General features: G+C 36.2%; 1 protein-coding gene across 1 annotated transcript; it reads right to left on the reverse strand.

Annotated features, from left to right (window-relative positions):
* Window positions 1-23,618: 23,618 nt before the first annotated feature.
* On the reverse strand, window positions 23,619-43,592 carry LOC131043006 (E3 ubiquitin-protein ligase SINAT5). The gene is made up of 5 exons (XM_057976356.2): window positions 43,471-43,592; window positions 42,553-42,627; window positions 39,777-40,144; window positions 24,466-24,852; window positions 23,619-24,278 (listed from the first exon to the last, which is right to left on the reverse strand). The coding sequence occupies exons 3-5, from the start codon at window positions 40,032-40,034 to the stop codon at window positions 23,958-23,960; spliced, it is 966 nt and encodes a 321-aa protein (XP_057832339.1). The 5' UTR covers window positions 40,035-40,144; window positions 42,553-42,627; window positions 43,471-43,592; the 3' UTR covers window positions 23,619-23,957.
* Between the last annotated feature and the right edge of the window lie 28,497 nt (window positions 43,593-72,089).

Here is a 72,089-nt window from a genome sequence, read left to right on the forward strand (position 1 = left end):
CTCTTGCACCATTCACACTAACAAATATAAAGGAAAGGAATCAAAATCATCCAATGATCATTACCATGGATCAAATCTGACCATTACCATTGATTTTCATTTTGATTGAGGAAAGGATTATTTAGGGTTAATTCAATATTTTAGAAATCTTATCAAATCATATTCCACAATTGCAATGCTTTATATCATATATTTTTGTTGTTTATATTCATATTGGATATCACATAGGCAAATATTCATTTAACTTTATAAAAGGGAAACCACCAAATACACCGAATAGTTTGAGCAAAAATTAACCGTATCAATTATAAATCAACATTTATATATATCAAAATGCACAATAATGAACACAATACACATTTATTGGATCGAATATATATATATATATACATATATATATATATATACATATATATATATATATATATATATATATATATATATATATATATATATAAGGCATATATGCCAAGTCAATACAAGTTTTACAAAAATGTCGCATATGCCATGTCCAAATCAATATACAATAAAAATGTAGAATATATCTAGATGTATTGGTCATTCAATGACCACAACTAACACTATATGATCCTATACTTGTGGTGGATCATCAAAATCAATCCTCTTTGACGTAGTATGCGGCTCTGTAGATGACTGCACAACCACAATTCAAAAGCCAAGTTAGAATCCTTTTGTAGAAAATAGTTCATAATTATCAACATAACTATGCATTTAACTATAAATTCTTTGCAATTGAATTGTATATTACCTCGTATGTTGATCTTGGATCTACTATCTTCTTTCTCTTTTCCTTGTCAAACTTAAGAGTTTTCTTAAAATGGAACTTCAAAGGATCCAAGTTATGGCCGAACCGCAAAGGGGCCTATTGTAGATTAAATACAATTAATACAAGGTACTAACATAAATAGATCAAAAATACTAAAATTCTAGAATATATAGAACAAAAGTTTACCCGAGCCTGAGATGCTTCTCCAGTATACTTAGGAGGGCTCGCCATTGATGGAGCAGATGTGGCTATTTCTTGTATGAAAAATGATTAAGATTAAATTTAATTAATATAATGGTAAGTATTGTAGGTTAAATACAAATAATACAAGGTAATAATATACATAGATCAAAAGCACTAAAAATATACAATATATAGAGCAAAAGTGTACAAGAGCCTGAGATGCTTCTCCAGTAGACTTAGGAGGGCTCGCCATTGATGAAGCAACTATGGGTATTTCCAGTATGAAAATGGATAAGATTATAATTTATCTAAAGTTCACATGTACACGTGCATATAACCATCAAATCAAGAAATAAAGTACAAATACATACCTCTTCCCTCTCTCGATGCTCTGGCGTACTGGGTACATTCAACAATTATACAAATCCCAATTTTCATTGTATATAAAACAGACAAAAAACACTAATCAATCTACAAGTTCCAATTAAGACAATTTCAACCTTTACAAAAAATTATGTCAATTAAAAAAGCGTTCAATTACCTTTTGACGTTTAGGCGTCCTCGAGGATTTATTTCGCCCAGGACGAGTCCTAGACACACGTCGGGTACCCTAAAACAAATAAAATTAACACGAGATATTAGTAGATAATATTAAACATAATATAACAAATCTAAAATTAAATGACTTACATATTCAATCAAAAGAATACATAAAATAAGGTGTGCAAAATATGATATCGCATAGCTTTCTAGGCCAAAATCGATCGCCGAGAGCATGACATTATCAATCTAGGACATTTGGTTCCCTGACAATGCCTACAAAACACAAAATAAATATGCATTAAAAATAGTTAGTATATCTTATAAAAAAATTTACTTCAAAGTACTATTTTATTTTAATATGTTACAAAATTTATACCTCAGGCATTGAAGTTGCAGCTGCAAAAACTATGGGAGGAATATCATATGGTGTATTAATACCCACTACTGCATCCTGAAATGCATATTGTTTGTATCAATTTAAATAGATCTATAAATGAAAATTCATTTAAAATTACAAATTTTATGTGATTTATAAATAAAATGTTATCAATTCAAATCAACACGCCTATGTTTGCATCTGACCACCAAACACCATATCCATCAAATCATTAGTCAACGCCACATCCTCTACAGTTCTAGTGTGACATATACTCCCATAAATCATACATAGATGGGACGTGGAACCATCTGCACTGGCCTCAACATCCATCTCAGAGCATATACCTGGACAACTAGGACACACATGCTAAATGGGCTGACCAAGGCCAGGTGGCTCAACTAATGGATCATTGTCCAAGCCAAGAGGGTGTGATAACTGTGTCCCATGTTGAATGATGGCATCAGTTAATGTTGTGGTCACCTGAAGAGTCTGTAGCTCCATCAACTCTTTTAGGGCTATTAGGATCGTCACATGCACCACGGATTTGGGTGCTAGGGGGATGTGACTTTGTGGGTCTAGTACCCTCTGGGTTTTAGGCCTATCTTAGGCAAAGCTACCACCTCTACCATGGAACTCTCTCATTTCAAAATAGTTAAGCCGCTCAATGAGGATAAACTCACAATATAGATTCCTCAAAAAATATAATGGAACCTCATGATTATTACAAGGTGGTTAGTTAAAGACCATCCACCACCTATCCCAAAAACCAATTTTCAGTGGCAAACGGCTACACCAATGTATATGAAACCGCTTTGTAGTAAGAGGTAAGGTCTCACCTGTTTTAGGATCAACAAAAAGAGAACATATTTGTGCTTTACTTATTTATTTATTTTCACATCATTATATGAAAACCCATCAACATAAAAAGCATGATATATCTATCCCTATAGCTTTCCCATTTTGTAATTTGACTGGAAATTGCATTGGCACTAGTAGTTGTGTGTGTGAAAAGTGGATTTGTATCTGTATCTGTATTTGAATACACAACACTTCAATTAAGTCATTATATGCATGGTTAGTAAATCAGTAAACAATGAATAAGGAAACCATTACAAAGCAACCTATTGCCTTCTAGTAGATGTGAGTTTATTTTTGCTCTCAGATTTCTTTATGCAACACCAGTGACCAGATGATGCCTAAACAAATGATTTAATCTATGAGTATGAAATTGAGCTAAATGGATACAAGATATGTAAGATTAAGCTAACATGATTTAAGCAATTTATCCATCTATATGATTTTAATCAAACTAACATGATTCAAGCAATATGATTAAGCTAATGCAATATTCTAAATAAACCTAGAGAAAAAATAACATAATAACAATAATCTCCATGGTTTTTTTTATGAGAGATGAGGACCTAAATTTATATAGGATCTAGAGAGAGACCAACGGTCAAGATCGATCAATGATGAACGACAGAGATTCTACCAAGAGAACGCACAATCCAGGTGAATTGATGTGATTGGCTGCTTTTCTCAGCTTTAAAGGAAATTGAATTAATTTTAAGATAAAAATAGAAAAACTGATTTATTTCATATTTTATTCAATTTTGATATTTAATTTATTTAATTTATTTAATTTTTTTTCGAATATTTTTCAATTTAATTCCATTTTGATTTATTTTCTCAATTTTAATTCTTTTTTTCAAATTCATTCCTTTTTTCCAAATTAATTCATTTTTTAATGATTTAATGGCAAATTGATTATTAGTTAAATATGCTAGGATATTTAATTAAATAAATAGGATAATTGATTAAAATGATTTACTTGGAATGATTATTTAATTAATATAGAATGATTTATTTGCCATGTGACATTGATGACTGAGAATTAATTAATTAGGTGTTCTGGATTGATTTAATTTGCCTTTGGTTAGAACCTTGGTGATGTAATCGATATTAGGGGCCCATGGTTTAGATGACCATTTTTAGGGTATTACATTTATCCCTCTTTGAATTCATGTGCGAGCAGCGCATTGATTCAAATAAAATTTAATGTCAAACAGATTACCAGTTCTGAACTTGATGGATCACAAACCGATGAAGAGAAATATGTTCATCTTGATTTGAAGCGATGAAGTTAAACAGATTGATTAAAGCGACACCGATCCCGAACTTGATTGAGCTAGGACCGACAAAGAGCGAGATACCGATCTTGAACTTGATGGATCAAGAAATGAGTATCGATCTAGAACTTGATTGAATTAGATTGAGAGGAGATGAAACCGATTCCGAACTTGATTGAACTAGAATCGATTGAGCAAAGAAAATGTCCAGCTTGATTTTAGGCAATAAAATTGGACATTGACTTGAATTAAGTGCAATTCAGATGAAGACAATATCAGCTTGATTTGATGCGATGAAATTGATATGCCCTTAGAGATTGATTCGATTTTGAAGAATAATAAGGTTTTGTTTGATTAATTTGTTATTAAAAATATTTTTTGCTCAACTTCAGATGAAGATTTGAAAAAAAAACTCAACTTTTTATGATGCAATCATTGATAATGATGATGTAATAATGATGCCCCCTCGGGAGTGAAATCGAAAGATGGCGAGGTTACAATTATTTTAGACAATTGAAAGGATAAAAATATTTAACGATGATAATCTTAGCATGAAGATGTATTGGAGATTTAAGTTGAAATCAAAATTGATTTGAGTGAAAAATGATGAGAAAAAGTGATCTGAAGACAAAAGTACCAAGTGGTCAACGTTGTGAGATTTTGACTAGAAAAATGATCTCAGATTTTGATTTCGATCCTGAAAATGGACTCAAGATGGTCGATTTAGTCAAGGGTATTATTTTCACATCCATTAGAGCAAATTGAAAAATTAAGGTTTTCTATATATGGGATGAAAAGGGTCAATTTTTCGTTTCATTTTCACTTCTCAAAGTTAAAATAAATTCAAAAACCTTCTCTGGAGCAAAATGGCAATTCCTGAGCCCACCTATTCAAGCTGCAAAGACAACATAATAGACCTAGGAACTATCCCCCTACGGTAATTGATTGATCTTTAGCTTCTTAAATTTTTGAATTTGTAATTTTTTTTATGAATTTCTCATTTTAATTTCGTTGTAGCTCGTGTCTTGTTATTTCGTCGTACTAACAACTAGGGTTTGTTGTACGAGTAACAGTTAAATTATGTTTACACATATAAAGTCATTTGTTTTGTCATTCTGTAGATACCCTTAGTTCGTACGAGACATTTCATCAGGGTATGTTTAGTCGTTATGCATTGTTTAGTGACTCATATCATAGAGTTTACTCGTACCATTCAAAATCTTGACTCGTACGAGTTGTTGACCCTCTGTGTTTACTCGTTTCAAAAATAGTGAGCATTTTTTAACATCAAAACTTGAAATTTTGATTTCCGTGATTGATTAGTTGGATTCATGGGCACTTTTGACAGCTTTCTAACTCAATTTGTATTGCGTACTAACGAGATTATGTTTAAATTTGCAGGTTAGCTTGTCGAACATACAGTTTTGGTGTACCTATCCACCTACCATGGATTAGTTCAAAATCTCTCAGATGCGCAAAGGGCTTATATTGAAGCATGTGGTTTTGGACACTTGTTGCAGATGCCAAATATTTGTGTGAATCACATATTACTGAGTGCATTAGTCAAGATATTTCATTCAAAGCATAACACGTTTCACCTACCTACTGAGGAGATGATGATCACTCCCAAGGATGTGTACAGGATTATGAGGATTCTGTTTTCAAGTGGTAGAGTAGATTATGATCCATCTCCTCGGGTGGGGATTACAGCATTATGCAGGGTTTTCTAGGATGACAGTCTGATAGTTTGATCCATTTCATAGGATGAGTTGATGAGAATATATGGAGGGAAATTTCTTGTTGCTTGTGTTACAAGCTAGGGTTGCCATTGCACCAAAAGATTGACTTGTCAATGCCTGATACAACCACTAGACTTATAGAATCCACATGAGGCTATTAAACCATGTCGTGAATCCCCGCGAGGGAGGCTGGCCCACTGCCAACAATCCCCCTCCCAGCGTCACTCGCCACAACCTGCATGATTCGAACCTGTGACCAAGCTCTGATACCACTTGTTACAAGCTAGGGTTGTTGTTGCACCAAAAGATTGACCTGTCAATGCCCGATACAACCACTAGACTTATAGAATCCATAGGATGTTGTTAAACCATGTCGTGAATCCCCGTGAGGGACGCTAGCCCACTGCTAATAGCTTGTGTGCTAGCTGGATTGATAGGATGCTTTGTTATGCCCGATAGAGGTGAGCAAGGATTCCTGTGTGGTTGGGGGAGGATTTTGGAGATTTTAGTCGCTCAGACGAGGAGATTAGGTTGGGGATCTTTCTCGTTGGCGCACATGTCCCATGAGATGCACGAGATTGCATATCAAGATGCAAAGAGCATGGCTGCCGAAGTTCTTATTCTACAGATATGGGCATGGGAGCATATCCCAGTGTGCAGGCTAGTAGTTGATGATTCGAGAGAGGCACATCAGCCCATCATGTGTCGATATTCAGGTTACTTGACGCAGCCCCACTTGGGGAAGACAAGTTTCTAGAGAAGCAAGTTGGATTACCTAATTGCAGTTGTTTGGAGGTCATAAAAGGGTTTAGAGGAGTGGGATGACTAGAGGCATGAGCAGAGATTGATGTTTATGGTATGTCCACTCATTGGGAAATCGCAGATGGTTATTGAGTGGTTTTTTGTTAGCCGAGTGATGAGGCAATACAGGCGAGTGCAAGCTATTTCACAAGAGTTTACTGTTTACACTCGGTTTGGGGATGAGGAGAGGAAGGAATGGGGGCCAAAGCTATCTTACACCCTAGTAGTACAGGAGATGATAGCCCTCCATCCACAGTGCTGGGATTATTTAGAGGAAATTATTGATGCGGGGGTGACCCCAGAGTATAGGGATGAGTCCTTGCGACATCCATTCATGCGGTTTACAGATCCAGGAGAGCAAGTGCCTTGTATTGATGAGGGTGGAGAGGACATACCATCTCAAGCGCAGGGATAGGCTCAGCTACAGGGATAGAGTAAATCCACCTAGGTGAGTTGGAGGTGATCTTGGTGCGAGCAGCAATAGGGCACTAGTGATTGGTCAGCAGCAGAGGAGGGGAGAGGGTGGTTCATTGGGTGCAGTCGGAGGAGAGGGAGGTGGAGTGTAGGGTGCAGAGGCTAGAGGTGATATTGGTGGTGAGGGGGATATGGGAGAGAGAGTTGCCCCTCGACAGGTGCGACAATGGAAGGATGAGCCGTCTGAGGGAGGAGAGGAGGAGATACCTCAGGGACATACGCCAACGGATATGATCCATATACTAAGAGGGAAGGTGAGGACCCTCCAGACACAACTAGAAGCCGCGCAAATGCAAGTTACAGAGCATGACCAGAAGATTCATATATTGAGATTAGAGCATGATCAGGAGGCGCAGAGATTGAGAGTAGAGCTAGCTGCCTCCTAGCATGAGGTTCTACATTAGTCTAGCCGAGCAGCTTATTACATGGCAGCATACACTGCAGCAGTGCTGACAAACAGACAGGTGGCTCCTTACTCACAGTATATGGCTAGATCAGAGGGAGCATAGGCACCTCAACAAGTCGATGTTCTGCAAGCACCTCCTCCTCCACTAGGCGATGAGGGAGACTGCCAGAGCTAGATTTTTATAGGCTTTGTATTATGTTGTATATCCCATTTTTGTAGTTTATGCGATTCTTTCCCCGATAGACATTATTTATGACAGTTTATATCATTTGTACCCCTTTGACATTGACATTTTGATGAGATATATATGATGCATGATTCGACCTCATTGTTCTTATGTTGAGTATATGAGATGTTTTGTGAGATGTCCTACTATATGCATTTGTTCTTATATGAATGCATTTCTTTTCAGTATGTATGTAATGCAGATGAATATGGATGTTGGTGTGTCTTTTTTATATGCAATAAATGATAAAAATGATGAGCTAATGATGTAAATGTATATTTTTTTATTTTTCATGCAATAATATGAATGAAAATGAATGCTTAATGAACTTATGGGTCTATATATGATATACTTGTGAATGCAACGAACATCCCATGTAAGATTTTAGATTTCGGTGCTCAAGAACTCAATCGTGTCGATAAAGTCAGTTGACCACTTGGCGTAGAAATGATGATTGTTTCGAAGTCAGGCTCTCATTCAAAGAACAAAGAGAGAGATTGTATTATGTTGAAATCACTTGTAATGCACAAAATTAAGAATGAATGCAACCTAAAATTGAGTCACTGGATTTTAATTTTCTTTTTATCATCACTGAGCAGAAATGTAGGAATAAACATAAGCATCAAAGAACGAAGAGCCAGGATGACCTGAATGTCATGTCCTTTTTTAATATAGAAAGCGAACATAATAATCAAAGCATAAAGAGTCAGGATGACCTGAATGTTGCTTGCATGCAAACACACCAGACAAAGTAGAGTTCCTTCCTTGTTATATGCAATATTGATTATCTTGTCCGCAATGACCCTTGTATCATTCATATCCTAGGATAGATTAAGCGTGTATCTAGATTGCATGATAAAGAAAGTTACTCAAAATAGACAAGGAAATGATTCCAACCTCCCTATAGCATACAAATAAATAGAGTTGAGGTATGTGTGGCGAGTTCACCTTGATGTGAAGGCACTTATCACAGACACCCAGCTTATGAGATGTTTTTCAGATCATCGAAATCATTCCTACAAGCAGAAAACAAAGAAAAGTATCATGCCCCCAGTCCTTGATCCTCTTAGTTAAGATAGACTTTCTCGAGTTACTTAGAGGGAATAATAATCAAAAACCAAGTTAAAAGACAACATTCAAAGAAAATTTCAATCAAAGCTCAAACAGTTTTCAGTGATTGTTTTTAGTGTTCTTTCTTTATGTGTTTATTCAGTGGTGGATAGGAGACAAGCGAATGACTCAGATTGGATGACCTGGTACTATCGACATAAAGATGACTTGGTTGAACTTCTTAGGACATTTAAATTGATCAGTGGATTACCCTAAGACTAGGACATTGTTCGGTTTCAATCCATGAGGGTTCCAAGAAGAACCAAGGTGTCACAAAAGTGACTGAAGGATATATACAGGCTAAAGTGAAGATGTAGGACTTTAGTATAGGAAATAAGACTAACCTGAACAAAATCTACCAGCCATATTGATCTATGAAATTGTTTTGATTTGTGTGATCATTGATAGGAATGTCTGGTTTCAAAGAGTAAGTACCCCGTATAAGACTGATCTGTCTGGTTTCGATTGTACCCTTCCTTGTATAAGACATGTTGATGTTTGATAGAGTTTGGTAGATTGATTAACAAGACATGTGATAAGTTTGATTGTAGAATTTGAGAGTTTTTATGTTGTTGATTTGGTTTGATGGATGGTCAATGCTTTCTTGCTTTGATTTTTGAGTTTTTTATTTTTTAGGATTTTGTTCAGGACATTTTAGGATTTTTAGGATTTTTTCAGCTATGCCCCCAATATGCAGACCTACATGACATGATGATCTGCAGAATGCATGTGGAGACAATGAATTTTCGATATGACCTAGGTTAATGCAATATGCATGATGAAGATGCATTTCCTATTCGAACAAGGATGACTATGTTTGTTTAGCATTTAATACACCAATTGAATTGGAGGTACAAAACATTTCATTGAAAAGTGGTCAATCGATCCTTAAGATCCCTTGGAACATCCAAATTAACGCACTTAGTGACTAGGATTTACAAATGGAGATGCGGAAAACTCCCCCACTGATTCTTGAAACTTTGATCTTCTTTTACCCATGTGAGTGCAAATGAGTTAATTCCCGCTCTTGTATTCACTAAAGATCCTTATCATCCTATATGACTAGCTACATGGATTATTCTAACTTCAAAAGCATCCCAAATAGAGCCTCACTACCAGCAAGCTTTTAGAGCTTCGACGATGTTATAGACTGTAATTTCTCAAATATCACTCCATTTCCAGCAGGCATCCATAGCCCTAATGGAGTTACTCGCATGTTCCCATAGTCAAGATTTTTGTCACACTTGCATGCGTGATATTTCAGTTATATACCATTTCTCTTTTGCCTTGAGATGAATATTTGGCATAGCACTTTTTCTTTTTTTATTTTTATTGCCTTGACTTGTAAGTAATGAAACCTACTTGGGTGTGACAATTACAACGGCGCTAAAGTAGAATGTTTGATTTTTTACCAGTCATATGATCAACTAGGTGTCTAGAATGAATTAGAGATTATGTTAATGTGTTTGAGATATAGCAATTGATAGATTTTGGGTTAACAAGTCTCAAATAGTGAAATCACTACCCAACCATAAGTAAAGCTTTGTCTCAGAGTAATGTTGAAAATCAATGACCTTAGGACCTCAAAGACTTCATGTCCGAATATCTAAGAAAAGAGACGACCCTTATTTGTCCTGAATGCAAACAAATGATACACTTGGACATTTGCCTTGTTTTATTAATGTTGCTATATGCAAATGCAAAAATTTTGGGAATACGATGCATTTAAAAAAGAAACTATATCGGATGCAAAGCTTTGAATAAAATGAGATGCAATGCAAAAAGAAAAACCGAAACTAACCCATCCCTTAGATATAGTACCGTTTAAGGTGCATGTTGTTCATAGGGTTAGGGAGTTTTGTGTAGGTAGTTCATTTTAATTGTTCAACAATGCTATAACCAGAAGAAGATGATGAAGTCAGTTGTTTAGATTTAGCCATGATCGTATCTGGTTGTTTGTTTGAAGAAGTTGGTAGGTTTGAAACTATCAACAGATTTGATGATGTTTGATCAGTGGAGGAAGAGCTAGCTCCTTTGAGAGTAACCTTCTTTTGAGTGTGGGTTACAACATTTGCAGTTTGTGTTTTATTTTATTTATCTTTAACTATGATCACATTGCAATATTCAGATTAGGAAGATTCAATCATGTTGATCACATTGTCATTGTTGGCATAGGTGTAATTGACTTTGGCACCTCCCTTGGACTTTGAGGAATCGCCCTGCTCATAAGCAAGTAAGGGATCTATGAAAGCCTTGTGATCAGCATTGGTTGCATGATTTCCAACAACAATTTTGCCTACATCGATGAGGTCTTGAATCTCGTGTTTGAGTTTCATGCAGTTATTTGTTGTATGACCCTTGTTTTGATGATATTCACAGTATTTTTTTTCCCTCCACCATTTAGTTTTGACCTCAAGATCATATGGCTTAGAGTTGTTAGGCAATGTGATCAGTCCATCTGCCAATAGAGTTTTAAAAGATGACTCGTAAGATTCACCCAGAGGAGTAAAATCACGCTTAGGTTTTGAAACCCAAGGTTTCTCTTTAAACCACTCTTTTGATTTCTTAGGTGGGTTTTCTGTAGCGTTTTCAGGTGCTTTGAGGGCTTGTGTTCTGCTAGTCAGATTGAATACTGTGGGTTTTGATTTTGGTTTGACATTATCAACCACTCCGTCATTAACAACATTTATGTTATTATCTTTGTCGTACTTCCAGTATTTGTTCTTTTCTTTGGAACTAGAGCCTTGATGTGTTTCTTTATAAAGTGATGTATCTCCTTTCCTTACAAGCACGTCTTCCATTTTGAGAGTACTATCCACCATTTTATTGAATGAAGGGTATACTTGCATTTGGATATTATATTTCAATTCAAGAATCAAATTATTGACAAAGATGTCCATTTTCTCAAAATCAGGAATGGGTCATGAATATCTAGAGAACCTCTTTCTCCAATGCTTAAGGAAAGTAAGAAAAGGTTCTCCTGTCTTCTATTTGGTATTACAAATCTCAATCATTATAACTTGATGGCGAATGTTATAGGAGTATTGTTGTAGAAACAATTCAACCAATTCTTCAAAAGATTTAATTCCTACAGGCAGGCTTGAAAACCGTTCCATAGCTTGTCCTCCTAAACTTCTTGGAAAGAGGTGCATGAGATAAGTTTGTTCGTGCATGAACTCCATACATAGGGCACAAAATTCTCGGACATGGTCCTAGGGATCCGAGTTGCCATCATATTTATCGAACTTAGGAATTTTTGTTCTAGAAGGAAATGGAGGCATGTAAAGACTCTTGTCAAATGGAAATGAACAAATCGTATCCAAGGGATATTTCATAGGAGATTTATCTTTGTCCTTCATTTCCTTAATCTCGGTTTGTAGTTCTTGTAATTGTTTTGTCACCAATGCTAGTGGAGTATCATCTTCTTTAGTGATAAGACTTTCAACATTGTAATCAGGGGGGAGTTTAGCTCCTTGTTTGGCCAATTCTAGAAAGTATTCTTCTTTTTCTCGGGCCATGATAATTTTCATCATCTTTCTGAAGTCTTTGTCCTTTTGACATTTTACTACTGTATCTTCTCTAGGTTCAGAAACTTCAGAATCACTGGAAGAAGAATCATTGTCATTAGCCTGGATGCTAAGGTCATCATGAGCTTTACATTTACTGGCCTCTTTTTCTTGTCTTCTTTCAAACATATCATAAGATAAGGATTGATCCAAAAGTGGTTTGTTTGAAGACGAAGGTTTGTCTAAGGTTTGTTGTTGAAAAGGTTCGTCAAAAATTGGTTGTTCTTGGAAAAATGGATTAGTTTGTAATGTTACTATCTCTTCCTTTTTCTTGTTCTTGTTTTTAGAAGAGCTCTTGGTTTGAACAGGCATTTACAACCCACGTGACCGAGAGTTAGATGCGATGCAGATGTCAAGATCAAATCAAAGCTAGTTACGCGTTTAACATAGTGATTGAGAGAGGTGACTAAGACCTAGTCTGGTTTCAGGAACGATCTATCATGTATAAGATGTGATCTAGGCAACCTAGGTTGATTAAGTTTGATAAGAGATTTATAAGTTGGATAAGCGATTGATTGAACTAGTTGGGAGATGATCAACAAAGTCGTGCAACACAACAGTAGAGGTACACTATCAAGGTTGTTTATGCTCAAGATTAAAATGACCAGATTTATGCTCATTGCAGACTGATTGGGCAAGTATGACAGATCTGAAAAGGACCCAAAAAGACAGAATTCTGGGTTGATAGAATCAGAGGCTCGTACGACAAAATATGACAACCCAGACGATAGTTTAGTAACTTTCAAACAATAAAGACAGATACTCATACGAGTTGCTACCTATACTCGAACGATAATTTAAAGCTCACTAGACGACAACTCTTCAGAGACTAGTGTGACTTGTACGACAAAGTTTATAAGTCAAGATGTCAATCTTCAAAGATCAAAACAACAATTTGGAGAAGACGGAATGACAAACTAGAGGACTCGGATGATAATGTAGGTAACTCGTACGATAATATAGATGACTCGGACGATGAATTAGGAAGCTCGTATGACAATTAAGACCAAAGGCAAAATTTTTACAAGGAAACAGAGTTTTTGACCACTGAATTTTGATTTTTTTTATTTGTTTTGATTTTTTTCAGTTTTTTAGGGTTTCAGTTTTCAGCTTTGGACAAAAAACACAGCAAACATGTAAGATCCAAAGTGATTTCAAACATAGCACTCTAATTCTAAGGAAGTTGGCTAAGAGAGAAAACCTTTGCTTGCAGACTCAAGTACACACCCAACAACTAATCAGAATACGATCGCTAAGTCTCATGCAATGGATTCTCAATGTCGTATTAGCCGACTCCAAACGCTAATGGGGGCATGATATGGCAAGTATCTTGGGAGAGTTACTATCTCTCTTGCACAAAAATTATCCCCCTTTCGGAGGTGAACCAGGTAGCTGCTATTTTAAAGTTCGTAGTAAGGATTTTCGTTCAAAATTATCCCTTGAAGTCGCGCAAGTGCGATTGAGGCCTATAGCCCGACAAGGTACCAAAACAAGTTGTAGTCAAGCGTGATTGAGACCGCGAGGCCCTACAAATGCCCAATATGAGAGATCTCAAAAGAGAAAACTCAAATAATCCTGTCCTCCAAGACTTTAATCCCAAAATGCTTGTTTATTATAGTGAGTTGGAATACTTGGGTTTAGCTATACTCACTTGGGTTGTTCTCACAGGGTGATTACTTTTTCCCACTATGACAAGCCCACTAGAAGGTACACAAATCTCAAACTTAGAAAAAGCTTCAAGGGTCTAGATTTCTGATTGTCTGTGCTGACAAGAGCATACTCTCCTACCTCTTAGATTTTTCTTCAAACACAAAAGACGGATTTGTTCATTAACCAAATAGAAATTTGAGTGCCTAAAAATGAATTAAAGAATACACAATATTTGGACAATTCTCCTTAGGCAACTTGCAAAAACAATGCATCAGTAGTCACATTGTTTTCGATTCTTTGACATGCGTGAGTTTGATTTGACAAATTCTTTGATAGACGTTCTGCAGAAAATCAGTTAGGTTGTAAAAAAAATCTTAGGCAGAAAGAAGACAATTCAAGGTTAGCGTCAGTAAATTCAAAGCCAAATCAAGAAAACCCCAAAAAGTATATTGTTCATAAAATGAGAAAATCAGAAATTCATACAACAATTCTCACAGAGCAGAACGAGTATTCTCACCGATTCAAACAAGTAAACCCCAAAAGAAGACAACAAAGAAGATACTCATACGATTATTCCCACAGAGCTGAATGACAAATCTCAGAACTCGTCATGTATGCTATAAAAACTCATACGACCTTTTGCAGAAGTTGTACGGACGAAACCTGAAAAATAAAAAATATTTGCAAGGCCGAAAAATTAAATTCTCAAGCCCCACAGTGGGCGTCAAAAATGTGTGTGTGAAAAGTGGAATTGTATTTGTATCTGAATACACAACACTTCAATTAAGTCATTAGATGCATGGTTAGTAAATCAATAATCAATGAATAAGGGAACCATTACAAAGCGACCTATTGCCTTCTAGTAGATGTGAGTTTAGTTTTGCTCTCAGATTTCTTTATGCAACACCAGTGACCAGACGAAACCTAAACGAAGGATTTAATCTATATGAGTATGAAATTGAGCTAAATGGATGCAAGATATGCAAGATTAAGCTAACATGATTTAAGCAATTTATCCATCTATATGATTTTAATCAAACTAACATGATTCAAGCAATATGATTAAGCTAATGCAATATTCTCAATAGACCTAGAGCAAAAACAACATAATAACAATAATCTCCAAGGTTTTTTTTATGAGAGATGAGGGCCTGAATTTATAGAAAATCCAGAGAGAGACCAACAATCAAGATCGATCAATGATGAACGACAGAGATTCTCCAAGAGGAAGCACAATCTAGGTGAATTGATGTGATTGGCTGCTTTTCTCATCTTTAAAGGAAATTGAACTAATTTAAAGATAAAATCGGAAAAACTGATTTATTTCATATTTTATTCAATTTTGATATTTAATTGATTTAATTGCTTTTCTGAGATTTTTCAGTTTAATTCCATTTTGATTTATTTTCTCAATTTTAATTATTTTTTCCAATTAATTCTTTTTTTCCAAATTAATTTTTATTTTTTAATGATTCAATGGCAAATTGATTTATTAATTAAATATGCTAGGATATTTAATTAAATAAATAGGATAATTGATTAAATGAATTACTTGGAATGATTATTTAATTAATATAAAATGATTTATTTGCCATGTGACATTGATGACTAAGAATTAATTAATTAGGTGTTCTGGATTTATTTAATTTGCCTTTGGTTAGGACCTTGGTGATGTAGTCAATATTAGGGGCCCATGGTTTAGAAGACCATTTTTAGGGTATTACACTAGGCAATGTTTCTAGGGTAGTGGCAAGGTATGCATGATGCTCATGCTCGGATGTTTTCAGTCTATTCATCGGTATAGTTATTTTGGCAATGTTTTGGGCTAACTGGTTTATCAAATCCTCTTGTGTAGCTTGTGAATGGTCTGCGGGAGGGGATGGAGGTGTATCACGAGGGTTTGGTTGTGGGTCCTCCTATGGGTTTTGCCTTATGTTTTTTCAGGTGTGTCTTGTTGGGGAATAGGATTTTTTAGAATTTGATATTCATATGTAACAAAAAAATAAATAAATAACTAATCAAAACTAATGAATTTAAATTTAAATTGCAAATAAAATTCATTAAATGTGTAAAATAAATGAATAAAATACATTAATTACCTCTTTCCATGGCGTTTTTGTGTGAATTTAGTGATCCTGTGCGCGCTTTTGTGTATTGCAAGCCCTACTTCACTCTTGTGGCCATGAGTTAAAATGACCTAGTCAATCACAGTGAAAAAAAAATCATTGACGGAGAAGTGTGTATGTTGTTTAGAAACTAAACCGCGTATGGGGTTTTAGTTTCTAAACCACATACGAGGTTTTAAAAACTAAACCGCGTATGGGGTTTTAGTTTCTAAACTACATACAAGGTTTTAAAAACTAAACCGCATACGTGGTTACTATGCTATAAACCCTGTACATGGTTTAGCTTCATTTAGGCTCGAAAAAATGAGCCTAAATGCATACAGGGTTTTTTAATTTGAAATACCTCGTATGCATTTGTTGTTTTTTCAAAAATATTTGGGGGTGTGCCCACGTTTTTGCACACCATCTTGGTGCACACACCCTTGAGTTATAACCTTAATAGTTTATGAATCAAGTGGTATAGGAGCTTGTTCATCTTTTTTAATATTTTGATTTTTTTGTTGTGAGTATTTTTCTTGGTACATGCCCATAATGTGGTCAAGTGGAGAATAGCATTCACCTTTAGAAAAAGACATTGGTTCCCATAAGTTAAAGAGAGATAAGAGGCATAGATAAAGAAGAGTAGTTTGATGAAAATTCTTTAAGATGGAGTGTAATTAATAACCTTTCTTAATCCTCAAAGACCATGAAAACCTCATACAAGTCCTTGAAATAAGCTTGGACAAAGATTGAAATGAAGGAGAGGAAGTGCCTAAGGTGGAAAATGGTCTTCCAAACAACTCTTTGTTTAAAGTGAAGGCCGATTAAAATGATTTCATTTGAAGGTGGTTTGAATGCAAAACAATTATTGGTTTACCCAAAGTAAGGTACGTTTTAGCATCCATACTTAACTCTTGAACAAAATATCTATTTTGGACAAATAATACTAATGTTAAGTTCTTAGGAGAATTTTAAGAAATTAGTTAGGAAGTAATTCTATCAAATATGTCATAGGGAAAAAAAATGTATGAAAAGGCAATTTTTAAGAAAAAAAAGTCAAACAAAAAAAAACTAATGGATTTTGTAGAGGATCTATACAAATGGGTAAAAATATGTTTGATGTTGAAATATTGATGAAGTATATGGGAGGTTAAAGGGATAAGAAGTCAATAAATTCCATAAGCAATAAAACTAAATCTACACATTGTGATCATCAATGAGAATAATCATGTAGATCCTTCATGTTGGGAATTGCATACAAAGTAAAAACCTCAAAAGTTTGCAAGGTAAGAATTCTTCAAATTTCTCCCTCTTAAGGATAAAAAGGTTAAAGAGATATTACACTATAATTTTAAATTCTAATTTTCCACTATTGTTTTTTATTAAAAAAGCAGTGAGAACAAGGGCACTGACCCTTTTTTCCACTATTGTTAAACATGTTTCTTCTCCATGTTTAAGAAACATATTTGTATTTCATATGGACTATTCAAGATAGAGGTATACCAATTGTTGATTCATGTTTGTTTGTGGTACACGTGAAAATGACATATGTGACATTATTTTTGAAACTTTCTTCCCTTTTACGTTGAGTTCCTATTTTGGGGGGATCAAAGGCTCTATAATTGGGGTTAGTGGCAAAATAAATAAAAAACACTTAATATTCTTGCATCTAAATTTAGGTTTTTGTTGAAAAATTATGCAAATCCAAATAGAAAACATATCATTTTGAGCTCATTTGAAAAACTTATGGCTTTTAAAAGATTATGGAGAAGAAGAACATATAAGGGAAGTGGACATCCCACTTTGACTTTTATTTATATGTTTGTCTCCTTCTAAAAGGTGAGGAACATCCCACTTTGTCTTTTCCATCATGAAGAGGTGAAAAGTCCCAAATGGAAGGTGAGAAATTGCAAAGTGATATGAAAGGTTATGCATGTATCTTCATTTCATAAGGCATTCAAACTCTATATATATGCAATCTAATCTTCGGTTTAACTGTAGATGGAGTTATAGAGTTGTATAGCACTTAAGTGAATGGGATTACATTTTGATGGATTTTTTTCCCACAAGGGATTCCTCCATTGTTATGGTATTGCTCTTTGATTTCTTGTTCTTCATTACAACTATGATTTGGTGAAAAAAATGGGTAATTTAGTCACTCTTATAATTTACTTTTTCTACATTCTATAAGTTGATTACTAATATGAAGCATAACCTCGATGATTTATGGATCAACCACATGCTAATAAATGGTTTCTATTGGAGTTATGAACTTTGATCCAAGATCAATAACTGATATAGCTTCCATGAACAAGGAAAAGATATAATCACCAAGAAATGATATGATATTGAGAGATGTTAGAATGTGTGCATTAGCTTACTTATATAGGCAAGAGGCTAGAGAATTAAGAGCACAGTAATTGACATGTGTCTCAATAGGATGCAAGAGTAGGTAGGATAGGTAGAAGCCAACTACCGCCAACTCGGGTACACTTAGGAAATATGCAATACAACTAATATTAACCTAAATGCAAGCCTAAAACTATTAAATAAAGAGATGCCTAAGTTGAACTTAAGCACATGTAAATAGGTAAAACCTATTTACTCTAATAGTATCCACCAATCCTTCTCATTAGCGAAGGTTCTAATAAGCGAAGGTTTTCATTGACCACTTAATTACCTCTTTTGTACATGCAACAATCTAATCCAATCTTTAAGAAAATTCAATTGATGTTGGTAGCCTCACATTATGTGCTCTCATGGTCATGATATAATAGAAATCTAACTCAAACAACTTTTGTTGGTAACTGCTATTAAAGCTTATTTATAGCATTGTGAAGTGCATTAACCTTCAAAACAATGAAATATGAATTCAATACTTTTGGGTTTTGTGAGAATCCATCACAACAAATGCCATAAAGCTAAATTTTCTTCTTTCCTTCACATTCAAGCCCTTTAGCTCCATAATATAATAGTTTCCATATTTCACAATGTGTAAATTCAACCTCATTATGTTGTCTCATCATTTAGTATTTTCTACCCAATTAGATCTCATCAATTTTAATGTCTACTTCTATCTCTAGATAAAATGATATTCAAGTTCAACTAAGCATCCTCAAAATATTGTTGACTAGATTAAAATTATTTTTGTCATTAGCATGTCCTCAGATCAATAATTTGTGTTCCTTCAACTTCTAAGCTCATATACACTTAATTTTTGACCTTATAAGACCTCAAACAATGACATTATTTGTAACCCTAAAATACCTCATTGCTCCTTTGTCAACAAGACTTTGGAACCTCAAATTTACTAAAAGGTTTATATAAATTACGTCAACCCAACCTATGTTGTAGGGAAATCGTTTTCAACTCCCTAGAATGCGTCTTGAGAATCGAGATGCATTTCTCGTAATAAACAACTACTAGCTAAATCTATCACTGCCAAATAATTTCATCTTCAAATAATAGCAATTCTTTATGAAATCACTAGTACTTAAAAATAAAATAAGAAGTACTCATCTATTTCCAAATAATTTGTACCACAATACATACCTGACTCTAGAATTCTAAAACATTGCACAACATATGTTCTACATTACTAAATCAACTAAAAAATTAAAGTATTATTTTCTAAAGCTAAGCCTAAAAAGTCATTTATCTCCATTCATTGCCATTGCCAAAATTTTAATAGACTTTGCACATAAAATCCCCCCCACCCCCCTTTTCTAAAGGAAAATAACACTTCAAATCTAGAAATTTTTAAGTGGCCAAAGCCACAAAAATCGTTTTGGCTGACCAACTTTTTAAAAGTAACAATTTATTTCCCCTCCTTGCAACTAAACAACTAGTGTAACAAATATTCTCTAACCTTTCTCCCATAAACAATTAACACTTTTCGACATCTCAATATTCCTAGTCAAATCTATTGTCTTCAAACTACTAATCCTCATGTCTTCCATCTTTGCAACTAAGAGCTTAGCTATCACATTAATTCTCTCAACCCACAATGCAAAAGCCATTATCACCTCTTTGTGTTGTCTCTGAGTCTTTATATTGGAACTCATTTCTCTCTCCAAAGACAACATGAAATACACCAATAGTTATTAAATTCCTCTAGAGAAATCAACTTCCCTTACACAATGGTGAACTCAGCAGATCTCACTTTAGAAAAAATGCATCCAATTTTTTCATATATTTCTTAAGATCTCTTAAGTGTTTATCCGTAAAAAATGTGTTTACTCAATCTCAATCTTTACTTCTTTGGAAGTTAAATTTAAATTATAATAAATCTGTAAATTATTGTTCAATGTTCCAATCTATTTTAATTTTTGAATTTTCAATTAAATTTGTTATCTTTAAATTAATTAAGAAAAAATTCTCATTTAGAATGTTCGTAGAGAAAAACAAGGCTTATATCTATTATAGAAGTATTATGATCATGTTCTAGGGACAAATGGGTTAGGAATAGTGACTATCACATGTAAGATTTAAGAAATGTCATAGAAGGTACTTACACAAAGGTGAGGACTCATTTCCTTCACATGCCTAGAAAAGGAGTTGATCCTTGTCTAAGAGGTAGAACAATAGAACATTAGGGAACAAGAAATGGCTAATGGGAAAGTATCTAATTTGACCCCAAACTTCAATGATAGGGGCGACTATTGCAACTAATAATCAAAATAGATTGTTAGAGGTGGATATGCTTCCTATAGATGTTCATGTGACTACAAAAGATGTAACAGTAGAATATTCTCATAAGGAACCACCCATTGACAACTCAAACCCATTGAAAGACTATTTGTTGTGCAAAGTCAAAAAGTGGTTGACATAGCAACTACATGCTTCTTTTATGAAAATGGAATACTGTTTAATTTTGTTTGCTTGCCTTTCTACATAGAGAAGGACCAAGCTATCAATAATTAACTAGCTCAATATAAACCACTTGGGTATGAAAAGCTTTGTGTTAATCTTATTGATTAGAGAAACAAACCACACTATTATAGAGAGAGAATGCAAGGATTTTGGGTTGCCATAAAAATATTTTATTGTTGCAGTGGTGATGCTTCAATTATGAAGACTCGATGGAATAAGCTTTCATGTGGGCATGGTGATTTTTCTTCCCTAGAAGATTTATATAATATGTATGCAAAGAAAGACACTATAAAATGGTGGTGGAACCATGAAGATGAAACCCCTAAATTACAATCATTTGCAAAAAGATTGCTCTCACAAGTAGCAAGCTCTTCACCTCTTCATCTCGTGAGAGAAATTGGAGTACTTATGGTTTTATTCGTTCACTACAGAGGAATTTATTGAAGTCAAAGAATGTGGAGAATCTAGTGCTCCCTCATAGCTCACTTCACATTCTCTTTCATGTAGAACTTAGCTACAAAGAGTGTCCAACAAAATGGGACCAAATTTCACCTGATAGAAAAGTTACAACCTTGGTGGATGAAGTGGTTGAAACAAATGAGTTCAATGATTTACACTCAATTCTACTACAAACAAAGGAACCTGAGCTTGACAAAGCATTGTAACTAAGGACCTAGAAATGAATAACACAATAGATTTTTTATTTCTAATTTTGTTTGTTGTATGCTTATTAACCTATCAAGCTATTAAAATTTCTGAGTTCCAGCATGTAATATCAAATATGTAGTATTAACTCTTTGACATTTGTGCATTTAAATTTTAATGTTAATATTTGCCAATACCCTTGTTTTGAAAGTTTGGAGTCATGATATTTTCAGTTTTAATGTTAGCAAAATAATAAATTATTAAATTATATTAAAGAAAAGGGTGTCTCAAAGTATTCCAATATCCTATTTTTCAAAAATGGATTTACCAATAGTAGTCTCCAATATCTATACTAGTACCAATACCAATCTGGAACCTTGATCCCAACTCCTCTAATGTGCACCTTGAGCATCTAAGGGAGAGGACCTAGTGCATTCCAATGGTCTGTGATAGTAATAGTTGATTTAATATCCATACGTGTTGACTTAATACCCACATTAGTTGATTAATGTCCAATTTTTTTGACAGCACTGCACCAATAGTTGATTGATGATGACTACTCATAGTTGTTAAAAGCAACCAATCATATGATGCCACATCAACTGCACAACTATAGGTCTCCCTTTTGCACAACCATTGGTCTCACCTTTTTTTACGGCTGTTTTGGACACCTTGGCAAAAAAACATGCTGGTGTGTCATCATAATTGATGATGTGGCCCTGAAACTTTAATAATAAATAGGGGACCTGCCATGTAAGCTGCAGTAAAAAAATGAGAGTGATTTGAAATTTCCACATAAGATTTTAAGAAGCACAAAATTAAGGTGCTCAACACTGGATCCTCTCCCCTAAACTATTATGATCTCTGCAAAATATTTTTATGTTCTTCAATTTTGATATACTGATATTTGCTGACATTAAACTTGCCAAGATTCTTTCAAACTCCAAACACCATTCAGGATTAACCTGACCCTAGAACACCGTTTCAAGTCCAGTATTTATTTAACATCTCCGTCTTCCTATTTGAGATGGGAGATGGTTGCTACTCATAGTTTATGCTGTTCTTCCTTCAGCTATTTCTTGTTTTTTATACTCTTTGTTATGCCTTGATGTACGAATCATCCGCTGTCAATAATGCTCGGCACTGATTGTCTGTTCGGCCCTTTAGTTGTCTGTTTGGCAGTGCATTAACTGTGCAACTGTTATCTGTTAAATGTATTCTCTTATTAGATTTAATCCAGTTTACCAAAAGAAAAAACATCATGATGTTTTAATAACTTAATACACAACCAAATCTTATCCCCAATGTGTATTTTTCCACTCCACTTAATAACATAATGTTTGATGCTAAGTTGGACATTTAGAAGCAAAAGAAAACAAATCACCAAAGGCACATTTGTTTCACCATCTATAGTGACATAACTCGGTGGATGCAACCTCATTAATTTATGCTTCAGAAAATCGTCAGCTTTAGACTCAATTAAATACAAGGTTACGTTTTTTAACTTCAAAAAATATTTATATAAAAGATAGAAAAGTGAAAATCAAAGAAGTTAGAATGTTCAGTCCCTAAAAAATGACCCAATAGGTGGTGCGCTTCAAGTAACAATCCGTAAATCACCAGTCCTGTTAGTAAACTCCAGAAGTTGAAATCCATGAATTGTTACCTACATTAAGATTGAATTTCATTCTTTTGTACGACTACTAGATGCATTTTGCATATTCACGTTAACTTGAGAATTCAACCCATACAAGATATTCCGTCCGTCAATTATGCATAACTACTGCAAAATAGAACAGTCAATAGGAAAAAATTACCCAGTGAACATTTTTTGTCATTTAATAAAACTTAATCTTTATCAATATAAGAAGTATTTATTGACAAAAGCTTAATTTGCTCATTAATTGGTATTTAATTGTGTTCAAAACAAACAATTAGAATCGCATTCTCATGGAAACTCTTGCCTTCCAACATTAGTAAAAAATTTCCCTTTGAAGGAAATATGGAAACATCAATGTAGGCTTGAAGCCAATAAGCCATTCAACGAAATCAGGTTACACGAAGTCACGATATATCACAAATAGCACAGAATGCATTAACCTTTTAAGTTCATGACATGGCAGAACATTTGAGCTAAAACAGCCTGATAAAACCTGCTTCTAAATTATACAACAAGCAATTTGATGGGAATATGTCCAGACGATTGACGAATAACAAACTTATCGGCTTGCAAACTACATTGGAACTTTATGACGTGACACTTTTTGATAACTTACCGTTCTAGTTCGGGCCTATAAAGCTTTCCTTTTCTCAATAATAATTATCTTTCAGCCATTAATATCTTACTGTTCCTTCCAGATCCGTCCGGTAACTCTCAACTTCAACTCTTTCCAATCACCCCCAGAAAAGAACAGTGCCATGTTCCTTTGAATAATTAACCCATCATGGCTGTCCCGAACTTTACGATGACTGTCCCGAATACTCCTAGGCACTCCTTGCCATATTAGTTTCCGGCCATTTGCTCCAACCTCGAGACTATATCTGAAATTTCTAGCTTCATTATCATCTCCCATAAACCGAAGGAATGCCATATACACTGGTGCTGCACCTAACTGAAATGCTTCAAAATGAAGACAGAAGTATGATGAATAGCAATTGAAGACCTGCAATACGATATATAAAGACCTCAAAATCATTCCATGGCATATCCTAAGCACCAGCGAATCACTCAATTATCTTCAAAATATATAGAAATAAGTATGCACGATAACAACATTGCCACAAAACCAAGGCATAGGAAAATAAAAGCAAACATGAAAATGACAGCACAAGCCTCTGTAGTATACTCACTGTCAACATCCAGGTTGCATTTTCAACTTCAAGAGGATTGAGTTTTACATAACGGTGGTTGAAAGTGCTACCATTGTGCATATCAACTTTGTGATCATCCCTTAGATGCGCCACAAGTGTCTGTATATCCCCTGTGATAGAACATTCTGATCCTGCATAAGGGCAATTGTATGGCCGAAATGTACATTGTGCCTCATGTTTAAGCTTATTATAATATGGGAAAATATCTGGACAGCCCAGAGTATGATACTTGCATGGTAGGTCAAGAGATGATGCAACCTTTTCCAATGCTAGGCATCTTATATTTCCAAGCTCCTGTCTGCAAGTAGGGCATTTGTTATTTACTCTTGACTTACAGTTGGAGCAGAGGGTATGCCCATTAGGACACTGCATTAAAATGATAATTTGTCAGACATCAAAATTAGTGGACCAGCAGCAATTCAGAACTATAACAGGATAATATGATTTCCTTTGGCTAAAAAAATTTTACTTCAAATTTTGAATGTAAAACTATGAAAAGAATAGCGATAATAATAATTTGAAATTTAAAATTTCTAAATGGCTTGGTTTCCTGACTGCAAATAAAGTGTAATATTTAACTTCTGTCCATAATAGACCAAGTTCCTAGAATCTAGAATAACATTTGGAGTTTATAACAACCCTAGTGTCAATGATTTGAAGACTCAAACACAGACGAGAAGGGAAGCATGATAAAACAAAGCTTCAAGTGTAATTAAACTTTTCATTTACTGAAACAGGAACTTGAATATAGCATTAAAATGAAAAGTTTACTTACCATCTTGGATAATGTTTGTAAATTACTGATGTTTGTAGATAATGTTTTATCATGCTTTCCTTCTGATAAATCATTAAATTTGGGTCTATACCACATATAGACAATTTTGAATCTGACAGGAAACAGGAACTTGGGTTTTTATTCCAAATCAATTATAGTAAGGCATAACATCTGTGCTCCTAGCAATAATAGTAAGATACTTCTGAACCAATCTGAAATTAGGATTTCATCTAAAGGAGATACCAGAAACACTTTTGTAGGGCTCCAAGGTTTCATAAAACTTATTACCCTTGAACTTGGAAACATATAATAGAAGAAGCACCTTTAGCATGACCAAAATATATTTGCCCTTTTCAAGGAAATATGAACTTAGAGATATTGGATCAACATTCAAAAATTGAGATGGCCTCCACGTTCATTATCTACAAACATTATTCTAAAAGAAGATAACCAGAGATATAATTTGGAGATATACCATAGAATCACTTTTTAAACATGAAAATAATTTGAAACTACCTAGGGCAGCCAACGGGACATTTATAGGATGCAAGGAAAAGAAAATGTGAAGCTAACTCGTCTTTCATCATTTTCCTAAATATTATATACTTCTCATATTTATTCTTTCATTCAGCTGATTAAGATATTTATGTTGATGAAAAGTTAAAACCCACCTGCTAACAGACTAGCAGCTGTATAGATTTACGCATACACCCAAAACTTGTCTAGTCTATGCCATTTTGCCAGGTAAGTGAATTGCACAGAATATATCTTTCAGCTTTCAAGTGTATATACAAAATTGCCAACCATATGCTGGCCTCGTAGAAATTTGGTCATAGTCATACAAAAAGAGAATATTTACAATCAAAAATAGATTTAAAAAGAGTCAAATAATATTCTGGAGAGCTTGGAAAGTGAATGCTACTTCTTCCAGTGTAGATATCTACATATTGTCCCAATTTGTTCAGATTGCTTTGTAAACATTTTCAGATCCACCTTAAGCAACCGTTTCATAAATTTAATTGTGAAGCACTCTTCTGATATTTGAAATAAAGATACCCAGTATAATTTCCAGGCCTCTCCGTCCTTCCTGATCCAGGAGCATTAATTGGTTCACTGAATCAAATCATACCATATTTTTTCTTTCTTTCAAATTCACCGTCAAGTTTAATCACATTAGTTATCCAATTTTTTTCTCCCCAAATTTAACGAATTTTTTCTTAAATAGCAGCATAAAAATTCAATTTCTCAAGTCCTTGCTTGTAAAGATGAACAGCTTCAATTTGTTTAATGGTCAAGTCTGTATTATCCCCATTTTGACACAGTGATCTATCATTATAGAAGTAGCATAAATGGGTAAGTTTGTAGTTTCTGTTAGATATTTAGGACTGAAATAAGATGGGCGCATTATCAGATTGTTAGGTCTGCAGTGGACTGGGATAAGTTGTGGCGTTGACAGTTGACTGCTTAGACACTACCATCAAAAGAGGAGAACTGCTCAGTTACGTGTTGAAATTGAGGGAAGGACAGCTTGATTCAGCACTGAAATTGAAGAAAGGACTCCTCAGTTAATAAGTATCAACTAACTTCCCATGATTGAGGATCACTGATAGTTGAGTCTATAAGATAGCATTAGGCAGAATAGAAGGCGCTTTTTGGAATATTAACAAGCATTTAACTCTCATTTCAATGTTTGTGGCATTGCCACAGCGGCTGGGTGCTTTGGAGATGAACCCTTCAAGCATGAACCTACCATCTTCAAGCATGAACATACCATCTTGGGGACAGAAACTCTCAACAGCAGTTGATATCAATTAGTATAGAGTTTGTAAATTGGGAAGTACCCAACAAGTTGTGTTAGATTGGTAGACTTCCCTTTGAATGTATCATGTTAGCAGAAAATTATAAAAAATATATTAAAGAAGTATAACGCTTAGACACTACCATCGAATGAGGAGAACTTCAGTTATGTGTTGAAAATTTGAAATTGAGGGAAGGACAGCTCAGTTGAGCACTGAAATTAAGGAAAGGGCTCTTCAGTTAAGTATCAACTGACTTCCATGATTGAGGATCACTGAGAGTTGCGTCTATAAGATAGCATTAGGCGGAAGAGAAGGCACTTTTTGGAATATTAAAATTCAACTCTCATTTCAGTGTTTGTGGCATTGCTACAGAGGCTGGGTGCTTTGGAGATGAAACCCTTCAAGCATGAACCTATCATCTTGGGGACAGAAACTCTCAACAGCAGATCTCAGTTAGCATAGAAGTTTGTAAATTGGGAATACCCAACAAGTTGTATTAGATTGGTAGACTTCCCTTTCAATGTATCTTGTTAGCAGAAAATTATAAAAAATATATAGAAAAAGTATAATTGTTGTTGGAGTTTTTTTGTCATTTGTAAAATTAGTGGGGATTTCTACAGTGGTACAAAAACTAACATCTTGCCAGCCTGTGGAAAATATAGAAAAGTGGAAGACCCATGAAGAAAGAGGAAATTTCTTCTAGACAAAATGACAAAGGTGCTATTACGCAAGACAAGGTGCCCCAAGATAGAATGATCAAGCTGTTGGGACAAGGGTTGCAGCTTCCGAGTAGCATGAAAAATCCAGTTCAGGCTAGAACATCACAAAGAGGAGAAAGTTCAACTTCCATTCCAGAACTTGTCAGGTCCATGCTTTTGCAAAGAGAAGACAGATTGGATCCAAAGCTACAATAAACTACAAAAGAGCAGATCATCAAACATGAGCTAGGGAAATTGAGGGATGAAAAGGAAGAAACTAGCAGCAGCACTGTTGCAAATCATTTAGCAGCAAAATCAGAACAATAAGCAATTGAGGAGCAGATTGCTGAGCTTGAACCTAAACATTTGGCAGAGCTTAGTGGGTTGTGTTTTTTGCCTCTAAAGTGTACAGTGTACTATTTTTATGCATAAATGAAATCACATTAGCCACATCAGGTGATTGGAAGATTTTCCTTAATCACTTCAAGCAGGAATGCATTGGTATCTTGAACTATTTATGTTGTCCACAACATCCTAATGATCCACCAATAATGATAATTGCAGATAAGTTGACTCGTACAATACTTCTGTGTGTAAATTGCCATGCAATACTGCACTTGATTGTGGATTTAAGTGTCAAAGCTCTTGTTATCACGGGAAGCATTCCAGTGGTCATGAAAAAGTGATGGGTATAATGTGTGTAAAATGGGGCAGAGGTCTTTTCTCTCGAGTCCAAAATAATTGCTCTTTATAATGGGGCAGGAATCTAAATGCAGAGGATGTACTTGGAAAAGACCAAAGATATACTGGAACATCCAACATTGCATTGCTTGTGGGCAAGCAATTTCAGAAAGGATTGATTTGTAATATCCTGATTTTGACAGAGTGACTCATCAACATAGAAGTTGCCAGATGGGTGTATTTGTAGTTTCTACTAGATAGTTAGGACTAAAGTAAGATGAGCATTTGATCAAATTGTTAAGTCTACAGAAGACTAGTATGAGGTGATTAGTTAACTATTTGAATTTTGCATTGATAGAGGAGTGGCTTTGATAGTTGAATCCATTGATGACACATTCGCCGAAAACTCAGCGAGTGCCAAAAACTCGCCGAGTTTTTGAGCCTAGCAAGTAGTTGTGACTTCTACTCACCAGGAAAACTCGCCGAGTTTTTGGCGAGTTTTTGCCAAAAACTTGGCAACTCGCTCGTCTATTTCCTCTTAACAGAAAATGGCAAAAACAGAATTCATTTTTTGTTTTTTAATTGGATTTTGGGCTGAGAAAAGGGAACTTGACTTGGAAGGACTTGCAAGGTGATTTGGAGTGATTTTTGAGTGATTCCAAGTGGATTTGAAAGGGATTTGAAGGGAAAATCAGATTCCTAGGTAAATTTTTTTATTTTTTGTTGCATTTAGATTGATTAGAAATGATTCCTAGGTAGTCTAAATCATTTCTAAGTTATTTGCACAAGATTTAACACTAGATTTGACAAGTTTTGTTGAAATTTCACAATTTTTTTGAAGAATCTAGTTTTCAAAAAAAAAAACCAAACCCTAGATCCATGCCCATCTGGATATATAGGCACCCGTCCTAGAGGTGCTAGAGATGGGGCATGGAGGTATGCCTATGAGGGACCCGATCCTCGGTCAGTTATATGCATAAAGTGTGAGAAAATACTTCATGGAGGTATCAACCGCCTCAAATACCACCTTGCAGGAATAGATAGGCATGATGCTAGAACATGCCCTGAGACCAATGAAGAAATAAAAAGACAAATGAATGCCCTACTTGCAGCTGGGGAAGAGAAAAAATTGCAAAGGGAGAGGGCAAAGCTAGCCATGAGATCAGCCATAGCTGAATCTCAAGGTGTTTTTGTTGACCTTGAAGAGGAACAAGAAGCACTTGAAGACATAGTGGGCTCTCGGCGTGGCCCACGTATCCGCAAACCCACCATCACCTCGCCCATTGCTTTTGCTTCCTCTAGTAGAGTACCTAGCACTGTTCCACTTCCATCACCACGATCAAGGTCCATAGGTGATTATTTTGTGCCCAGGAACACACCTGGAGCACAACCATCATTAGAGGCCACTGGATGGAATAAGGAGGTACATGAGAAAACTGACATTGCAATAGCTGATTTTTGGTACTTCAACAACATTGCATTCAATGTGGCGGAGAATGCTTATTGGCTGAATTTGGTGACTGCTATGACAGTTCCAGGAAAGGGGTACAAGGCCCCTTCTCGCAGGGATTTGAGTGGGAGGTTAATAAATTACTACATAGTCCACTTGATTTCATTTTTAATTATTTTTTAGATTTCTTGTTTATTAAATCAAAATTGTGTACTAAGACCTAATTTCACTTTGCACTTACAGGTTGCTCACAAATGCAATTGCTAGGGCAAGAGAAGTGATGGAAGATCAAAAAATTGAATGGGCAAATTATGGCTGCACCATTCTTTCTGATGGGTGGACAGATGGCAAGAACCGCACCATCATCAATTTTTTGGTTGCTTGCAAGGAGAATGTAGTGTTCTTGAAATCTGTTGATGCCTCCAGCAAGGTGAAAAATGCAGAAACGTTGGCTGGAATGTTGGAGCATGTCGTCATGGAGATGGGGGTAGAGAATGTGGTGCAAATCATCACAGATAATGCAGCAGCATATGTGTCAGCAAGTAGAATCCTTTTAAATTATCACCTTTAGGCATTAGCAATATTTTCATTTGTTGTGGCTTTGTTTTACTTGGTTGCATATTTCTTAAGAATAAATTCTTCTTTTGCAAGAAGAATCCTCCAAGAAAGGCACCCCACACTTTTTTGGACACCTTGTGCAACACATGTCCTTGACCTTCTTTTGGAGGACATAGGAAAACTTAAGTGGGTGACTCCAGTTGTGGAAGATGCAAGGAGGATCACCAAATATATTTACAATCACCCTTGGGTCCTAAATTTGATGAGACAGCACACCCAAGGGAAAGATTTGGTGAGAGCTGGTGTCACAAGGTTTGCAACGATTTTTTTGACGTTGCAAAGCCTTCTTGCTGCATTGACTTCTTTGAAACAAATGTTTGTGAGTGGAGAATGGCTTAACTCACCTTATTCAAAGAAGCCTGAAGGAGAGGTTGTCGCATGCATAGTCTTTGACAGCCAATTTGCACAAAGGGCTGCAGAGATTGTGAAGGTTGTTACTTCAAAACTTTAATTTTTAAATTTTAGTTATTCTTGATTCAAGTCTCTCATTACTAATTTGTAACTTCATTATTTAAATTTTAATCTTTTTGTAATTTGTATTTTTCAATTGTAGGTTTCAGAGTCCTTCGTTCGAGTTCTTCGCTTGGTGAATGGGGATAAAACCCCAATAGGATATTTTTATGAGGCCATGGATAGGGCCAAGGAGTCTATCAAAAATTACAAGGGGATAGGCTCAAATTTGATCCCATTTGGGAAATTGTTGATAGGAGGTGGTACAATCAGCTCCACCAACCCATTCATGCAGTAGGGTACTTCCTCAACCCTCGTTTTAGGTTCGGGGGTTCTTACTCAGATTCGAATGGAGAAGTCATGGAGGGCCTCAGTACATGCATTGAGAGGATGGTACCTGATGTTGAGGAGAGAGACCTCATTGTGAGTGAGCTCCAAAATTATGAGGGAGGAAGGGGTAAGCTATTCTCTTCAGAGCTAGCTAGGAGAGGAAGAACCACTCAAACCCCAAGTATAACATTTGCCATTTGGATTTTAGGATCTAAAGACTAAAATGAATGATAAATTACGTTTTCTCTTTTCTCTTTGCTTTCTAACTTTTCCATTTTATTTATTTTGCAGATGCTTGGTGGCAAAATTGGGGTGGAAACACCCCACATCTCAAAAAATTTGCCCTCAGAGTCTTATGTCAGCCTTGCAGTTCATCCAATTGTGAGCGCAATTGGAGCTTGTTTGAAGCAATCCACACGAAGAAGAGGAGCAAGTTAGCGCAAAAACGGCTCAATGACCTTGTCTACGTGCAATATAATCTTTGATTGCGCGTAAGGAAGGTAGAGGAACTAGAAGGTGGTCCAATTGACTTGGATGATATAGATCCTTACAGTGATTGGACATCACAGGAGCAGCCTCCATTGTTTTCCGACACTGACATCACTGATTTGGAGAGGCAGGCTATGGAGGAGGGGGGTGGATTTGGTTTCAGGCTGGATGACATTGAGGAGGATAAGGATGAGGATGAGGATTCATTGCCAGTGCCAGAAGCAGATGGAGACATAGCTTCATCCAGGATGGAGGATGAGTCTCAATCAGCCATACCAAGCAAGGAGGCACAGTCACGCCCACAACAGACTTATACGACTAGACAATCTAGACCCTCTAGTTCTACCTCTCCCCAAATTTTTGCTAGAGCTGGGAAGAGGAAGTTGTAATTGTAATTTGTAATGATGTATTTACTTTTGTTTTTACAAAAACTATTTAGTAATTTACTATTTTGCTTCCAGGCTTCCATCAGCATTCCTCATGAGGATGCGATTTTGTAGACACTTTGCATTTAAATATATCTAGAATCAGCTTGTTTCTTGTGTTATCATTTATTGACTCATTGGATGCATCTTCTCATTAAATTTTGCAAAAAAAATGCATTTTTTACTAAGTTTAAGCGTGTTTTTAAGTTGCAGAGTTTTTTCGCCAAGTTTTTCAGAGTTTTTTTCCCAGGGGCTTGGCGAGTTGAGCCGAGTCGCGAGTAGTTCAACTATGGTTGAATCTTTTACCCTTCTACCATCCTTTGGACTTTGTTAAACATCTTTTATCATCCTTATCAAGATTATAGAAAGAGAAACAAGATGCTACACGTTCCCAGAAACATAGAATAGCAGTATAAGACCCCACACCGAGACAAACTATTAGATTATGTTGAATTTATTACCCTACTACCATCCTTTGGACTTTATCAGATTACTTTGAATTTATTACCCTACAGATAATAGTAGTATAACGCCCCACAGAGACAGATTATTAGATTATGTTGTCTGCTCAATTTAGACAACTGGTTCTAAGTAAATACAATGCAGGTTAGCTGATTTGTAAGTAATAGCTATCTACTATTAGAACACTGATATCACTGTCTCAGTTTGTGGAGTAAACTATGTCATATCCAGGGGTTACATATTTACTTATATTCAACTTTAAAATCCTCTTCTTTATCAATTTAAGTCTGCAGTGGAAGTAACAATTTTTTTAAGTTATGGAGGTACAGATTTGTTTCCTTCTCTAGGGGCAAAATCCTCTGGCAGTTTGATTACATGGCAGACCTCAAAACCATTACATGACTGGTCTAAACCCCACATCGATATTCATTCCTGCATATTACTCAAATCATATCAATAATAATAATAATCATGGGACACCGGGAAAATAATGTCATATCATATTTTATTGCATGGCTATAAGTATTTAATAGAATATACAGAGATTCAAAGAGTCTAAATTCGTTTTCCTATTAGCATTAGCTTTACTATTATTTTGTTCTATATTTCAACAAGCATCATGGATTCACTTTGATTGTGGATGAGAAGATGGACAAATGATTGTGTGAAGTTAAAGGTGCAAAATTTGCATTCAAATACAATGGAAGATTCTATCTGTTGGAAATATTTGCAATTAAAAGTTTAACACTAAATGGTAAATAATAAATCTATGTTTTTTTAATTAAATAGTACAATAGAGATGCATTTTCTAAGTTACATACTCAAATTATTGTTGATTGTAACTAGGGTTATATGGGTTCGGATGTTGAGGCAACATCCGAACCCCCTTTAGGACCGGGTCCTATCCTAGGATAATGTGACCCTATCTTATGCACGAACATATACCACGCTATGCAAAATACACACCATTTAATTATTGGTGCCAAAAACCCAAGGAGGCCGACTTGCATTTCAAGGAGTAAAAGATGTATATAAATAAGTGACAATTTGCAAGTCAACACACATTCATTCATTCTTCATATATGCGAATGAGAAAACAGCTCTGCTCATCAAGTGCGAATTAATAAGGAAGAAGGCGAATTCATCCAGACTTATGCGAATTGGTGCAAGATGACCTAGGTAGTGTTGTGCAACTTGAAGGACATGGAAAGAGCAGATCTGCTACATAAATAGATCAGATTTGATAGAAGAGCTAAGTATTGTAATTGTGCATTTTAAGAGGAGAATATATAATCTGACCTGTGGGTCTTTCATGCTGGGTTTTTCCTCATTAGAGGTTTTCCCAAGGTATGCTTGTTGTCTACTGTTTTATTTCTGATTTATGTTGACTTGTTAAATACTACAAATTTGATTACAATCTAGGGCATACTTAATTTATGTTGGTCTAATAAAATACTGTAAATCTGATTACAAACTAGGGCACAATTAATTATCTAAATCTGATTAACATACCTAAGGTTTAAAATCTACATGGTATCAGAGCTAAGGTGTCATTAACTACTGATTTTAGCAAATCAATTGTTGCATATAGCTGTTGGTTGTTTTCAGATTAAAGATGTCAGGTTTGAAGGCTGAAGATAGGCTTGAGGGAGCCATTGACTTTGCTGCTTGGAAAGTTCGTATTCTGTTGATCCTTGAAGAAAATGACCTTCTGAAATTTGTAGAAGAAGAAAGGCTGTCTCCTCCAAAAGATGCTGAAGAGCTGAAACTGTTCAAGAAAGATTCCCTCAAGGCTAGAAGGATCATAATTGAGTCCGTCAAGAATCATCTTGTCACTGTCATATCAAAGTTTGCATCTGCCAGAGAAATGATCAAACACTTGGAAGGGATCTATGAAGTCAACAATCTCAGCAGGGCTCTTGCCCTAAGACAGCAACTTCTACACATGAAAATGAAAGAAGAAGACTCAATCATAGCCTACTTCATGAAGATCAATGAACTAAAGGACAAGCTAAGCACTCTTGATTGCCAAATCTCAGATAAAGACCTTGTTATGATTGCATTAAATGGTCTACCTGATGAATGGGAACCATTCATTCGTAGCATTGGTGGAAGAGCCAATCGTCCCAACTTTGAGCGTCTTCAATCTGATTGCATCGAAGAGGAATCTCAAATTGAGGTAAGAGGAAAACTCAAGAACTCTCTCAAAGATAATCATGTTCTCTTATCTAAATCTAGGAAAGGTGGTCATTGGAAGAAAGAGAAGAGAAGCAAAGATTTTAGATCCTCCTCCTATGATCCAAGGAAAAAGTCAAGAGATTCCTCTCACATTCGTTGCTTCAGATGTGACAAGTATGGTCACTATACCAGAGATTGTCAGAATGACCCAAAGGAAAGGGAAGCCAACTTAAATGAAGTTGCCGAACAAAGTGAAGACTACCTTCTTATCTCTACTCTTTCCAGCAATGTTCCTACGGACAGCAATACGTGGATACTTGACAGTGGTGCCTCCAGACACATCTCAGGATTTCGTGAGCATCTCTCAGATCTGATTGAAAAAGACACCAATCTTCATGTAGTAATCGGTGATGATGCTCGATACTCGATAAAAGGTTCTGGCACTACCTCTTTAAAACTAGATTCTGGTATTTTCTTACAACTCTGTGATATTCTCTTTGTACCTGGTATTAAAAGAAATCTTATTTCCATTTCGGCTTTAGAAGATGAGGGTTTGCAAATAGCATTTTCTGAAGGGAAAGTACTCGCTTGGTCTAAGAAATCTAACTTCAAATCTGCTCGTATTATTGGAAATAGATGTGATAGTTTATATAAGCTTGCAGCTAATCCAATTCAAGCTCTCATTCATGAGACCCCTGAATCATGCGAGCTATGGCATAGAAGATTGGGTCATCTTCACTTTCAAGCTCTTCCCACTCTCGGTAAAATGGTCAAAGGTATATATATATATATATATATATGCCTAAACTCAGCTTATCTCATGATGATGCTTGTAAAGGTTGTGCAATGGGTAAGAATGTAAAGAATCCCTTTCATAAAAGCGATAGTAGGGCTAAAGAAAGGTTAGAGCTTATTCATTCAGATTTATGTGGTCCTATGTCAATAGCATCTCCTAGTGGTTTCCTATATTATGTTATCTTCATAGATGATTTCTCTAGGAAAACATGGATCTATTTTCTTAAAACTAAAGAGCCTGAAGAAGTCCTAAACAGATTTAAAGAATTCAAAGCCTTAGTTGAAAATACTACAGGAAATCGAATTAAATGTTTGAGGTCTGACAATGGAGGTGAATACACCTCAGGTAGCTTCTATGACTTTTGTGTTAAAGCAGGAATTAAGAGGGAGTTATGTGTTCCCTACAACCCTTAGCAAAATGGAGTTGTTGAAAGAAAGAACAAGACCATTGTTGAAGCTGCAAGAGCCATGATACATGATCAGGACTTGCAACCTTTTCTATGGGCAGAAGCATCCAAAACCGCAGTTTATATTCAAAATAGATGTCCTCATCGAGTTCTAAAGGATGTGACACTTGAAGAAGCCTTTTTAGGAATCAAACCAGACATCAGTCACCTAAGGATATTCGGAAGCCCTGTGTATGTTCATGTGCCTAAAGAAAAACGAAGCAAGTTGGATCCATCTGGAAAGAAAGGCATCCTAGTAGGATACAGCGAATCTTCCAAAGCCTTCAGGATGTACATTTCAAGTCAAAGGTATGTTGAGGTAAGTAGAGATGTAACTTTTGAAGAAGATATTGCTTTCAAGAGATCTAAAGGTTCATTAATCAACAATGATGATATGGTGATGGAAAAACAAGATTCAATTGTTGATGCTAACCCTGAGTTACAGGAGGAGTCTACTAATCTTCCAAATCAGGAAGTTCAAAATGACTCATCAGAACCCATGCAATCTACCAATATACCTCAGGATATTGTGGTCTGCAAGAAGAGACCACTTTGGGTTAGAAATACGATTCAAGACACTGAAGGGTTTGCTGCTCCCAGAGGAACCTTCAGAAATAGCAAGAGTTTCCAAAATCACGCCAACTACATTTCTGTGATGTGCAATATAATTGAGTCTGAACCCCACAATATCGGAGAAGCTATGTCCCATCATGCTTGGAAATTAGCCATGGATGAAGAGTATGGGTCTATCATCAAGAATGATGTCTGGGACATTGTACCCAGACCCAAAGGTAAGTCTGTCGTTTCCTCTAAATGGTTGTTTAAAATTAAACATAATGCTGATGGTAGTATTGAAAAATATAAAGCTAGGTTTGTAGCACATGGTTTTTCTCAAAAGGAAGGAATAGATTATGAAGAAACCTTTGCCCCTGTTGCTAGATATACCTCTATTAGGTCTATAATAGCTATTGCTGCAGCCAAAGGTTGGGAGCTGCATCAAATGGACGTTAAGACAACCTTCCTTAATGGTGTCATTGAGGAGGAAGTCTATATTGAGCAACCAGAAGGCTATGTAATCCATAAAAGAGATTCTCATGTTTGCAGGTTGAAGAAAGCCTTATATGGGCTCAAACAGGCTCCTCGCGCTTGGTATGAAAGAATTGATAAGTACTTACTAAGTTTAGGGTTTTCCACGAATGATGCCGATGCTAACATTTACTTGAAAGTTTATAATGATGAGATGCTTATTTTAGTTTTGTATGTAGATGATTTATTTCTCACAGGTGAAAATAAATTAATCATGAGATGTAAAAAGGAATTAGCCTCAGAATTTGAAATGAAGGATTTAGGTCTAATGCATTACTTCCTAGGGTTAGAAGTATGGCAAAGAGCTAATGAAATCTTTCTAAGTCAGGGAAAATACAATATTGATATTTTGAAAAGATTTAGAATGATAGATTGTAAACCTATGCGTACTCCTATGGAATCTAACTTAAAGAAGTTAAGTGTTTCTGCAGCTAACTCTGATTTTGCAGATCCCTCTGAGTACAGGCAGTTGATTGGCTCCCTGATGTACCTAGTCAATACTAGGCCAGATATCTGTTATGCTGTGAATGCTCTCAGTCAGTTCATGAGCTCACCTAAACATGTTCACCTGGTTGCTGCCAAGCACATTCTAAGATACTTACGTGGCACGATTGGTTATGGGCTGAAGTATTCACTTAATACCCCAATCCTCTTGAAAGGCTACTCAGATTCAGATTGGGCAGGAAGTGTCAAGGACAGGAAAAGCACTTCAGGCATCTGCTTCAACTTGGGCTCCGCAGTGATCTCTTGGGCATGCAGAAAGCAATCTTCGGTAGCATTAAGCACTGCAGAAACTGAGTACATTACCGCATCTGTTGCATCCAGAGAAGCAATGTGGCTTCGTAAGCCCCTTGTTGGATTATTTGGTCAAGCCAATGATCCTACCACCATTCATTGTGATAATCAAAGCTGTATAAAGATGTCAGTAAATCCTGTATTTCATGATCGGTCCAAACATGTGGAAACACACTATCATTACATTCAGGATATGGTGCAGAGAGGTGCCATTCATCTAAAGTAAATTAGCACAGATGAACAAATTGCTGACATCCTCACCAAACCCTTATCCAGAGTGAAGTTCGAGTACTTCGAGATAGACTCGGTGTCATGGAAAACGGAACCCTGATTGAGAGGGAGCTTCAATCTCAGTGACTATTTGTAGCACTTTGAATCATTCTTTGCTTGTGTGCAAGAATGAATTACATCCAATCTATCCTTGTGTGCTAGATGGATAATTGTAATAATGTAAAGACCCACTGGTGTATTACACTTTCTATGCTTGTGTGCTAGAACCATCCTATGCTTGTGTGCTAGGTGGAAGATGTAATTCTATGCTTGTGTGCTAGATCCATTCTATGCTTGTGTGCTAGATCCATTCTATGCTTGTGTGCTAGATGGAACTTAAAGGTTCAGATTATGTATTCTCCTCCTCCCTAGTTAAGAGGGAGTGTTGATTGTAACTAGGGTTATATGGGTTCGGATTGCCTTAAGGCAACATCCGAACCCCCTTTAGGACCGGGTCCTATCCTAGGGTAACGTGACCCTATCTTATGCACAAACAAATACCACGCTATGCAAAATACACACCATTTAATTATTGGCACCAAAAACCCAAGGAGGCTGACTTGCATTTCAAGGAGTAAAAGATGTATATAAATAAGTGACAATTTGCAAGTCAACACACATTCATTCATTCTTCATATATGCGAATGAGAAAACAGCTCTGCTCATCAAGTGCGAATTAATAAGGAAGAAGGCGAATTCATCCAGACTTATGCGAATTGGTGCAAGATGACCTAGGTGGTGTTGTGCAACTTGAAGGACATGGAAAGAGCAGATCTGCTACATAAATAGATCAGATCTGATAGAAGAGCTAAGTATTGTAATTGTGCATTTTAAGAGGAGAATATATAATCTGACCTGTGGGTCTTTCATGCTGGGTTTTTCCTCATTAGAGGTTTTCCCAGGGTATGCTTGTTGTCTACTGTTTTATTTCTGATTTATGTTGACTTGTTAAATACTGCAAATCTGATTACAATCTAGGGCATACTTAATTTATGTTGGTCTAATAAAATACTGTAAATCTGATTACAAACTAGGGCACAATTAATTATCTAAATCTGATTAACATACCTAAGGTTTAAAATCTACAATTATAAGTATTATTAAAGACATTTTAATGTTATAGTAAAGGAGACAGAAAAGTGGATGAGGTTAAAGGAAAAACTAGAAAGATAGAGATAGTAAAGCGTTAATTCCTAAAAATGATTAGAAGCATTAAATAACATGTTAAATAGATACAACCAACCAGCATTTCCATCAGCATGAACCTGATAGATTCCAAAGGATGTAAATTGTGCACAATGGCATGGTCACTTGTTCCAACTATGGATGTGCATTAAAAATAAAACAATTGTCACAAAACACAATCCATATTTTGCTTTATTGTAACTCTCAACATCTAGGAGTATAAACTTAAATGGAATATTGCAAAGTTTCTATTCATATTTCTATTACTTTTGTACTGTGGACATACAAAGAAATTTATTCAATAGATATGAAGAACTAAATAGATAAAATTGAAACTATATGGGGAAGAGAATAAAACCTGATGAATTGGTGGATACATAGAATTTGTGCAGACGGGACACTCTAGAAGTTCATGTACACCGGAAGTTGGAGATATAGCAGGCTTTCCATTATTTAAAGAATGAGCCTTTTTAATAGAAGGTTGTTCAATTATGGTGCCTGAAGGAGATTCAATATCTGAAAACACTGATCCTTTATCATCCATAAAGGCAGTGCCTGCTTCTGCGTAAGGAGCTTCATCCCCTCTTTGTTCCTTCATAACCCTTAGACAGCTCATATGGGTTCCCACGTATTGATCTGGCTATATTTGCCTCCACACAACGTATATGCCCAATACACCTCAATGTCTCAGACCACAATGTTTTGCACGTATCAACTGTTTGGAAGCTTCGATAACATGTGACAAAAGACTTATAAGAATTTGAGACAAGTGCAAGAGCAAGCTAACATGACATGTCTTAGACCATAAGTCAACTTTATATATGTTATACAAGCAAACTAAATTATTTATGCATTTTTCTTGGGTTTCTGAGGTTTATCTTCTGCCTTTTTATCTTTTAGTCTAATATTACAAACATTAATTTAACAATGAAGCCATAAGTGTAAACACTTTTTGAAGGCCACTTAGGCCTTAAAGTTAATTCAAATAACAAACATGTCAATATGGCATTAGAAATTATCCATTGAAGATTAAAAGAATATCAATAAAAGGGAGTGAGAAGCTTAAAACATAAAAGATGTGCGGTCATACCTGCCATAAAACTAAAAATGAAACATGCTTCTTAAAAATAAATGATTTAAATGCAAGCCCATGGTTGAAAAAATAATATTATTGATCTGTTAAGGACTGATGCAAAATTCTATGGTGAAACAAGAAAAGCATAACCCGTTATGTAAAGAGAGAATCATTTTTAACTGAGCATCTAAAATTTAGATATTCTAATTTATTCAGAGATAGACATAGCAAAATGATGTCAAAGGCATACACTTTTCCACCTAAAGCCAACTGCTTTTAGACAAATTGCCAAATAAAAAAAAGGCTAACAACACCAACAATGATGTAAGTTCTTACTCTAAAGGGAAATCCATATTATTCTGAACACACAACCACTAAGAACTCTACAGAAGACAACTAACTGCAACCCTTGGAAAACCCCCTCATTCTAAAAGTTTAAAATGAGTTACCTTCAGCTCCACTCAGAACTCTATAGCAGACAAATAACTGCAACCCTTGGAAAATCCCCTCATTCTAAAAGTCTAAAATGAATTACCTTCAGCTAAAATCAACCCACTTGTAATGGCCTGGCTAAATATAATCTTAACCTAATCAACTTTTGAAAGAAGATGGCAACCTATGTATTTCTACTGCAATCTGACAGTAGGTAAACTAAAATTTCCCTTCTCACATATTTTCTTCTTCCCTTGACTATTGGCATATGGGGTAATGTTACTAACGGATTGAAGATTTTAACTCTCATGACACCAACAATTTAAGTCTCTTCAGTATTGTCTTCAATGAAATGTATCTCGGGACTCTAAGCCCAACAATTTAAGTCTCTTCAGTATTGTCTTCAATGAAATGTATCTTGGGACTCTAAGCCAGTTAATCTACAGTTGCATCCTCAGAGATCCCCAACACATTGTATATGGCAAAATTTCACATTGAGATTTCTTAGTTGTTTATATTATGTTTCATAAATACAAATTTTGAGTCCATTCCTTCCCTGCATCATCTCCTGAATCTTGGGGAGTCTTTCCAGATAATCTTAAAATGCATTTCCCATTTTCACATCCGAGGACCTCCAAAAATATAATAAACAATGCATGAAACCAAAAAGTAGAAGCCATCCCAACCACAAAAGACCAGTGAAGAAACCAGAAAAATAAATGCCCCACTTTCTTTCTTAATTTTAGGGAATATTATTTCATGGACTCCAGTTATCATAAAAGATTTTTCTTTAGTAACTTGCAAGCCACATCCTAACAACTCTAATAACGTTGATACATATTGGCCCTTGGGATGTATGTCAAAGTCTTGATTCCTAATAAAGAATTGATGAAACAAGTTGCATAATATAATATGGGATTCGGATTCTCAAAAATACGTTAAGGTTGCCTGGGGCATTTGAGTGCATCTAAAAAATGCAATACTAACGCCAGAAGTTTGTGAAGTTCATCAGTCAGGCAAAATGATAAAGGGGATATCAATGTGCTAATTTAACGCTAACAGCCCACAGAAGAAAATGCAAATTTAAGACTTTACACTTTACAGGGATGACATTAGAATGCATCGGATACTTGGTTACTTGGAGACTACAGAGAGGAAGATGGTAATAATTACTTAGTGTGAAATGGTGCAGCCACTTTAACAAACCCATAAATGCAGAGAATCAGGAAGCGTATAACAAGTTAAAAATATAGTATGGGAAGCCCTTAAGGACACAGACGTTAGTCCTGCAACAGTCTGTGATGAAGAACTCAATTCATGTTAAGGATCCATATCCGCAAGTACAAAATTGTGAGTTTTATGCCATTCTGGGCTAATAAAATTTGACCCTTCGATTGATATCGTACTTAACTAGGTGGATTCTCACATGTCACTTAGTTATTGCCGGTTAATTTATTTCAGTTTATCATATCTTCTAGGCACGCCCATCGCCATGCACAATTTGTGCTATGTAAATTTCTTCAGTCTCATCCTCCATTCTTGCCACTGATGCGCAATGATATATTTTTTTTAAATAATTAATTAAATAATACAGCAACAAATAACCTAATCCAGAGCAAAGAAATACCTGAAGCTTAATCTTCAGAGTTTCGACAGCTGGGCGATTGGGTCTGTGAGCGCTTGTGTAAAAACTTTGAGGCTCCTGCGCATTAACAACAAATAAATGTTGGAATTCAGTCCAAAAATCACAAGGGGATAAATTGTAAAATTTCTTCCTCACAGCAAGCTGTTTCCCCCTTTCACGAGGAAGAAAGGGATAATGTATACTTATTAAATACACGGTAAATATAGATCAAGTCTGAAGATCGCAGAGTATCACGAAACCCGAGAATAGAAAACAACGCATCAAATTCCGAAACGTTTCACGGATTCTACTGTTTCTGACATTTCGAGTTAAACAAGAAAACTAATACACGTACAAAACATTCAATTTTCAGACAGGTTCCAAACTCCAGTTATTAAACACAAGCATGCTACAGTATTAATTTTTTTTTTTCAAATTCCCTGATTCTCTAATATTTAAGACGACGGTATCAAATGCGTGCACGAAAAATTTATGCACAAAATTGACAACCGTGGTAGGATAGGCCAGTAATTAGAAAAGGAATTTCGTTAAAAAACATAGTGCTGTATTGGTAGAGTTAAAAAATCACAGCTAGAGGAAGGTTTTGGGCAAAAGCACAAACTTAACTGGTACAAAAGCATTTAAATGTCTGTACGAATAACTTTCGAACAAAATTCAGTCTTGTAGCAAAATAAAGCAGAATTTCCAAAGTAATATTTTTTAATGCCCACCAAGACGGACTCCGGCACGTAATTCCCCTCTTTCTTGCAAGTTACAGCAAAAAAAAATCCCATCCAGATAAATATTTCAAAGAAATAAAAAACACCATTTCCGTCTCCTTTAAGTTCATCAATAAGCAGGCTGCAAAAAAAGACTACTAAGCTGAGGAAATTTAACAGAAATTGCACAAAGAAAACCTACTAAGATATGCAAATTCGACAGAAATTGCACAATTTCCACATTACTGAAGATCTATGACAGAAAAAAACAAGTTTTCGTGATCAAAACGGCAAAATTCGAATGTTTTTTTCCCAAAAAATAACAAAATCTGCAAGGACTTGGAACATAACAAAATTTAAAACTCACAAGTCGCGAATTCCGGCACAAAGTAAATCCGAGAAATCTCCCTTCCACGCGTTGAATTTTGACAGGCCGAAAATGAAAAGACAGAGTCGCAGAAATTTGGCTAAGATAAAGGAGAGCGGATCTTCTTCTGAACCTCAAAACACACGGATTTAATCCTTTTCAGGATCAATTTTCCATATCTCCGTGCAATTTTACACAAATTTGAGGGTTTCCTGGAATGCAGAAAATTTGCGTGTGGAAAATGTTTGATTGTTTAGCTGGTCAACCGGCTTAAACGGTCACTGCCCCCATAGACCAGGCATCATGGGCACTTAGTTAGCTGTGGGGGCCGTCGTTTTGTTAAAGGAATTTAGTGGCAAGGAAAATATTTGAATAGGTAAATACTGGACGGCATGGTTCCCTAAGGTTATAGCACTAGACATTTTATGTGAGGCTTTTTACTTGGCTAGATATGATTCGATGCCAAATAGAAAGGAAACTAGGAGGAAAACATTTGATAAGATAAAGCTTAGGAAAAGGATGTGGGGTTCATCAATTATTTTAATGAGCTTAGGAATTCTATGAGATTTGTTGATAAGTGCAAACAAATGGTGGGACCCTTTAGTTTAGGCAACTTAAAGTTGGGTGGGCTTTGTTTGTGATTGAGTGGTTGGGTATAACTAGCTTAAATGGGTAATTTTATCCTACTATTTAGGATGTGAAAATAAGTCCATTTTCTCTCTAGCATATTTTTTATTTTGTTTTGGATTCATTTTAAATGTAATTGTTAGTTTATACGGTAATACTTTTATGTAAATATGATTTATGATATCATTATATTTCAATCTTATTATTATTAATCTTTAGAACTTCATTTTGGATCTTTAGATTATTTATTTTGCATCTTGGACTAAATCTTGAGATACGGACTCACAACTCTAAATTTTGAACTTTTAAATTTAGAATTTAAAGTTAAGTATTATTGACCACTTTACTAGTTGTTGGGATTCAACCTACTATATGTTTATATTGAATTATGTACCATTGATCTTAAGTATTGTTCTACATCAGATTGTAGACATCTTCACCAAACCCTTCATAGAAAGCAAGTTCCTTCATCTATGAGCTTTGCTTGGGGTGCAATAGGTGTCTACTTCAAGAGGGGCTTCTTAGTCCTTCATTATCTCCAACCTTTGTCAATGAAAGGGCAATTGAAGATTGCTTCTTTCTTGACCAACAAAATGGACTAGAACCAAGTGAGAAGCAATACCTTAAAGTACACTTATGATCTTGAGAATCACCAATCTAAGTATTGTTGGGAATATGCCTCGAATTCTCCTAACCATGTTCGGGTTGATCGAAGTAGCCTACACCGATGGAGCAGCAGAGTGTTACTTTCTTGGTTGTTGAACACTTTTTGATCGGTGTGACTTAGGCCGATCGGGACAACTCTGGCCGATGAACTTGACTTCTTGGTTTCCGTATCGCCTATCGGGAGAGGTTGTTATTTGTTACACCGAAGTCCCGATGGGTTAGTTGTCTTATGGCTGGAATGCTTCACATATCAGCATAGCAGTTCGAAGTCATCCCGATGACCCAACGAAGTTGACTTCGGTCATCGGAGTAACTTTGGCTTTCGGGAAGACTTCATGAGAGTTGTTTCGATGACCCGATGGAGCTGTGTTATGTAGTTCGGGTTGATATCGGCTATTGGGTTGACGAGCTAAAGGCTACGCCGAAGTCCCAATGGATTCACCTTGGGTTGTCAGAGTGCTATCAGTTATCGGAAGAGCCTTCTGGATGTTGTGTCGAAACCCGATGAAGTCAACTTAGGTGGTCGGGCTTGTCATCGGCTATCGGAGGTTCCGGTTTGAAGCTATGCCGATACCCGATGAAGTCGCCTTCAGCGATCAGGTAGCATCGGCTATCGGGTTGACGAGCTGAAGGCTACGTCGAAGTCCCGATGTAGTCGCCTTTAGTTTTTGATGTGTCATCGGACATCGGGGAAGCCTATTGGATGATATACCGATACCCGATGAAGTCGCCTTCAGCGATCGGGTAGCATCGACTATCAGGATTACTTGTTCGGCGCTATGTCGAAGTCCAATGGAGGCGTCTACTACTGATTGACGATTGGAGTAACTGCTGACTGATGTTTCTGATGGGCCGATGAGGTTGCCTTCAGTGTTCAGAGATCGGGATAGCTTGGAAGCAATCTCACCAATGGCCTGATAGAGTCATTGGAGATCAGAATGACTTGTGGAGCGATATGCCGATGAGATGACTCCTGTGCGGTCCGCTCTGGTTATTAGGAGATTGGGTCTACCTGTTGGAGGTTATCCCGATGACCTGATGGAGTTGTTTTCGATGGTCGGGATTACTTGTTCACTGTTTGGCCGAAGACCCGATGGTTTGGTGTTGGCATCCTTAGAGTGATCGGGGATCGGGGAGACAGCAGGAAGGTTGTGCCGATGACCCGATGGAGTCACCTTTTGGCGATCGGGTATCATCGGGGGATTGACTCTACCAATTGGTAGTTATACCGATGGCCGATGGAGCGGAGACCGACTGCGGGAGCGAGGTCGAACCGAGATCCAAAATGTGAACACTCAGACACTAAGGATGAGACTGTCGGTGTATATGAATACGAATCGACCCGACTTCCTGATGCATGTGGGATATTGTGTTTCTCACGAATGCAGACCGACGGTTAGACTTCCTAGTGGTTGGAGCGACTAACTGTCATAGTGGCCAATGGAAACCAAAACATAGCTAGACAGATGGAAGACCGTTGGATTCCATAACAGTTATGCAAATCGATACATTGAAATCTTAGCTGAGATATGTAATCGGTGAGGAGTCTGCACAAGGCGATAAGTGAAACGCTCAGGCTGGCACAGAGTATGAGTGAAACGCTTAGGCTAGCACAGTGTATGAGTGAAACGCTCAGAATGGCACAGAGCAGAAGGAGTCTCACCGAAGAGAGGCAAAATGATGATTGATCAAAGCAGAACATAGTGACTACGAAGGGATGCAGAGAGGCTACGTTGTTGTAGTTTTGGCATGTCTGTAGTCTTGTATGTTTTGCATGATATGATAGCAGAGTTCTAAGAGCAGAGTCCATAAAAGAGGATCTGAGTACTTTATTGTAACTGTCTTATTTACTGAATAAAGGGATCTCTTTTTGGTGGTGGGTTTTTTACCCGAAAGGGTTTTCCCACGTATATCTAATGTCTTTCTCTAGTGTTATTATGTCTAGTTAATCCTAATCTTCTGTCTGTGTTTATCTTAATTTATTGCAAAAGGAATTAAAATACTTCCTTGCTTGCAAATCCCCTTAGAATTGACGTTAGGAGAGCATTTTCCACACACTGCTTTCCTTACAAGTATGTATATCCCACCAAGTCAATATCCATGCTTGTGACATACTAAATTCCATAATGAGGAGTACCCTGAATGTAGTGGAGGATTTGCTAAGCTACTTTCTAATGCAACTCATGCAACTCTTGCATGAATCGAGAGACCATGACCTCAACATGTGAAATGTCAGATTCTCATACGAATCAAGTAGATGAGCCTCCCAACAAGTTATCAGTATAAAGTGCCATCAACCAAGGGTGAAGAGTACTTAGCCTCAAGTTTGACCCCCAACAAAAATGGAGTTGGTGTAGGTTACAATCAACCATGCAAAATCTCGAGAGCATATCAAGTGTATACTAGTTTGTCCAAGGAAGATACTTGAAGATGACTAACTAATCTCAATCCCTAAGAAGTAATGCAAAAGACCCAAGTCTGACATCAAAAATCTATCATGTAGAGAAGTTTTTATTGCCTTGATGGTGGATGAGTGATTCCATGTGATCAACAAATCATCAACATAGAGAACCAGAAATCTGAGAGTGTCATCGCATTGTAGAATGTATATGTGTGAGTTATAATGGCATCGAGTGAAACCAATCGTTAGAAGGAATGAGTTCATCTTGGCATACCAGGCCCAAGAGGCCCATTTGAAGCCACATAGAGACTATCAAATTCGACATGTAGGTGAGGGATCTTGAACAAATCCTTATATTTGCTCCATGTAGACTTCCTCCATAAGGTCGCCATGAAGAAAGGCACTCTTCACATCCATCTAATGAACTTATCAATGATGGTTTGTAGTCATAGCAAGGACAAGTCAAATAAAATTCATCTTAACAACTAATGCAAAAGTCTCAAAGTAGTCAGCCCTGACTTGGGAGAATCCTTTTTCTACCAAGAAAATCTTATGCAAACCGACCCATCTGCTACAAATTGTGTTCAAAATATCCACTTGTGTTGAATAAGTTTCCTTCCCTTAGGAAGAGGGAGTAAATCCCATGTGTGATTCCTTTCCAAGGAATTGAACTCTTCTTGCATTGCATCATCCCACTCATGAATGTATGAAGCTTCTTAATAGGACTATGGATTAGAAGCTAAAGCAATGAAGAGATGTGGAGCCTACTAAAATTGTGACCTCATTCTTCTAATATTGGATGGATCACCAAGCCAATCACCTATTGAATCAAATGTTTGTCAAGCCCAAAAAGGCACTAAGGATAGAGTCTATAAAAAAATCATCAACCTTTGAATAATAACTAGGAGAGGAACATGAATCCTCATCATCATTGTCACCATCTAAAGTGGAGGAAGAAGTCTCATCAAAATTGGGAGGATTAAGATCCCTTGAAGAACTATCATCATGATGCAATGTCTTTAAGTTGATGCTAGATGGAGAAGTGGTAAGAGAAGAACTAGAAGAGCTCTCCTCAAAACAAACATTCCTCTTTATGAACAACTCATGAGTGGTGGGATGGAGAAGTCTATAGCCTTTGACATCATCTGGATACCCAAAAAATACACAAAGCTTGCTCTACGGATCTGTAGCCTTACATTTCTTTGCTCAAATGTGGATCCATGCAAGAGAAGAAAATACTCTAAAGTTCTTAACTATGGGTTTTCAACTAGTCTAAACTTGGAAAGGAGTTACCCCCTTCACAGCTTTGTGGGGAACTTGGTTTTGGATGTAACACACACAGTTGATGGCCTCTACTCGGTAATGAGGTGCTAAAGATTTGGTGTGAATTGAATATTGTAATGGTAAAAAATTAGGGTTTCCACCATAAAAGGAAGAAACCACGAATTTATGACTTGGGCACCATTACATTAGGGAAAGATAGGAATTAGATAGATTTGAACCTAATAGATCTAGATTCTGATCTTATTCCAAGGGGTTTTGAATGTGCCCACTTCTTTCCCTTGAGTTGAATTGATTTATTGAAGATGCTAAAATTAGGGTAAATGGGTTGAAATTGATGTGAAAATGTGTGAACAATGAGTTATAGTCATCGGATCGAGCCATGAAATGGATCTAAGGATTGTAAGAGGATTCAGACCTATTCCTAGAAGGAGCTCTTGATTTTTCGTGACTAGTGTGATAGTCGCTCTGGTCCTCTAAACGTTTCACACTCTAATGGGGGATTGATTTGTCTCTGTAAATAAAGCTTATTTTGAAGATCACAACTCTATACTATTAGAATGAACCAGAGGAAAACTGAGAGGCGGGGGGGTATCAGTTTTCCACAAGTTAAACAATTATTGTAGATTATAAACCTTCTATGCGAGCAAAATGAGAACACCACTGTGAAAGATAAAGCATGAGAGTACACAACACACAACCCCAATATTTTGACGTGGAAAACTTAGTGAAGGGAAAACCCATGGTGGGAAACCCTACCCACAATCAGATTGTTGGAAATATGCCTCGAATTCTCCTTACCAGTGTTCGGGTTGATCGGTGTAACTTACCCCGATGGAACAGCTTGTGGGAAGGTATCGAGTTGTGGACTTTTCCTATCGGTGTAACTCTGACTAATGAACATGTTGCAGACAAGTATCAGGTTAGGTCTACCTAATGTATCCTCCTTGTTTGGTTATCAGGATTGCTTGTTCATAGTTATGTTGATGGCCAATGGAACCTTCTTCTTGTGATTGATTAATAGGTGAGCAAGTCCAGGACGATCGAACAATTGTCGATATACAGCTATGGCGAGATGCATAAAGGTTATCCATCGCGACTTGGTGATCAAATGGTGGGACCTGACAAGAGAGAAGCTCAGGCAAGTTAACGAGTGAGCAAGTCCGGGATGATTAGACGATTGTTGCTATACCGCTATGGCGAGATGCATGAAGGTTATCCATCGCAGCTTGGTGACCAAATGGTGGGACCCGACAAGAGAGAAGCTTAGGCAAGTTAACGAGTGAGCAAGTCCGGGATGATCGGACGATTGTCGCTATACCGCTATGGCGAGATGCATGAAGTTTATTCCCTGCGACTTGGCGACCATGGTGGGACCCAATGACAAAGAAGAGATTCATTTCGAGCGATTAGTGAGGTCGTGCTAAGGTGGCAGGGTAGGGACCTCAGAGCCAATCAAGGGTTGCCATGTGGTGAAGCGCAAAAAGAGATCAAGGAAGATCAGACAATTAGGATAGTTGTTTGGTTGTCTTCCCAATGACCCGATGGAATTGCCTTCGGTGATCGGGGTATCATCGGAGACTAGAAGAATTGGTTGTTTGCTACACCGATACCCGATGAGGTTGCCTTCGGCGATAGGGTTGACTAGATGAAAGTTACACCGAAGTCCGATGAAGTCGTTTACTGCTGATCAGATATCGGGGTAACTTTTCAGTGCTGGTTTCGATGGCCGATGGGGAAGTATCCGACTGCGGATGGTCACTAGGACCGAAGTCCAAAAGACTAGTAGGCGGACACTTGGAATGTTTTTGTCGATGTATTTGAATATGAACCGACCCGACTTCCAGATGAATGTGGGATAATATGTTTTCCATGAGTTCATGAATGGACAGGTTGTTACTCGACGGTTACATTCCAAGGCCGTTATACAAACTGACAGAGGAATGTTTGGTTGGACTGATGGCAGTTGCTAGAGATGTAACCGATGAGCAGAACAAAGAAGGGTGTGCATGAAGGCTATGTGGAGGTGATGGTTTTATAAGTAGCCAAGTCAATGTGTCTACATGTGGAGAGAACAGAGTTCTAAGATCAGAGTCTGAAAAAGAGGATCTGATAACTTTATTGTAATCGTGTTGTTTACTGAATAAAGTGATCTCTCTTTGGTGATGTGTTTTTTACCTGTAAGGGTTTTCTCACGTATATTTGGTGTCTTTCTCTAGTGCCATTATGCCTAGTTCATCTTAATCTCCTTTCTGTGTTTATTTTAATGTCCTGCAAACTGAAATTGAAATACTTCCTTTCTTGCTAATCCACTTAGAATTAACAATAGGAGAGCGTTTATCGCGCATGGCTTTCCTTACAAGTGGTATCAGAGCCATTTAGTAGTGTTATCCTTGTCGAGTAGGGTTGTTTTGTGTCAATTCTATTTTCAATGGGAGTCTGGCAGATTATCTGGTTTGCAGATTGAGATGGCACACATTTCTGGATGAGTGGAGATTGAGAAGTTCAATGGTTCAAACTTTAAGTTGTGGAAACTCAAGATGGAAGATTTTCTAGTTGATCGAGATCTTTGGGTTGCTATGTCTGGACAAAAACCTTCAGGCATGAAGCAAGAAGATTGGGATCTTGCAGATAGAAAAGCCAGATGATTGATCAGAATTTGTTTTGCAGACTCTGTTTTGTTAAACGTTCATGAGGAAAAGACTGCACATCTTCTATGGAAGAAACTTGGAGATATTTATCAGGGGAAGTCTCTGGTAAACAAGTTGTTCCTGAGGAAGAAGTTGTATTCCTTGAAGATGGACGGGGGTACATCTGTTGCAGATAATCTGAATGTTTTCAACATGATGGCTGCTCAGCTAATCTCTATGGGAGTCAAGATTGATGATGAGGATCGATGTATGCTTATGTTATGTTATCTGCCTGACACATGGGATCATCTAATAATGGTCATTGGGAGCACAACAACCACTTTCAAGATGGAAGATGTGGTTGCTTCATTTCTATTAGAAGAAACACGAAGGAAACCTTCTGAGATGATCAAGGAGGCCCTTGATGTTTGTGGCAAGATAGAGGACAAGAAGTCTAAATCCAAGTCAGAGGAAAGTTCTACTCCTAGAAAGAAGTCCAAAGCGAAGTGTTGGAACTGTGGGCAGGTTGGTCACATTCGGAAGGATCGCAAAGTGAAGAAGAAGAAAGAAAATAAGAGTTCTTCAAATTCTGGGTCCTCATAGAATGAGGATGGAGATGCCTTCTGAGCTGCTTTGGCAAGTTAGACATCTATTGATGTTTGGTTCAATCTTCATGAAGAAGATGTTTGTCACGATGCCATGGAAGACTTGGTACCATGTTTGGCAGTGATTTATATTCATCATTTGATGGTGGATGATCTTCATGTGATTGAAGATGCTAACATCTTGAGGATTCATAAGTCCTTGGTAGAGATGTTGTTTATGTCATATTTTGACATGTTTTCCTTAGTTAGGATGTGTTATATTATGTCTGGGTACACTCTTGAGATGCATTTAGAGTTTTGACATAATATGGTTATGTTCATACAGAGCATGTAATCTCTTTGGAAGAGATGATTTAGATCATGTTTGTCATGTTTATATTCCTGACTCTGCAGTTGGAAGTTTGACAATTATTAGAAGTTTGACAATGATCTAGTTTTTTTTGTTTCTGTATTTTGAGTACATCGATCATATTGTCTGATACTTCATGATAATGTGGTTATGCATTTGGAGGTTGGCATGTGTTGATTAGTTACAGGTGCTCATGGATACATGGAAACATAGATGGTGCCATCTTTCTCTTGTGGCTGGAGATGTATGTGTTGGAATGATTAATAGGTCCAACTGAGATGCATTCATCTGTTATAACACAATTGACATTTAAGAGGTGGGTGTAGAAGGGCATGATACAGGGTGTTGTGAAGACTTGCTTGCAGGTTCTTTGTTTCCAGTCAGTATTGGGAAAGCTCTTGGTACAAAGATTTATTCACTTCTATGTGATGTTGTAAACGATTATTTTCAACTTTGACATTACATGTGCAGTGGGAGCTCCTTGGTGTGTATTGCTTGTGAAGCTTGAGACTATGAGTAACAGGTTGTACATGTTAATGTTCTAAAAATAATTTTGGTATATCTTAAGGGTATGTGTAGTTGGATGTGCTAGTACTTGCTATGGGTGCTATTCTAGCTATATCTGTAACAAATGTTTGTACATTCGGTTACTTTTTGGATCATGAGTTTTGTGTGCTCGGGAGACAGAGTTGTAGTTTTCTTAGTGGATAGCTTCTATGTATGTCCAGTGGCAGTGGCATGGTAGAAGGTGGAATTGTTCATGAATGAGATGAGACTGCTCTACATAGGTGCACATGTTAATTTCTTTTCTTGATGTTTTTTGATCGAGTGGTATATAAGCATTGATGGGCTTTAGAGTCCATGGTTCTCAGTGAAATCTGTAAGTGTTCGGTATGGTAGACAGGTCCAGTAAATTCCTTGACAAGTGGGAGATTGTTGGAAATATGCCTCGAATTCCCCTAACCAGTGTTCGGGTTGATCGGTGTAACTTATCCCGATGGAACAACTTGTGGGAAGGTATCGAGTTGTGGACTTTTCCTATCAGTGTAACTCTAGCCGATGAACATGTTGCAGACAAGTATCGGGTTAGGTCTACCCAATGTATCCTCCTTGTTTGGTTATCGGGATTGCTTGTTCATAGTTATGTCGATGGCCGATGGAATCTTCTTCTTGTGATTGGTTAATAGGTGAGCAAGTCTGGGACGATCGAACGATTATCGCTATACTTCTATGGTGAGATGCATGAAGGTTATCCATCGTGGCTCGGTGACCAAATGGTGGGACCCGACAAGAGAGAAGCTCAAGCAAGTTAATGAGTGAGAAAGTCCGGGATGATCAGACGATTGTCGCTATACTGCTATCGCAAGATGCATGAAGGTTATCCATCGCGGCTTGGCGACCAAATGGTGGGATCCGACAAGAGAGAATCTTAGGCAAGTTAACAAGTGAGCAAGTCTGGGATGATCAGACAATTGTCACTATACCGCTATGGCGAGATGTATAAAGTTTATTCCCCATGACTTGGCGACCATGGTGGGACCCAGCAACAAAGAAGAGCTTCATTCCAGGTGATTAGTGAGGTCGTGCTAAGGTGGCAGGACAAGGACCCTGGAGCCAATCAAGGGGTGCCACATGGCAGAGCGCAGAAAGAGATCAAGGAAGATTGGATGATCGGGATAACTGTTTGGTTGTCTTCCCGATGATCCGATGGAATTGCCTTCAGTGATCAGGGTATCATCGGAGATCGGGAGAACTGGTTGTTTGCTACATCGATACCCAATGAGGTCACCTTCGGTGATCGTGTTGACTAGATGAAAGTTACATCGAAGTCCGATGAAGTCGTTTACTGCTGATCCGATATCGAGGTAACTTTTCAGTGCCGGTTCCGATGGTCGATGGGGAAATATCTGACTACGGATGGTTGCCCAGAATGAAGTCCAAAAGACTAGTAGGTGGACACTTGGAATGTTTCTATCGGTGTATTTGAATATGAACTGACCCGACTTCGAGATGAATGTGGGATAATATGTTTTCCACAAGTTCATGAATGGATAGGCTGTTACTTGACGGTTACATTCCAAGGCCGTTATACAAACTGATAGAGGAATGTTTGGTTGGACTAATGGCGGTTGCTAGAGATGTAACCGATGAGCAGAGCGAATAAGGGTGTGCATGAAGGCTGTGTGGAGGTGATGGTTTTATAAGTAGCTAAGTCGATGTGTCTGCATGTGAAGAGAATAGAGTTCTAAGATCAGAGTCTGAAAAAGAGGATCTGATAACTTTATTGTAATCGTGTTGTTTACTGAATAAAGTGATCTCTCTTTAGTGGTGGGTTTTTTACCTGCAAGGGTTTTCCCACGTATATCTGGTGTCTTTCTCTGGTGCTATTCTGTCTGGTTCATCTTAATCTTATGTCTGTGTTTATTTTAATGTACTGCAAACTAAAATTGAAATACTTCCTTGCTTTCTAATCCCCTTAGAATTAATGATAGGAGAGCATTTTTCGCGCATGGCTTTCCTTACACAGATAATACTTCTGCAACCGTATGTGAAAATATTACAATGGGGATTGCATTTGCAATCAGGCCAACAACCTAGAGGGCACTCCTCAACACAAAATGGAAGTCTCACAAACTTACATAATCATCATCCTACAATTCGGAGGAAATGAACTATGGAAATAGCATCTCTTAATGCTTGGTTACAGTTCCGGTTAAGCACATTGTCTACAACAAAACCTGAGGACTAAATCCTCATACAACTTGATCAAAAACCTCTATCAACCTTGCAGACAGTATTTCTCATCTACATAAATTCATTAATTGCTCATCTATGTTTCCAATCCATCCATCCATCATTCATTCATGATCTACAATGAGATCTTACAATCATATTTATATGTTACATAGACTTAAACAAATAGGTCGGCCACCCTAATATAAATCTATCATTTCAATGCATAAAACAATAATTGGATCATAACCCATGTCATCCAAGGACCCAAATAACATCCTCAAATTATCAAACACTTCTAGAGAGAATTCTAGATCAACTACAACATGTTACACCAATTGGGAAAAACCCTTAGTGTCAATAACATAGAATATCCTACCGGACCCAAATAGGATCACCAAATCTTCACACTAGCCAATGCAAAGCCACCAAACAATTGGGACATGATCAAGAACATCTTTAGCATTTTAAGAACCATTTTTAGAATCCACATCAAAACCACTTAACCATTTTATCAAATATCACCAACTGGGACCAAGAACATCAACCAACAGTTTAGAACATAATCAATAGCTTCCGGAGCACCAAATCATGAAACAACTAAATATGACATACATATAATCATCATTGTGAGGCCCTACCCCGATTCAGTTTGACATTTTCAGTTATTTGCATATTGAGACTATTATGGATGCTTTATTTTATGCATTATGGACTTAGAACTTATATGATTCCCTGATTTGGATCACACTGACATATGTTGATGTTTTATTTCATGCATGATGATTATGAAACTTTAGATATGTTACTAGAATAGAATTACATTATGATGGTGAATGTCATTTGCCGGATTTTATTTTGATGAAAGAAAAATGATGCATATTTATGAATGGTTCATTTTTGGGAAATTATGTTAATTGCATATGTGAAATTGATTTTGAAACAAACGAGATATTGAATTATTGTTGTCAAATGTATGAGTGTTGATGTGTAATGAAAATCCATGTATTTGATTATGTATGATTGTGATTATTTGGAGTTACTAATGTGTTAATTGAGATGCGTAGGAAAATTATCCATGTGACCATGGAATTTATATGGAGAACCAAGCCTAGACCAATGTGCGTTTGTTAAGCCGGGAGTTGTCTATTTGGAGAGACAACACCCCTTTGTAATGTGTTTTATTTCTGAAGTGTATAATGCTTGAGTGTTAAAATTAATTTGTATGTATATGTGTAAACCTACAAGAGACAAAATTCCATGTGTGCTTTTTATATTGTATTTTTATTGTGTCACTTGACACATGTGCTGATTAAGTGTCATTGATTTTGACTTGTCTCTTGGAGGGAGTTTTGTTTCTACCAAAGCCATTCAAAAACTTGAGTGTGGTCCCAAATCTGCCTTGGGTAGGGAGTCTTGGGAGTGGTCAACTCAAGCTTGACCCGTAGGTAAACTTCAGTGGGGTTTCCAAAGGGTTTAATGGACTCCTAGGGTAAGTTTTTAGGCTTTTCCAAAGGTCCAAAGGGTATACCTATGGGTTAGGGGCATTTTGCAACATGTGGCTTCTCCCATGTGACTATGTAGTCACTTCAAAAAGTGGTGTTTTCAAGATGAACGAAAATTCAACTTAGAAAGTTCTTCCTAGGATAGAGAACCTTCCTTTTAGGAGTTAAACTCTCTTCCCCATCTTCTTCCACCTTTTCCCTTTCCAATTTTAGTAATGTGCAAGAGTTTGGGAAGGGCAACCAATGGGAACTCACACCTCACCCAAGGGGTTGGGAAGTGTGTGAGAGGCCTTCTTAGGCAAGAATTTGGAAACTTAGTGAGTAATCACCCACTCTCCTTTCTTGGAGATTATGCTTGTTTTGAAAAAGTTAGTAGGAGTTTAGCATTTTTGGTGGAATTTGGAGAAAATTAAGGTGGAATTGGGCAGCTCATCCCCAACTAAATTTAGCAAACCTTTTGGCAGAATAAGGTTGGTTACTTCTTACTTCCTCTTGTTATGTTGTAAGTGTTAGTTATGTTGTTTTGTAAAAGAAAAGAGTTGCTTGTAAGAATGTGTTTTATGAAGTTTTTGTTGGAGTTAAAATGTGTAGTTTTCTTTTCTATGTGTTTGTTTGTGTTTCTTGTTGTTTTTGGGAGTGTCCAAGATCCCCTACCCTTGGGAGGGTAGGAAGATCTTGGGGTGGAAGGAGTATGACAGCCATGGGTGAGAGGCTCTCCTCATGGAGAGTGTTCTCAAGGGTGTCCTTGGTGACCCTTGATGCATAGCCTTGTGTATGCACTTGGGGGTCATAAGGGGAGTAAATATGGCCATGGGCCTTTTGGGGGGCATAAGGATTGTGGGAGTATTCTTGGTTGCATTTGTATTGCCATGAGGTGGCTTGTGTTGTAATGTTTTTGGCATGCATTCTCCCCATTGGTACTTGGTCCACTTCCACCCATGGAAGAGTCACCATGAAAGTGGTGAATGTGTAGCTTGGGAAGGGAAATTTGAATGTAAATGTGTTCCTATGTTTTGTTGTGGGTTTTGCATGTTTGTAACCCGTCTAGTGCTTGGTTCTCCAAGCTCGGGGGTGGCTTCTAGTAAGCCTAGGCTGGGAGGTGAGCTTCCCATGGTCAAAATGTGTTTTATTGCAGGTTGCATGAGGAATGGGAAAAGAAGCATTGTAGGGATTTCATCCCATTTGTATTAATGTTTATTTTGTATCCTTACCAATTTTGTATTTATATTTGTTAATGAATACTCATGTTTTTCCCTACTTGGTAGTTTTGCAAAAGAAAATGAAATACATGATGTTTTCCTATTTTAGTTAGTTGCCAATGAAAGAAATGGTGTATTAGATTGTATGAAAATTTTTGTGTTTAACAAGAAGGAGAAGTAGATGTATTTTATTTTTCTTGTATTCTGCAAATAGATGAAACTAGGTTGCTGTAAATTTAAATAAAAACAGTCCATTATTTATCTATTTAATACTGCAAAGTAAATTTATTAAAAAGTCTATTTCTTGTGTGTAGTCTTAGCTATGTGACTTACAAAACAAGATGTATTTTCCCCATTAAATGCAGAAAATGAAAACTTATTACAACAGCTTATTTCCTTCAAAAAAAAAATATATTTAGCATTTATTTTAGTATTTTAGTGTCAAGGAAAAATAATGTAAGTAGGAAACCCCTTTACATGCATTTTGTTGTTTTGCAAATCAGTATTAAACTCATAAGGAAAGCCTATATGGGTCATAGACAAAAAAAATAAAATAAATGGTAGCAATATATACAAAAACCTATTCAAATATTTAGCTCTAAAAATGTTATCTTGAAAACTGTCCAAACAAGAAAAAAAAAAAAGTATTTACAGCAGATAATACTAAATATCAGGAAAAGAAGGTCTGATAGATTTGTTAAACAGGTCATTTAAAAACATATATATACATATATATATATGTATATATATATAAATATATATACTTTTATATATATATATATATACATATATATATATATATACATATATATATATATACATATATATATATATACATATATATATATATACATATATATATATATACATATATATATACATACATATATATATATATATATATATATATATATGTATATATATATATATATGTATATATATATATATATATATAAATTTATGAATAATATCTAATAAGAAACCTGCCTTTGTTTTTTTTAAAAGGAAAACAATCAAACTATACCTATCTTACCTTATATATATATATATATATATATATATATATATATATTTTTGCATTAAAAAGAAACCAAAACAAAAAAATAAACGTTTTTTTTAAATTTCGCATTAATGTTTTTTTTAAAGCAGCCGAGGGTTTAACGGGCGAGCCGCACCACTGTGTACACAGTGGCCGGCGGTGGCGCGGGAGGCGCCCGGCCGCCACTGTGGTTACCCACAGTGGGCGGCGCCCGGCCGCGCTGTGGGTAGCCACAGTGGCGCCCGGGGGGAATACCCCCGCCCACTGTGCCCCCTCCGCCTGCTTCTCAAACTTCCTCCGCCCACCGTTTGCGCCGCCTGCTGATAGCGAAGTCCGCTCCGCCGTTCCACTCGCCCACGCAGCGGTATAACACAGGGAAACTCCGCTCCACCCGTCTCCCTCTCCTTTCCACCGCCACTAAAAACAACGCAAAAAAAAAAAATAGGGGGTGGGGTGCGGGTTTGGCAAACGGCCCAGCCTGCGCGCTGCCTCTCGGCCGCCGACCCACCCTGCACGCCCAAAACACACTCAAAGTTGGTAGTAGGAAAAAAAAAAAGAACTAGAAGGGTGTTATCCATTTCGCCCTAACCCTAGTCCGGGTTAGGGCAACACCACAAAGTTTTAAATGGGAATGTGAGTGTGGTGTGGGGAGAAAAGAAATATAATAACAAAAAAGGGAAGAGTAGATAAGTGGGGAAATAATCTTGGGATAACTTAATATAACAAATTTAAAAAGCTTTCCCTCCCACTTCTTAGAATATAATTATAAACTAAAGTAAAATTTTTTTTATAAGTGAGTATATATATATATATATATATATATATATATATATATATATATATATATATATATATATATATATATATATATATATATATATATATATATATATATATATATATATATAATAGGATATTATCAGTAATCAATTGTTTTCCAAAACTATTAGTCGATGAATCTAGTTTTACTTTTTAATGAATATGTATATTGGACTATTGTAGAAGAAATTACTATAAAAAGGAATTTAACACTCAAGTAGATTAGATTTAAAATAAAAGGGGTGTAAACACTAAGTTCCTTATAGGGCCAAGAGGGCCAAATTAAGTATATGATTATACCGTGATTTTAAAATTATGGAGGTTTCATTTAAATAAGGCGTTTTATATTACGAGGGTAAATAAATCCTAGAAGGTTAAGAATGATAAACAAATCTTATAAAGAAAGTTTAAAATTCGAGAGTTATCGTTATACATGAGATTCTAATGATTCATTAACGAAGATTAGTGCTAATCCATTTGGGAGAGATTTTAGCTCGTAGATGCCTTAGTAAACCTTGTCACCCAATTGAGTTCATTTACCCGTTTTATACTATTATAGTTTTGACCTAACCCAAAATGCAATTATTTATTTAAGTTAATCGCACTCAGTTGATTATTTTAATTAAGTAAGTCGCTAATTAGTTAAGTATTTTTAAAAAAAAAAAATTCTTCCGTTCGTGCCCAAAAGTTGGGCATGACAATCATGAATATCCTTCCAAAATCGAATCCAACAATTTGAACATACCAGAGTAGAATCTTTGATAAACTCTACCAAAACCACGTCCAACTGGAGTAGGTCAGTAACCAACCAGAGCAGTGTTGACATCAATGACAACACATAATCAATTCCTGCATATTTCCAACAATCTCCTCCTTTAGCATTGATGGCAACACTAAATGTAAAAAACATCCAAGTGCCAAGGAATGCCAACAATCTCCAATAAACCCTCTCCCAAGATAACAACAAAAGAATTGTCTAATCTCTGACTGGTCTGATATATCTAGTTCTCACTTTTTGAAATATCTCTCCCGCATACTGGAATATGTTTTTCTATTTTTCACATGGACATCTCTCCCCCTTTGACATCAATGCCAAAGGGTTGATGCCAAGGTATTGAACCAATCAACTAACTACTCCCCCTAAGTAGCAACACCATCTCATCAACCCGGATCAGAAGATATTTCTAATAAGCTCACTGGATTGATGCATCTTTGCATCTCTAAGTCTCTTCCGAAGGGGTGGTGACCATTGATTTATTAGATATTCAAAGGTATCTTTAGGCAATGGTTTTGTTAGAATATCTGCAATATGTTCCTGAGTGGGCACATATACCAATCTGACTTCCTTTGCTTCAACATTTTCTTTCAAGAAATTATATCATATAGATATATGTTTTGATTTGGAATGAGATACCAGATTCTTTGAAATATCAATAGCAATTGTATTATCATAGTGAATAAGAATAGGCTCATCATAAATTACCCTTATATCCTTCAACATTTGCTCCATCCATAAGATCTGGGTACAATTTGTTGCAACGGAGCTACATATTCATCTTTAGCAATAGATAATGAAGTGCATGATTGTTTTTTTCTAAGCCATGAGACTAATTTCTTCCCAAGAAAGAATGCACCACCCGTAGTGCTCTTTCGATCATCAACATCTCCTACCCAATCTGAGTCTATATAGGAACATAATCTAAAATCATCATCCTTTGGATACCATAACACATAATTTGTTGTTCCTTTCAAATATCTGAATATCCTTTTAACAACAATTTCATGATTTTCTCTTAGATCAGACTGAAATCTAGAAGCAATCCAAACATCATTCATTATATCTGGTCTAGTCTAAGTTAAGTACAGTAGTCCACCAATCATTGATTTGTATCTAGTTGATTTCACTATAGGAGATTCATCTTTCTTTGACAGTATGCAACCAGTTATCATAGGGGTTCCAACTGGTTTTGAGTTTTCAAGTCCAAATTTCTTTAGCAATTCTTTCACATATTTAGATTGACAAATGAAAATACCTTTATCAATCTGAGTGATCTGCAGACCTAAGAAATTTTTTATCTCACCAATCATAGACATTTCAAATTCATTCTTCATGTCATCGACAAATGTCATGCATAGATTTTCTTCTCCTCCAAAAACTGATATCGTCAATAAAGACTTCAATGATCAATATGCCATTTTGCTCAATCTTATAATATAAGTTGCCATCATCATTACCTTTTCTAAATCTGAGATTCAAAAGTTGTTTATCCAATCTAGCATACCAAGCTCTAAGGGCTTGTTTCAATCCATATAAGGCTTTCCTCAATCTGCGAACCATGTCCTTGTCCTCTGATAGTGAAAATCCATCAGGCTGCTCAATGTAGACTTCTTCTTCAAGATCTCCATTTAGGAATGCACATTTGACATCCATTTGATATACCTTGTAGTTCTTGTGTGTAGCATAGGCAATAAAAATAGTTTTATTTCTTCAATCCTTGTAACCGAAGCATAAGTTTCATCATAATCAATTCCTTCTTGATGTGAGTATCATTTGCAAACCAATCTATCTTTGTTTCTTACGACCTATCCTTCTTCATTTAATTTGTTTTTGAATACCCATTTATTTTCAACAACATTTTTATCTTTAGGCCTAGGAACCAATTCCCATGTGTTATTCTTTTCTATCTGATTTAATTCCTCTTCCATTACTTCCATCCAATTCTCATCTTTACATCCTTCAATAATTGATTTCGGTTCAATTTGAGAGATTAAACATACCTCTTCAACAACTAACCTTCTTCTTGTCATCACACCTTTAATCTTATCTCCAATGATCTGATCTTCAGAATGATTCAACTTTACATACCTAGGATTCTTTGGCTTATCTTGACTTTCTAACTCTTTATACTCTTCAACAGTTACTATGGAATTTTTTGATGTTACCGAGGCAACTAGATCAATGCTCTTATCTGATTCTTGTATTACTAGTTCTAATCTGACAATATCATCTTCTGGTCCATAGTCATATGATCTGATCTGATTGTTGTTTTTCTCATCCACTTTGACATTTGTGCTTTCCACTATCCTTTGCAAACTTTTGTTAAAGCATCTATATGCTTTGCTCTTAGTAGAATAACTCAAGAATATTCCTTCATCACATCTAGGATCAAATTTCCCCATTCCATCATCTCTTCTGATATAGCATTTACTTCTGAAAATTTTGAAATACTTGACAGTAGGAGTATGACTGAACCATAATTCATAAGGAGCCTTACCGGTACCATCTTTTATGTGTATTCTATTGAAAGTGTAGATTGTAGTACCGATAGCTTCTCTCCAATAAATATGAGGCAATTTGGCTTCCATCATCATTGTCCTTGCAACATCTAAGATAGTTATGTTCTTTCTTTCCACTACTCCATTCTGCTATGGAGTTCTAGGTGCAAATAATTGTCTTCTGATTCCATATTTATCACAAAAAATGTTGAATTCACCGGATGTAAATTCACCACCTTGATCTGATCTTAAGAATTTTATCTTCAATCATGTTTCTATCTCAACCATAACTTTGAATATTTTGAATTTGTCAAGGGCTTCTGATTTTTCTTTCAATGCAACCCACATCATTCTGGAGTAATCATCAACAAGCAACATAAAGTATCTATCTCCTTGAAAGATTTTAGTCCTTGCTAGACCACATAGATCAGTATGAATAAGATCAAGAATGTCATTAGATCTTTCATGTATGCTTTTGAAAGAAAATCTAACATTTGACATTCTCTACATATCAGATTATGAGGCTTGATGATACTTGGGCAAATATCTGATAGCCTTGGTTGAACTAATCTTTACTATGGAATCAAAATTCACATGACACATCTTTTTATGCCATAGCCAACTTTCATCAATCTGAGAAATCAAGCAAGTCTTCTCACCGGAGTTCAAATGAAAGATATTTCCTTTGGTTTGAGTTCCGGATGCAATTTCCAATCTAGATCTATTGATAATCTTGCATTTTCCATCTTTGAATTGCAACTGAAATCCTATATTCACCATCTGTCCTTCACTCAAGAGATTATTCTTCAAACCTTAAACATAATAAACATTATCAATATTGTTCTTACCATCCAAGGATATTGTTCCTTTTCCTTTGATCTTGCATGCCTTTTTGTCTCCAAATTTGACTAGTCCACCATCAAATTCTTGCAGAGTTAGGAATTTCCTCTTATCATTGATCATGTGGTGTGAGCAACCACTATCTATAACCCATTCATCTTTCTCTTTAATTTTAGCAACTAGGGCTTTCTCCTCAGTGTGATTTGTATCATTGACATATTCTGGAGATTCATCCTTGATAGCAATAAAGACACAATCATTTCCACTACCTGAGCTTCCATTACTGGATCCTCTTACAGGTTCATCATCATCAGAATCATCAGTAATACCAAAATCATTATCACCATCATAGTAACATGATTTATCCTTATTCTTTCTATATTTAGGTTTGATCTGATATTCCGGATTAGGTTTATAACTCCTCAAAAAATCTTATTAGATGAAAAACATTTAAATGGAACTTTTCCTTCATACTTACTTCCAAATGGTCCTTTAGGGATTCTTGTGGCAATTAGGGCTTCCAATTGTTCAATTTCTATGTTCTCTCTTTCAATGTCTTCCATCTCTTTAGCATATAATTATTTCCAATCTATCCTCTGCTTACCAGAGGTAGATGCTTTAAATGCAGTTTCTGTTTTAGTAGCATTTTGATCTCCAAGCTCTTCAAGTTCAAAAGAAGTCAATTTCCCAAGTAATGTATCTTTGGTAACAGGGATATTTGACATTGTATGGAGTTAATTTATTGCAGTAGCTTTCATTTTGTAAGCCAAAGGTAAAACTCTTAGAATTTTGAAAACAATCTCATCCTCATTAACTTTTCCACTGCATCATTTGATTCCCCTGGCAATCTCATTCACTCTATCCATGAAAGAACTTATCTTTTCATCTTCTTCCATCTTTAAATTTTCATATCTCACCTGGTAACCTTCAATTTTTTCAATCTTTATTGATTGGTCGCCTTCATATAGAGTTTCAAGCTTCAACTAGATCCGCTTTGCATTTTCCAGCTCTATGTCATTCAACAATTTTTCATCTGATAGGGCACTTAACAATGCTTCTTTTTCTCTGACATCATTATCATCATTCTTTTGTTCATCAATAGGCACGTCGGTATTCCAGAACAAGGATCATGAGGTGTATAACCTTTTTCTATTATCTCCCATATCTCAGCTCCAAGACATCTCAGATGACTCCTCATTCGCTCCTTCCATAATTTGTAATTTGTACCATCAAATCCGCGACTCTCCTTCTAGTAGAAATTAGATGAAGAACTTGATGCCATCGGATCTCCTCAAGCGATCAGGCTTCTGCAGAGAGGACCTTTCTCTGATACCAATTGTTAGAATGAACCAGAGGAAAATTGAGAGAAGGGGGGTGACTCAATTTTCCACAAGTTAAACAATTATTGCAAATTATAAATTTTCTGTAGACATATAAAATGACCACTTTCTTAAGTGAATATTTAATATTCATTTTAATCTCATTCCTCTATTTAATTAAATTAAATTTAATTAAATTATCCACATTCATCTGTTTGATTAAATAAGTTATTCAATTTATTTAATTAAATTCACCTAAGTCTTTCTACCCCTTTAATTAAATAAATCACTTTATTTAATTAATTCCCCTTTTTCCCCTTTTAATTAAATTTACATTTAATTAAATTGTTCATTGCAAATAAATAAATCTAATTTATTTATTTAAATCCCCCACTTGTATTTATGCAAGTTGCATCTATTTTAGTTGAATTAAAGTAATTAAAATTACCCTCTACCCACTTGCATTCTCCTACATCTCCCACTTGCCTCTCTAAACCCCCTTCTAGATTCTTCTAATCACTTCTAATTTAGCCTAATCCATCTCCTAAATATTGTCACATCCCTAAACAAAGGGAAGTCACTTCTCAAACCTTCAAAGTCTTTGAAAACCATTAAAGGTTTTATGTCTTCAACAAGTTAACCTTGAAAGTCTTCTAAACCATTAATGGTTAACTCAACCCTCTTGCATGATTAGAGACTTTCTCTCTAACTCAACCCTCATCTAACACAAGGGTCTCATCAAGCATTCATTTCTTTGACCATGATTATTCCTTTAACCCTTGCACACGAATTTATCCTTTGGGTAAAAGCTTTATCCAATGGATAACCTTAACCTAACCTTAACCCTTACCTCCTAAGGTAACCATGAGGTTTTCTCAAGCATTTAATGCTTCTTGCATCTCCTCTCAAGCAGTCTTATGTTAACAATTATCACCATTTCATTGGTGAGAATTGTAAACATGGATTGATAACTTTCAATCCTGGCCCTTGTTAAGAATATCCAATCTTGACCCTTCATTGCCCTGTTTTTCCTATAAATAGAGCCCTCATTTCTCCATTTTCATATCCAAGTCTTTAGTATCAAACTTATAGACATTTTACCAATCATCTAATCTAAATCATTTTAATCAAGCATTTAGCCTCTCTTTGATAATCTTCATAGCATCTTAAATAGGCATTTGTATTATCACATAATAATCATGTTAGACTAGTATAGCATGCTAGGATAGTTTTGATACTAATCCTTTCATTTTGTTATCATATCCATGCTAGTTTAAATCATGTTAGACTTATTATCATGCATAATTAGGAATGTATCCATGCTAGATTGATCAATATCCCTCGTTTTCATGATTGTCATCCCTAAGTCACTTTGGTCAGTGATCTGAGAGAAAAGGCATTGGCTTGGGGGGTCTTGTGAAATAGAGAACAATGGAACATCCCTTGGGAAGTTAGTTATTCAATATAACTCCATAACTTGCACCAAGAGTCCCATTGGTGTGTGGACCAGTTTGAAACCACATTTTCCTTATCATCCCCCCACTTTACCCGCACACACCTTCTACTGAAGAAAAATGAGAACAACATTGTGAAAGATAAATCATGAGAGTACATAACACACAACACTAATATTTTGACGTCAAAAACCCAGTGAAGGGAAAAACCACAGTGGGAAACCCCACCCACAATTAGATAATACTTCTGTAGCAAGTATGTGAAAAAATTACAATGGGGATTGCACTTGCAATCAGGCCCATAGCCTAGAGGACACTCCTCAACACAAAAGGCAAGTCTCACAGACTTACATAATCATCAGACTACAATCTGAATGAAATGAACTATGGAAATAGCATCTCCTAATGCTTGGTTATAGTTCTGGTTAAGCACATTGTCTGCAACACAACTAGAGGACTAAATCCTCATACAACTCGATCAACCTTGCAGACCTTATTTCTATTGGTATTTTGGATATGTTGATATGGTTTTGTCATTGATGTCAACACCTATCATCAATTGTCAACACTTATCAGCACTTGGAGATCTTTGGTTATGTTCACCGGCAAGTCAGCGACTTATGCACAGTCACCGGTATTTGGTTCACCGGCAGATTATATTGTTCACCGGCACTTGGAATGAGTTTGAGACTACTTGGTTATGTCGAAGACATTATTCGATCACTTGGTTTTGGTGATTTGGTTAATTGTTTATTCGGGTTTGCATATTTGTTGTTATCGGCAAATAGGTCCAGGATATACACCGGCAGAAATATCTATTCCAGATCAGCAAGACATGTTATGGAGATGATTCATTATTATTATAAATGCATTGAGTCGACATCATGCATCGGATATTGACTTATTTATAATTGATTTTATTGTAATATATTTTAGTGAGCCGACCTATTCAATTGGTCTTAGGTTATGGTATAAATGTAAGATCTCATTTGTGAGATTGATATGTGATTAAAAAAAAAAGAATTGTAATAAGGTATATAAGCAAAGCTATACATGCAGACATCATTTGAAGGTTGAAGGAAGGTTTTTGTGAAGGCAATCAGAACTAAACCAGTACTGAATCCAACATATGAAGATGCTATCTTATGCCGTACATTATCATTGGATTTAACCATCCAATTGTAGTCAGTGTGACTCTCATTTTGTGATTGAGCAGTGAGCTCTAGGCAACTGGCCTTTCTGCATGTGCATGTGCAGACTCTATATTGTACACACATACTATCTACAGTAGTATCATTTGATTGTGGGTAAGGCTTCCCACCGTGGTTTTTCCCCTTACAGGGTTTCCACATACAAATATTTGTGTTATGTGTTGTGGATCTTATTGTCTTTTTGTTTCATGCATTAATCTTTACTGGTACTGCAATTAACTGATAAAACTATCTACCGACATAAAGTTTGGTTTACCGGCATTAAGCATTAAGTTTTGGTTAAGTTAATTTTGGTTGAATTTATTGGACAATTGATTCACTCCCCCCTCTCAGTTGTCTCCGGTACCTAACAATTTTATATCTACATATATTTGTTAATCTCTCATCTATGTGTCCAATCCATCCATCATTCATTCATTTAGGATCTACAATGAGATCTTACAATCATATTTATACATTACATAGACCTAAATAAGTAGGTCGGCCAACCTAATATAAATTTATCATTACAATACATTAAAAAAAATTGGATCACAACCCATGTCGGCCAAGGACCCAAATAACATCCTCAAATCATCAAACACTTCCGGAGGGTATTCTAGATCAACCACAACACATTACACCAACTGGGAAAAACACTTAGTGTTAATAACATAGAATATCCTATTAGACCCAAATAGGATCAACAAATCTTCACGCTAGCCAATGCGAAGCCACCAAACAATTGGGACACAATCGATAACATCTTTAGAACATTAAGAACCATTTCTATAAGCCGCATCAAAACCACTTAACCAATTCATCAAATATGAACAATCAGGACCAAGAACATCAACCAACAGTCTAGAACATAATCAATTGCTTCCAAAGCACCAAATCATGAACCGATTGAATATGACATACATATAATCATCATGAATATCCTTCCAAAATTGAATCCAACAATCTGAACATACCAGAGCAGGATCTCTAATAACCTCTGCCAAAACCATGTCCAACCTGAGCAGGTCAGCAACCAACTGGAGCAGTGTTGACATCAATGACAACACATAATCAATTCCTGCATATTGCCAACATGTACCTACTTCTTACACACAAAAAGAAGGGGAAATAGGTTGTGAACATGGGTTTACCTAAGTCAAACCCCAGTTTAGGAACTAACCTTAAATGAAATGTTGTAAATACTAAAATAAATGATGGAAGGATATACCTTAGATCTACAATGATTGATAATGATGCTTTAATTCTTGAATATAACCACATATGTTATATGAAATGGCATGAACATGACAAAACCCTAATCACACACACATGATTGCATATGAATACTGTAATTTGTGTTAGCAACAACAATGAAGGAAAACTAAGAGGGGGGGGGGGGTGAATAAGTTTTCACCGCATTAGCAAACTTAGCCTTAAAAACAAATTTGATAAACTGCAGTAACAACAAAGATAAGCAAATTGACAGCACAACACACAACACCAATATTTTGACGTGGAAAACTGAGTTAAGGGAAAACCACGGTGGGAACCTACCCACAATAAGATGATAACTTGTAGTAGTATGTGAACACATTACAATGGGGAATGCACATGCATTCAAACACATTGTCTAGAGATCACTCCTCAAAATAGGATGACCCAGAAGGATACAACCCTCAAGGAAGGTCCATTACCTTACAATAATGATCAGACTACAATCCAGATTACATTAACTACAAATATAGTATCTCCTTATGCTTGATGGCTATTCTGACTAAGCACATTTGTCTATCCTGCAACAATCTCTTCTCAATACACCACATTGAAGGATAAATTCACTTAAGCACTACATATATGACTCTTTGATAATGCAAACATCACATCGATATCCAATTTACATGACTACATCACCTATATATACTGATCATCAACCTTGGCAACAGGGTTGGCTAAACCCCCATCTCACAATTTCATAATTACATCACACAATACAAAGATCGACTATCGGATCAATATGATGATATACATGATATAAAATGGACCTAAACCAAATTCTCAAACATGCAACACCACCATAAATTACGCCAAGATCAACTGCAACACAATACACCACCAAGAATACCGCATAACATGAAAAATATCACTGGATCAACAAAATCACCAATACCATGCACAATGATCAATACAAACCACCAAAACAAATAGGACACGATTAGGAAACACCAACAAGAATATTAGAACCATCCACAATAGATGCACCAACACCACTTATCAAATATTCATCGATCAACATCTAAAACTCAAGAACACTCAAATAGTAGCAACTCAAACTAGAAAGATAGCTTGCAGAGCACCAAGTCACAAACCATCTGAAATGTAGATACACATGAACATCCCAAACAATCTCCCAATATCATAACTGGAGATTTGATCACACCGAAATATACCGAAAGAAATACCAAACTCTGCAACATATTAATAAGAAAAACCAAATTGCAAACCGGATCAATAAATCATAGGAATATGTTGACATCAATGAAAACATCATATCCTAACAGCAACAATGTCCAATAATCTCCCCCTTTGGAATTGATGGCAACATATGGATGTGAAAAATAATCAATGCAAAGAAAGAAAACATCTCTTACAAACTCCCCCTAGGACCAAGCTCACCAACAACAGATAAGACAATTTTTTACATTATTTCTCTCCCCCTTTGACATCAATGACAAAGGTTCTCAAAATAGAAAACCAAAATCTCCCTCTTAGATAAACAAATCAGCTAAATTGGACCACTAACAAACTAATCCATTAGAGGAGCAATATGAACTCATCAATCTGAATAAAAAGATAAGACTATGAAGTCCTCTAGATTAATGCAACTCAATGCATCTAGTTCCCATCAGGTGGGGTTGATACCCCTAACTAGTCTCTCAAATAAACAAATATGTCTGCAGGCAAAGGCTTTGTGAAAATATCAATAATTTGTTCCTTTGTAGACACATACTCCAGCTTCACTTCCTCTTCACTAACTTTCTCTGTCAAGAAATGATACTTGATTGATACATGTTTAGTCTTTAAATGTTGCACTATATTCTTTGATATATTAATAGAACTGGAATTATCACAATATATGACAGTAGGCTCATCATACATAACTCTGATATCCTTCAACATTTGTTTCATCCAAATGACTCGAGTACAATTAATGGCAGCAACAATGTACTCAACTTCAACAATAGATAGGGAAACAAAATCTTGTTTCTTACTTGCCCATGAAACCAATTTCTTACCCAAAAAGAATGCACCATCGGAGGTACTCTTCCGGTCATCAACATCATCAACCCAATCAACATCAGTGTAAGCACATAGCATACAATCATCATAATCCACAGTTCCTTTCAGATATATGAATATCCTCTTTACAGCAGTGATATGACTCTCTTTTTGATCAGCTTGATATCTAGAAACCATGCACATAGCATGCATAATGGCAAGTCTAGTCTGAGTCAGGTATAGCAGTCCACCAACCATAGATCTGTACAAGGTCTGATTAGCTTTTGGAGATTCATCATTTTTAGATAATTTGCAGCCAGTCACCATAGGAGCTCCAACCGGTTTAGAATCTTCTAACCCAAACTTCTTCGGTAATTCCTTCACATATTTAGCTTGAGATATAAAAATACCTTTTCCAATTTGTGAAATCTATAAACCTCAGAAAAATTTCATTTCTCCTATCATAGACATTTCAAATTCTTTCTTCATATCACTGACAAACTTCATACTCAAGTTATCATCTCCTCAAAAGATAATATCATCAAAAAAAACTTCAACAATCAAAATGTTATCATTCTCAATCTTGAGATATAGATTACTATCAACAATAACTTTACTAAATCCTAATTTCAGAAAATACTTATCCAATCTAGCATACTAGGCTCTAGGAGTTTGTTTCAATCCATAAAGAGTTTTCTTCAGTTTGCATACCATGTCTCCATCATCCGATAATGAAAATCCATCAGGTTTCTCAATGTAGACTTCTTCCTCAAGATCACCATTCAAGAAGGCTAACTTGATATCCACCTAATATGCCTTGAAATCCTTATAAGTAGCATATGCAAGCAATAGTCTAACAACTTCAAGTCTAGCCACTGGAGCAAAAGTCTCCTCATAATCAATTCCTTCTTTCTATGAATATCCTTTGCATACCAGTTTTTCTTTATTTCTGACAACTTCACTGACTTCATTCAATTTGTTCCTGAATACTTATTTAGTACCAATCACATTCTTGTCTTTAGGTCTAGGTAGAAGCTCCCATGTGTTATTCTTTTCAATCTAATTCAATTCTTCTTCCGTAGCCTTCATCCAATTTTCATCTTTGCAAGCTTCAACAACATCTTTAGGTTCAATTTTGGAAATCAAACATACCTCTTCAACAACTAGCCTTCTTCTAGTCATTACACCTTTATTTTTATCACCAATGATCTTATTTCCAGAATGTTTCAATTTTACATACCT

The sequence above is a fragment of the Cryptomeria japonica genome, chromosome 6 (assembly GCF_030272615.1).
Source record: "Cryptomeria japonica chromosome 6, Sugi_1.0, whole genome shotgun sequence".
NCBI classification, from domain to species: domain Eukaryota; kingdom Viridiplantae; phylum Streptophyta; class Pinopsida; order Cupressales; family Cupressaceae; genus Cryptomeria; species Cryptomeria japonica.

Coding starts and splice junctions, on each gene's coding strand:
- LOC131043006 (XM_057976356.2), bottom strand. CDS start 40,034: ATGAGCTGTCTAAGGGTTATGAAGGAACAAAGAGGGGATGAAGCTCCT. Junction 24,853..39,776: donor TGTATCCACCAATTCATCAG/GTTTTATTCTCT, acceptor ATTTTAATGCAG/TGTCCTAATGGGCATACCCT. Junction 24,279..24,465: donor ATGCAACCTGGATGTTGACA/GTGAGTATACTA, acceptor ATCGTATTGCAG/GTCTTCAATTGCTATTCATC.